Here is a 59,513-nt window from a genome sequence, read left to right on the forward strand (position 1 = left end):
TGCTCTGTTGCCCAGGCTGGAGTGCAATGGCGTGAACTCGGCTCACTGCAACCTCCACCTCCTGGGTTCAAGCAATTCTCTGGCTTCAGCCTCCTGAGTAGCTGGGACTACAGGCATGTGCCGCCACGCCCAGCTAATTTTTGTATTTTTAGTAGAGACGGAGTTTCGCTGTGTTGGCCAAGCTGGTCTCGAACTCCTGACCTCAGGTGATCCGCCTGCCTCGGCCTCCCAAAGTGCTGGGATTACAGGCGTGAGCCACCACGCCCGGCCTTCAAATTTACTATCTATAGTCATGTCCCACTCTTGGTTAACTACAACTTTCACTTTAATTAAATTTGTTAATTCTGTTTAAAGGACCACATATTAAAAGCACACCACTATCGCTGTATTCATGTTCTTTTACCTGAAAAATCCTTAATTCCCATCCAAGTTTGCACGTCTTTAAAGAATCAACCTAAATACCAGGCTATCTTAAAACCTGCCGTTATGAGGCTAATTGTACATGTTCACCTTCTTCTTTTTACATCCCATGCCACTCTGTATAAAGAGTATTATTCTATTTTACATCAAATCCCAGTGTAATTACCCTCTTACTTGCAGTGTAAATATCCCACTTACTCAATTGTAAGCTCTTTGAGTATAGACACAGTGTACATCACTTCATTTCTTGCCCATGACAGGAACTTTTTTCTTTTTTTGAGACAGAGTCTCACTCTGTTGCCTAGTTTGGAGTGCAGTGGCATGATGTCCACTCATTGCAACCTCCACCTCCCAGGTTCAAGTGATTCTTGTGCCTCAGCCTCCAGAGTAGCTGGGATTACAGGCATAATCCCCATGCCCGGCTAATTTTTGCATATTTAGTAGAGACGGGGCTTCACCATGTTGGCCAGGCTGGTCTCGAACTCCTGACCTCAGGTGATCCACCTGCCTCGGCCTCCCAAAGTGCTGGGATTGCAGGCGTGAGCCACAGTGCCCAGCCTATAACAGGTACTTAATAAACTTAGTTAAAACCAGATATCTGCCAACACCCATAAATTATATTAAAGTAGAAAAGTTCAATGGGAGAATACAATATTTGAATGAATAACTATCTTAGAAATGATATGCAGTTTGAAGGGAACAATATAAGATACTAGATTAGGGCAATGCTTCTCAAACTTTAATGTGTGTAAAAGTCACCTGGATGGGAATCTTATTAAACAGATTCTCCAGAGAATTTGATTCAGTAGGCCTGGGGTAAAGCTACGAACTTGCATTTCTAATAAATTCCCACATGCTGCTGATGCTGCTGGACAGTGGATAAAATACTGAGTAGCATTAGTTGAAGGGGCAAGCTTGATGTCATAATGTCTGGACCTAAATTCCACCACTACAATGTACTGGCTTTATAATATTAAGTTACCAAATTTCTTTAAACTTCAGTCAGCTTCCTTGCTTAAAATGGTAATAATAATGTGACTTCTTGGGACTGACATAATAATTAATCTATAAAGCATGCTTCTGGTAGTGCCTAAAACATAGTATGTGCTCAAAAATTAGGTGGCAGTGTGAGTACTTAATGGTACAAATAAGTCAACAGATTTCTAAAGAGCGGGGGTCATTAACTATGGGCTGCAGGATATATCTGGCTTGTTGCCTGTTTTGGTAATGCTGGTGAATTAAGAATAGTTTTGTGGGGTTTTTTTTTGTTTCGTTTTGTTTTGTTTTTGAGATAGGTTCTCATTCTTGTTGCCCAGACTGCAGTGCAGTAGTGCAAACACAGCTCACTGTAGCCTCCTCGACCTCTGGGGCTGAAGCAATCCTCCCACTTCAGCCTTCTGAGTAGCTGGGACCACAGGCAACGCCACCACACCGGGCTACTTTAAAAAAAAATTGTTTGTAGAGACTGGGTCCTGCCATGTTGCCCAGGCTAGTCTCAAAATCCTGGCCTCAAGCAATCCTCCCACACTGCTGGAGTTACAGGCGTGTGTTACCATGCCCAGTCCTAAAATGTATACTTTAAGGCTCTTTACATTAAAAGATTGTCACCAAGTGACTTCATCAGTGAATTATTAAGTTTAGAACCATCAATATTTCTGGATTATCTGACAATAATGTTCAGTGGCTATAGTTTATAATGTAGCAGTACAAAAGTAATGAAGGATTCTTAGAAAACAGATAACACAAAAGAACTGGGACATAAGATGAATTTGAGGGATAAGAGGTAAAATGAGATAATTACTATCAAAGTTCCTCTAATCAGAAAATGCTGTTAGATGTCCCAACCCACTTTTTAAAAAGTCGATATTTATTGTCTTTTTTTTCCTGATTATAAAAACATATTTATAGTATTTGGAAAATACAAAAACATATACAGAATATAAATCAGTCATTCCCAGTATTAGAGATAATCATGTTTAAACATCTTCACTTTTATAAAATTGGGATGTTACTGTACAAAATGGTTATTTTTTTAATGTGACATTTCTCCAAAATCCACGTGTTCTCTGAGAACATTGTGTTCAATAGCTAATGATGTCCCATTTTTTAGAAATGCCATGATTTATTTAATTATTGCCCTCATCATTTGATTTTAGGTTAAGGTTTTATTATTTCTGAATAATGCTGAAATAAACAAGCTTGCTTATCATATTTCTGCATATCTTTGATTTTTTTCCTGCTATAAGTTACTATAATTTAAAAAATTGTCTAAATTTGTGCTGCTTTCAAGGGAAGCAGAAGAAAGAGAAGATTATAGACAAGGGTAATGATAATTAAGCAGTCTCTCTCTTCTCTCTGTGGTTTTCCAGATTTCCAAACCACACCAGTTTTAGGGATTTCTACCTAATAATGAGTAACATTAAATGACATATTCTTTTTTACCAACCATCATTTTTTTTAAAACCCCCCTTCCTAAATTCATACCATTATAATCAGGAAAACAAAGTTCCCCCTTCCCTTAGAAAAAAAGGCAATAATCTTATCAAAAATATTTTATTTACAAAAAATTAATTATACTATACATCCTATACTGGAAATACATTGAATAATTGCTAAAATAAATACAGGCAATTAATTCAACTTTTTATAAGAATGAGAGAATTTGACATTTGAATGTTATCAAAGCTTAACTTAGAACATAAATAGTTAAAAAGGCAAACTCAAGTTTTCATCTCATTTATTGGCATGTTGTGTTTTGTTTTCCACAAGCTCTCCAATCAGTGAGAGTCTTGAGTTTCAGATGTACCTTTTTGTACTCTGAAGGTAGGATGTGCAGCTTTTTCTTAGGCAGGATAGATGTAACATAGATGACTGAATAAAAAAGAGGCAGAAAGGCAGGAAGCCCATTTTTTTTTTAACACTTCTCCATGTGTCTCTGCCTCACCATAATGCTGTTTATTCAATTATTCATATATTCCGACTGTGTTTTCAACACAGGTCTACACAGCACCAGCTACAAGGCAAGGTCAATCGTGTAAAAAATAAAACTGGATAATGGAGGCCTTGTAGTAACTAAATTAGCCAAGTTCAGAGTATTTGGTTCAACAATTTTTATATGTGCCAATCATTGATATACTTATTAAACCTTGATGTCACTTCTACTGTGTAGACATTTTTATACAGGTCCAGAACAGGAAATAGGAAGTGATGATATGTATAATTCAGAAAAACAAAATTCCTCATTTGAAAGTAAAAGAGTATAGATACTTGGTGATTCTATCTGCCAATTTTGAATTTATATGTTTTATAATTTATCCAACTCACCCGTGTAAACATTATACTAACATGTAAAGTGAACTGGCAAGTTGAAAAAAAAAAAAAGGCAAAACACGTTCAATGTATAGGTAGGACCCAGTAAATTCAGACCACAGAACAAAACCTTTGATAAACTGCATTGTATGTGTCCAAAATTATACAGATAATTTCTCCACTTTTCACTTGACTTGGTCTGGGAAAACACTGCCAGAATCTCCAAAGATTATTCATCTTTGATACCCATGTTTTGTCCAGTGCTGGATGCCTACTGTTTTCTTTCAAAGACTATCATTCCCTTTTTTTTAAATCTTATGAAAAAATTGCACTACCTTTGGCCTTGATTTTCAATGATTTTTTTTTTTTAGGTACACACGAAAGTGTGTATTTTTACTTCCAAAGTATGATAGGTATATTGGCCTTTTCTAAAAGAAATAAAAACAAAAAGTTAAAATATTGAAAGTTTAAATACTTCTTTCACAGAAATAAACTATTCAATTTTAAAAGGTAGAGAGAGAGAAACATTTTATTCTTTCTATCATGAACATCAGTCAACCAAGCTTCACATTTTGGGCAGGATTTTTTAAGTATAAATTTTTTAAGAACTTATTTTATTTTTAAAAAAGGAAGAACAGGTTTATTTTGGCAGAAAAGTAAAATAGAGAATATGCAAAATTTGTCGTTAAGATTGGCATACAAAATTTAAAAACACAGTACAATTATATCAAAATACAGCACAGCCAACGGCCTTTAAAACTTCCTTTGGCATTTCATTTGGTAAAGTTAAAAAGAAAATCCTTCCTAAAAAAAAAAAATTATCTTCTATCAAAACAGTCCATAAGTTAGGTTGTATAGGTTGAAAGAACTTTTCCTTGAGTTTCCAAAATCCTTTTCTTCCATGATAACCCACATAAAGCATGGCTAGTGAGGTATATAGGGCAAAACACTTTCAGGCGGATGCACAGTAAGGAAAAAGTGCATAAACAAAGAATTCATCCCATTTTCATAGAAATAACAGGTTAAATCTGAGTTTCTTCTTGTTGATGTATTGTTTTACTTTGGCAGAATGAAAATAAACCCATATAAATGTCTTTGTTCAAGTCCCAGCAGCAGTGATATGTCTCCTTTGGTGGCATTATCTGATGCCACAATACTGTACAGCCCCTAGAGGAACTAAGGTGTTGTGTGTGACTGCAAACGTCAAAACATGGAAGATCATACATCAAGCACCATGTCATATTGTTGTCCCTTCTTCCGCCTGCCACACTTATTGATGAGAACTACATACAGCGTCAAAAGCATGACCCAATAGCATGCATAGAGCAACGTTCCAACAATTAGAACTGTCTGTTTGGATTCTGAAAATGGCCTTTTAGACTCCTTATAAATGGTGAAAATCACACCACCCAGGAGGATTGTAAACCAAACTGATACTGGAATGAGTCCTATGAAATTAACAACAATGGTTTTCCTTCCTGATGTGCCCCACCCAGCTTTGTTTATTGTTGCAATTGCAAACATCTTGGCGGGAAGTAAACTTGACATGTATAACACTGAGTAGAGAGACATGAAGACCATGACGATATTTCCTCTAAGGCAGCTGGCAAAAGACGATTTTATGAGACCTACTAGCTGGACAGTTAACAAGAAGAGGAGAATGTTCCAAATTTTACCCCGGTAGAAGAGCTGGATTACTGTGGCAATGAGAAAGAAAGGAAAGAATCCAGTGATAATCGCTTCGTAGGTCATCCACAAGTGATGTTTGTGAAACCACATTGCATTGTACAGCCATTCTCGGAAGTAGGACTTGCTCCAACGGGTCTGCTGGTTTAGCCATCTGAGATATTCTATAGGTGTTTCAGTAAGGCACTTAGATCGAGCTGTGTATTTTGTTGCATAGCCCAGACTCAGCACCCGGTTCGTGAGATGCCTGTCATCACCAAAGCTACATTGGTTGCCCATAAATTCTTGATTGTACCAATCTTCCACAAACTCATGCAACAAGGAGTTTCTGTACATTCCCAGAGGTCCACTAATGCACTGGACACACCCAAAATAAGACTGACAGGCCCTTTCTATATTAAAAGCCATCCAATATCTTACACTGCTGAGGAATGAGATCCAGGAATCGTACTTGTTTAAAATCTGCAAGAAGAAAAACATAAGTAATAGGTAAGCTTTAGCTAAAAATTCCAGCAAAACCTGTTCCATCCTGAGGTTACTACCTGGAGTAATATTTGTTATTTTATCCTCCCATTTTGGCTTCGTTCCTCTTTTTGGCGTGGTTATTTTATGTTTTCTCTGATTCTCTGATTCTGTTACTATTTGTTATGCTGTATGCATGTGTTGCGATTCTTTGATGGTGAATATTTTTTTCTATTTCATCCTCTACCCTCTTTCTGCTATTCTTATTCTGTTTGTTGTGTTATCATATTGAGATATTTACTTATTTATTTATTTAGAGATGGAGTCTCACTCTGTCACCCAGACTGGAGTGCAGTGGCGCGATTTGGGCTCACTGCAACCTCCGCCTTCCTGGTTCAAATGATTCTCCTGCCTCAGCCTCCCAAGTAGCTGGGACTACAGGTGCGCGCCACCAGGCCTGGCTAATTTTTGTCTTTTTAGTAGAGGCGGGGTTTCGCCATGTTGGCCAGGCTGGTCTTGCTCCTGACCTCAGATGATCTGACTGCCTCGGCCTCCCAAAGTGCTGGGATTACAGGCGTGAGCCACTGCACCTGGCCAAATTGAGATTTTTTTTTAGGCTTTAGATCTCAATCCCTAAACTCTTTTCCCAGGCACTCTTTCATAACACGTAAGATTTGAATGTTTTTAGGTTCCAGTTCCTCCTGTGCTGGTTAATTTCAAACTGATCCTATCCTTGGCTATTACTTTTCCTCTCCTTTATCCACACTTTTTTTGCAATAGCAGCAATAGGAGAGTTTCCCATGGCCTTCCTGCAAAATTTGAATCGTGAAATAATGCTTTATATAAAGGCTATTGACAATTATCAGCTTTTTTTGGCAAGATTTCTACATTCTCTCCTCTGTCTCAATTTTATGGATTTTGCCAGCTCCTTTTTTTAAAAATCACCAGGCTATTTCTTTGTCCCTTCTAATGTAATTTCTTTGCTTTTGCTATCAAACTACATATATAAAATGGGTTATATAGCATGATAATATCTAAATTTTAAAGTCTATTTTCCATGTGCTTTCTTACCTTTTGCTAAAATCTAACCTCATATTTATTTGCAAGGGAATCTTATTTTAATCCTCACATATTTTCACATATACATTTTTCCATTCCACAAATGTCAAATTACCTCCATTGATATTTGTTTCATTAATTGTTTCTTCATCAATAACAAATGATGGACAATATTGGAAAACCACTTATCCATTCTTTGCCTTTCTCACTAGTATAAATTTGAGTCTCTGTTTTTTTTTTAATTATTCCTTTTTGACTCAGATTTTTTTTTAAATCAACCACATATTGATCATCCTTTAGGTATATAGGTATAAGATATATATCAATTTCTTACCATACTTCTATTTCTTTTTTCTTTTTCTTTTTCTTTTTTTTTTTTTTTTTTGAGACCAGGTCTTACCCTATCACCCAGGCTGAAGTGCAGTGGCATGATCTCGGCTCATTGCAACCTCCACCTCCCAGGTCCAAGAATTCTCTTGTCTCAGCCTCCCAAGTAGCTGGGACTACAGTTGCACACCACCATGCCCAGCTAATTTTTGTATTTTTAGTAGGGATGGGGTTTCACCATATTGATCAGGCTGGTCTCGAACTCCTGACCTCAGGTGATCCACCTGCCTCGGCCTCCCAAAGTGCTGGGATTACAGGCATAAACCACTGCACCCGGCTCATACTTCTATTTCTTAATCCTTGTAATGAAGTAATTTTTAGCAGAACATGAAATATTAAGTTATGGCCCAAAGGTATATGGTGGAAATCATTACACATTTATTTTAAGTTGCATATAACTTATCAGCTACTACAGAAATGGGTTATACCCCAGGACTAAGCAAGAAAGTTCTAAATTATATTTCAATTTACATAGGAAAAGAGGCAGTGAAGCAGATCCAAGGCACATTTTAATGTGTCTCAAGCACCAACAACAACACCTGGCACAGAGTTAGTGTTTAATAAATGTATGTTCAATGAGTCAATGAGTAAAAGTGCTCTTAAAAGTATTTCACGCAAAACAAACAAAAAAAATGAAGCCATGTACCTGGACATCTCCCCCAACACCTCCAACCATGGGATCTTCTTCTAAAACTTTTACCATCTCCACAGATGAGGCTGGGTCAAGCATAGTGTCTGAATCACAAACCTGCAAAGAAGCAAATGAAAAATGAGTTAAAGAAAAGGAAGAACTATAAATACATTCCCTGTAGTCAAAATTTCACATACATACTGTGTCCTCATCTTACTGTCACAAGGCCTCAGTAAGCAAGTATCATGATGATAACAGAGACCTTGTTATATCATGGCCAATACAAAGAGCCTATTTTTCAGCAAACTCAATATTTAAGTTAATGACATTGCTGGGTAGAACAGCTGAAGTGATGTGCTAAGTATGACTTGTAGCATGATCAACTTGTCCCAGTTTGCCATAGATGCTCCCAGTTTTGTCAATGAAAGTCTCACATCCCAGGTAACCCCCAGTCCTGGCAAACTGTAATGGTTGGTCCCCCTAGAGGTCTGTTTAAGAAAAAAAAAAAAAAAATGTTTTCTTGTTACCTTCAATAAGGCTTTTAGGCCTTTTTGTCTTTCAGGTCTGAATGGTAAGAAAATTCTATGACATTTTCTTAAGGGAGACATATTTAGTAATGATTTTACCTTTCATTTTAATATGGTAAATAAATGACAGGAGAGCAATTATCCTACATAGGATTGTATAATTCTAAAGCAATAGTGTAGTTCTAAAGATTGTATAGTTCTGAAGTCCATATGACCCGGGCTTAGCAAATGACATTGTATCAGGAAGGGGATTTGCAGGACCTTCAACACCTTTTTATTCTAAAGTATTAAGTGTTCATCTGGCCCTCTGAATTTAAAAGTGGATATAAATCACTTTAAGCTATTCTAGAAATGCCCATTGTTGTTTTTAAACACAATCTTTCTATGAGCCAAAAAAAAAAGCAAGTCTGAAACTAGACCAACCACAACTTCAAGAAAATTGTTGGAATTAGTTTATAACTGTGTATTCCTAATAGATATTTCTATTGGAGTCTCAAGGGCACAGGGCTATAAACTGTGCTTTTCTTTTCAGACTGATTTCCAAATCAATTGAAAAGTTAAACAGAAAAATAATAAAGCAAATGGAAAACCAAACTATTACCTGTATGCTTACAAAGCTGATATGGAGAATAGGGCTTTATATGTGGAAAAGTGGGCTTCATAATTCTGAGTAATTCCCAGAATTACTCAGTCCCAGAGAGGCTCTCAGTGGGACTAGCCTCCTGCAGATACAGTGTATGTCCCTTCAAAAGGTACAGCTGATACCTGTTCCTGGGGGGGTGCCCACTCCCAAAAGCCAGGCAGAAAGAGCTGGGCTTCCCCTTATTCCTTCCACACTCACTAATAAGATTAAGTCACTCCTTTTCTCTTAGGAAAGGAATGAAAACAGCTGGAAAAGGCTGATGGGTTATACCTGCCAATGGAGCTTCCTCCATATGATCAGAGAAAATCAGAAATAGAAAAAAAGTAGGAAAAAAAAGTCCCCATCTCCCTATCCCTGCAACATTTACTAATTGGACATATTATTTTCTGCTAAATGCAGCAAAGTCCTAACAAATATAAATTGATCAGAATTGTCATGTGATTAATCAGCTTGATATCCCCATTCAGACAATGAATGGCATGATTGGCAGAGACTGAGTATTTATTATCTGCTATTCCCATTATTCTGCCATCAAGTCAGACTGTACTGGTTGGACTGAATCAAGATTTAGCCAATTTTTTTAATATCAAAATAAATTATTTAACAGTTCTGCAAACCACTCTATAAACATAGTATTTCAGCCTGAGCAACAAAGTGAGACCCTGTCTCACAGAAAATAGTGTTTGATATACCAGTTTTGAATTTAAAAAAAAAAAAAGGAAATTAACCAATTAGTAGAAGCATAAAGTCTCAGAATTAAAGGAGACGTTAGATACATGTAGCATGAGTCCTTCACATTAGTAACTAAGGAATCCCAACATTTTTAAAAGCATCTAGGCTGGGTGCAGTGGCTAACACCTGTGTTAGGAAGAGCAGTGGAAAGCTAAGGTGGGGGGATTGTTTGAGCCCAGGAGTTTGACACCAGCCTGGGCAACACAGCAAGACCCCATCTCAAAAAAATAGTAAAATAAAATAAAAAATAAAATCTACGTCAATTTTACTACTAGCTTTTTTTCTGAAAAGGTTTCATGTTAATGAAGAATGCTGGTGAAAATAGCAATTTAAATGCATTATTGGAAATCATAATGTGTGGAGTATATGGGGCATCAGAAGGTGAACCTATCACCCTTCTAGGTTTAATTATAGCAATTTCGGGGTTAACTTCTGAATTTTTAAAACTTTATTCTCCTTATTTAGAAGAACTCATTTTCTAAATGAAACCCTATTGACTGTCTTTTTGTCATTCCATTTAGGTTCAGCATAGTCTCACTTATTTTAAGAAAAAAAAAATTAGGCAGAAGCTAGGCATTCACTTTTCATTGTAAAAAACAGGATTTTACTGACACTTGGGTCTGTATCCAAGCATCTCAAGCCTCCGGAACCTAGAAGAATTCCCCCGAAAGTGATGTTTTGCCTCTCCCATGCCCTGTCTATCCCTGGTTTGTATGTGGCTACCAGGTGGGCAGGAGGTCTGTGATGAGGCTAGAAAAACATGAAGGCAGAAATTCTAACTCATCTTTAGCCTCCAGCATCCTGAGTTTATTACCACACCCACCTCTGTTGACTCAAGCTGGAAAAGGTAAAACCAGGCTAAAATAAGACTAAAAACAACAGGAAGGGGGCAATCCAGAGTTAATGTTCAAATAACTCCGTCTGCTTGTGAGCACAAGCAAGCCAGGAGAACTAGCTCTTTGAAATGACTACACTGGAACCAAATTTATGATGTTCTGCATATTTAAATTGGTCCCTGCCCCTCCCAATTTCCAATAGCAAAGTGCCAGAAGTTCTCTGAGAGAGATTGTTCACATGGTGAATTTAGCTGTATCAGAAAGGAAAGCTCAGAAATCTCTTGGGAAAGGGTTTATTATCATGGGATTTAACAGCTTTAAAATTTTTCAACTACTGGATGCTGTTTGGTGATAGAATGCCAGCTAGAAAGCCATGGTCTTTGACAGTTTGTGAAAGCATGTGTATTCATGGACACAAGGGAATTTACTCAGTAGGGTGTAAAGAGCATAATTTTAGCCCTTCTTAAAATCCATACAGCAAGAACAGGCTTTCTAGCCATCTCCTCGCTCATCGGTAACAAGTATGCAATTCCACGAATGTCAGCTATTTAGCCCTGGATTACAATCTGTGGGAGACATGCACCAGTTCAAGGAGAACTGAACCTCACATAAGGAAAAACTACAGGACAGCATTTGCACACAGGAAAGAGAACAAACTGAAACATCTTTCTGGCCACACTAAGTGTATCAGTGTAATTCGTTGAAACCACATGATCACTAGTTATAAGATTTCTCACCAGGAGATATGGAAATGAAGCAAGTCACCAACTTTTGAGTAAATGAAACATGTCAAGAAGACATTATTTAGAAGAACCAGCCACCTCAGTCTTAACCACAGAATCATCCACTAAATTGCATAAGACCATCACTCTTCCTGCTTCACTACTCCAGCCAAGAGTTAATTCGCTCCATTTCCTCCCTATCTAAAACAGGGATTGGCAAACCAAGGCCTACTGGTCAAGTCCAGCCTGCCACCTGTCTTGATATGGGTCATGGGCCAAGAATGGTTACACATTATTCAATAGTTGAAAAAAAATCAAAAAAAGAATATTTTGTGACACATGGGAATTATATAAAATTAAAATTTTAGTGTTCATAAATAAGATTTTATTGGATGCATGCTGTATCAGAAAGGAAAGCTCAGAAAGGCATGCATCCACCCTTGCCTGCTCATTTACTTACTATTTATGGCTGCTTTTCACCCTGCAACAGCAAAACTGACTAGTTACAACAGAGACCATATAGCCTGCAAAGCCTAATATTTACTATTTAGCCTTTTATAAGCAAAGTTTGCCAACCCTGGGTTCAAAATAACTGTATACACGGGGAAGGTTCTGCTTTCTTAAAAATAACAGTGAAGTTGAGATTAAATATGTTTGAAGCCCAATTTTAATTTAGTAGATTTTGCAAAAGCTGTCTCCATCTCCCTGTGTTAGGAAGAGCCTGAAGTGTAGGATATTAAAAAATTAGATTTTCTTCAGCCAAGATTTTGCCTATTACAAGAGCAAGTACCCATGAAATCAAGAAGCCTTAAAGTCTGAAGTCCTGTAACTTACTACTTCTATAACCTTGAATGAGCCATTTGCCATCATCATGGGACATTTGTGAGACACTGCAAATAAAAGTACCTTGTAAATTACAAAGGACTGTAGAGAAGTATTTCCATTAGTATAAGGTAATAGTCTTCAATATTTTATACTTTCTTAGTAAACCCACACCTAAAGGATTAGGTCAATTATCACAAATAGATGGCTCAGTAGCAACAATCACTAATAGGAACATAGGAATTGATTACATGTACAGAATCTCTTACCACATGAACAAACTCAAATTTATCTGGAAGCATCTACAGCATTCCTGTCTGTTCTAATTTATCTCACTAATCTTAAAGTTAATTTATCTCACAACAATCTAAATAAAAATCTCCTGTAGAAATACTGTTATCTATTCTACCAGATGCCTTGATCCAAGTCTAAAATGCCAAATCTCCATGTTTTACTTTTAATGTCTTTTGTTTTCAGACTGATGGATCTCCTCACTTCCTCCCATACCACTTCAAAGGGCATTGACAGCTAACACAGCAAGAGAGAAATCTTAATTACTCTGGCTGCCTCCAATGAGGAAACAGGTTGAAAATAAATCAAAACTCTTTTGAAAAAGGCTTCACCTTTTTCCTGCTTGTAAGGCTTAACCCTTCATCTTAACCTTCACCCTTCATCTTAACCTTGACTCTTCATCTTAACCTTGACCCAATGAGACTATCTCTAGAATGTGTAGCATTTGTTCTTGCTTCCTCCCACAACTTAACCCAAAAGTAAATAGAAATTCTGCATCACCCCCCCATCCCAATTTCTCTAGTAAAAAGGGGTAATGGCAGGAACAAAAAATTCCACAAATACTTACTTAGTAAATACAAGATGCTACCATTCCCCCTGAACTCCTACCAGTACAACCTCAGAGCAAACACACTACTGAAACAAACAAACAAAAAAAGTACTATATAAGGCCTTGGAATCAAATTCATCTGGATCCCAATCCACCATTAACCACTTATGTAAACTCGGACTCGTTTCTTCACTACAGACTCTTTACCTCCTAAGCTTCCATTCTGTAGGTGAAAAATATGGATAATCACATCTACCTCATAAGTTTGTTGTAATTAACTAGCATTAATAAGATAATGTATGTAAAGCTGTTAGTAATGGCTAGCTCACAGTAAATGCTTAATAAATGGAACTCATATATACTAAAAAGTGGGCCACAATACATGCAAGATTTGGGGGAAACAAAACAGTGAGGACAGAAGTTGACTTTATAAAGATGGAATATTACATACAATTTAAAATTTCTCATACAACCAAAAAAAAAAAAAATCAATCCAAAGCTCTAGTGCATGTTCATTAATAATATTACAACAAACTTCTAAGACTTTATCAAGATTGTATAACTTTATTTTTTAATCTTGATTTTCTATTTATATGAATTCTAGATGAATAGAATTTACATATAAACATATAGCTAAGTTAAGCAGCCTCAAATTAAGCAACAAATACAAAATCATAAAATCTAAACATTTTAGAGCTACAAAAGCTTTTTGAAATTAATGAGTAAAACCATTCCAGAAAAAAAAAAAAATAGTCCTCAATGAAAACATCATCTTTCTTTTGTGAAAGGAACGGGGGATGGGGAGGAGGTTCTTCCCTTGTAGTAATTTGGTTTATGGTACAGGATCTCAAATCTAGCCAACAGAAAGCCTTTACATTATAGACACCTGTGCAGTTTGGTACTTCTTTGTAATTCTTCTTAAAAGGAATTAGGAATATACAAGCCTTCCTTAGTAGAATGAATTATCCAAATTATTATAAAATAATTCCTGCCTTCAGACAGCCAATCTCTTCCAATTATTAAAGTGAAAAAAAGGAGTCATTTGGTTATTCTCTTTTCCTTTTTAGGAAAGTTGAAAATGAGTGAAAGTTACAAAAGGTGCAAAACAAAGGTGACGAGCCAGCTGGAAAAGTGAGAAACCAAATGCTGTCACCTCTAAGGCTTAAACCATGAAGGACCCTTATTCCAAATGTTTGGAATTCTCATTCTAAAGAAGGGAATCAGGGAAGCTCATAATGGTGCCCTTAAATCAAGATTTATATTCAAGAAGCAATCTGGGGGGAAAAGGCAGATTAAAAGTGAGAGTGAGACACATGATAGTAACCAACAAATGAAAATTCTGGTATCCCTTTTTCTTTTGATCTTGCTCTAGCAGAGCTTCAGTATGTTGCTAGATATAATTAAGATGTCAGAAGAATTACACCAATACTGACTTAAGAATCTTGAGCTGAAAGACATCTTAGAGATCATCTGGTCTACTACCTCAGTTGATGATTCATTAAGGCCAGGACCATAGCAGGTAAACAACAAAGCTGGGTATAGAATTCAGATTTCCTCATTCTTATTTCAGTGAGCTCTTAGTCTTAACCTCCAAAATGAAAGATAAAAATAAACTTACTATTCTCAATACTGGCCCTCAGAATATTTCAGTTGCTCAGGCTTTCTATACAGAACAAAACAGGAACCAGTCAAATGTCATACACAGTTGATTATCATTATTTATGGTAGTTGTATTACATAAAGTTGCCAGGAACACTGAACTGGAAAATACTGAAAATGTGCTTCTAGCAGAAACACAGGGCTAGGTTCCTCCGAACCTCTGGCCACAACATTTTGACAACATATAATCTTGTTTTATCTGTGCTTCTGTTTATATGTACCTTATTTAATATACATATAGTTGGTTCATTAATATTGAACTCATGTCCAATAGCACGATATCTCATGCCTAAAGGAAATTCATCTCCATGAGGTGTGTCACAGTCTTCTTGTGCTTAGATAGCATTTCAGCATTACAGTTCAAGGCCATGTTAAAGAGCTACGTCACCAAGGAAAAGCACAAAAAAGGGAAAAATGTGGCACTAAAGAGACCATGAAGAGGATAATTGTTTACAGTATAAAAGCTGAAACAAGAAGCCAAAGCATCACCTTGTTTGACCTCCGCTGGAACATGCACATTGGATGACTCAAATTTTTTGCCACTGTGTGCTTGTCAGCAAATGACCACCTACTGACTGCAATTATTGATTTTAGGGTTACAAGTACGTTTTACCGAGTAGACAAATTTGCAAATACAGAATCCAGTAATAATCACAGTCAACTATACTGTTAGGAATAAGAAAGCCTTACATTTTTCCCCAAAGAATTCTGGATATGTAGAATGCTGTGAGATTAAATCAATAGTGACATTTCCTCCTATAATCTTCCAGCTTAGAAGATGTTCATATTTGTTATATATTTTCTACCTAGGAAGTCCCTAATGCAGACATCAGGGGATACTGTTTTATGTTTTCCTTTGTCTCATAGACGGGTGGCCGCTTGAGTGGTAATACGCATGTTCAGTAAGAGACAGGAATAAAGCAATTATATAATCAAGACATCCGGCCGGGCGCGATGGCTCACGCCTGTAATCCCAGCACTTTGGGAGGCCGAGGCGGGTGGATCACGAGGTCAGGAGGTCGAGACCATCCTGGCTAATACGGTGAAACCCCGTCTCTACTAAAAATACAAAAAAAAAATTAGCCGGGCGTGGTAGCGGGCGCCTGTAGTCCCAGGTACTCGGGAGGTTGAGGCAGGAGAATGGCATGAACCCGGGAGGCGGAGCTTGCAGTGAGCCAAGATAGCGCCACTGCAGTCCAGCCTGGGCGAAAGAGCGAGACTCCGTCTCAAAAAAAAAAAAAAAAAAAAGACATCCAAATATATTTTACGTTTTCTGATAACACTACATAAAAAATATAAAACATTAACATAATCCCAAAGTGTTCTAAAAACAAGGGAAAAAACAGAAAAATATACATTGGAAAGTGTCAATCAGTTGGGTATTTGTTTAAGATAATTTTAATTTTGTTCATTGTACTTTTTTAATACTTTTAAAACATGCTGCCATAAGCCTGTGTTACTTTTGTAAATAAAAAAGCCAATATAAACACTATTTCAAAGAGGTACAAACTTTTGTCCAACATTAAGCCATACTCAGAACAGGTCAGAATCTATCCATTTTTAAAACAAAGTTTCTCTAGAAAATACATTGATTCTGAATTTTGAAAATCTTTGTCACTCTTAAAAAAAATTCATTCCCTTCGACTTTTTTTTTTTTCCATTTTTTGAGACAGGGTCTTTCTCTGTTACCCAGGCTGGCATGATAATGGCTTAGTACAGCCTGGACCTCCCAGGCTCTAGCAATCCTACCTCAGCCTTCCGAGTAGCTGGGACCAGAGACATGCACCACCAAGTCCAGCTAATTTTTTTTTTTTTTTGTAGAGATGAGGTCTCCCTAAGTTGCCCAGGTTGGTCTCGAACTCCTGGGCTTAAGCAATCCTTCTGCCTTGGTCTCTTAAAGCACTAGACTTACAGGCATCAGCCACCACACTGGCCCTCTTTAACTTCTTTTCTCAATTTATTTTTTCTCTTCCTCTGTTTTCTATCTTCTTTATCTCTGCAAGTACCCACCAGCATCATCAGATAAATTTGCTACCACACTGGGTTTCTCTGTGACTAGTGACTCCCTTACTGTTCTATGTCAGCATTAATTATTTGAACAGCTACAGGGCCGAGAGAGCAGTCAGTAGAGAAGACTAGAGATGAAAGCTGAGACAGAGTTAGAGCTGGTAGCTGTTAAAGCTTTATTCCCAAGGAGACAAGAGGAAGCAGGCCCAGTGGTCTCAAGAGCATAGATCAAAAGAATAACTTTGAGACAAGAAGTGAGGTTGGATACTCTTGAAACAGTTTAAGAAGAGAGTAAAGATGATCTTGACAGCATTCAGAATTAGTACTTTTGACTTTCTCTTTAGTAGGAGGCAAGGTCATCTGTTAGTAGTTAAGCAGAGAGGAGTTTGGATAGGGTTTTGGGAAAGTGGTGAAGGTATGAAATAATAGGCTATGAGAGCAATAAGCAAGGCATCTATTCAAGACCAAGTGAAAAGAGTGCTGAAGAGTGCCAAGGATTCGGCTGCAACTGGAAACCAATCCTTTTGGCCATCTCTCTCCACAGTCAAGCAGAATTCTCCAGCAAGTTTGTAAGCATGGTCAATTTCTTCCCCAGCCCCCATTTTGTCTTGTGTATTACCACCTGAACTTTGCTTCCTTCTTTCCCTAACCAGCCTGCACTCCAAGTTCCATCACTTGTAATGCTTAGCAGCCAACATCTTCAAACCCTTTTTCCCTTATTTGTCTTTCTGTGGTTTCTGCTTTGCAATTCTCAAATCCTGGGACACTTAGAATAGAAGATGGGGGTGGTTAGTATTGTGAATTGAACCTTAGGAAATTGCCATTTTTATAGGTCACACATGATTAAATATCAGGGGATTTACTGAGGGATGAAAAGATGGAATTACCAGTTTCAGAATGCTAAGAGATTTGTACTCCTGTGTGAGTGTTTGGAACTGGCTGAGAGTCCCAGGAGGCATCAGGGCCTAGTTAAAAGCTGCTGGTCGGGTCAGTGTATCTGGAGACTTCCTCTATCTCAGCCTGGAGGAAGAAAAGTTCTCAAGCCCGATTAGGGCTCTAGCAGGAGGCCTATTCTAATATTTCATATTTTGTATTATTTTTTTCCTGGACAGGCACAGCATAAAGTTGTCAAGGATACAAACAAAATTCAAAACAAAAATGATGGGAGAAGAGGGTTTGGGAGGAGCATGTTTAAAGAAAAGGAAGAAAAAACCCTCATACAATGAGGCCTTGATTAGAAATGACAAATGTAGCAATTGTTTTAACTAAAATTAAAGACAAAATATCAAAACAGATGTTTTCTCATTTAAAGCCCAGAACTTCATTTTTCATATCCTCTATAAGTTCCCAGTCATCCTTTCCCTTTGAAAATAGCCAATTATCCTCTCATCTAAGCCCAAAGTTTTACTATGTAAATACCAAATGTCCAAAGATAACTGAAACTACCTTAACTTGGAAGTTTTACCTTTGAGAAATTAGGAGAAACTTGACAGAGAAATGCTCTCAACTGTCTAGAAGGGAGATTAACATAATGAAGAAATGTCTCTAAACTCTTCAGACATCAACTGAAATTAGTCATATGGTGGCAATTGACAGGTACTATAATTTGAGCAAGGACTAAATGATAATAAACAACAATATTAATATAAAAAGCTTTAATTATATCAATGATAATATCATAACTTTTGCTAAACACTTGGAATACATTAATTTATTCTATCCAGAAACTGAGACTCAGAGAGGTGGTCTTGCCCATGGTCAACCAGCTAGTAATCTCTATGATTAGAACTTTGGTCAACTGACTCTAAAGCCAATGTCCATTCCTATCTCACTACCTGACAACCACTAGGCATGACTCTGTGGCAGTAAAGGATCCTAAAGAATAGGATGGGTCTTTTAAAAACTAGAATTTCACTAGAAATTCTAGAGGAGAGGAAGAACATCCCAGTGCCTTTCTTAAACCAGAGACATTTTTCCCCTCTCAATACCATCATGGCCAAAATCTAATTATTATAAAGTATCTGCAGAAAATTAAAACTAGAAACTCACAGGGACCCTACTAATGTTCTAAAGAAGGAAGCTTCAGTGAGAACCAGGAGAGGAGAACCCCTATAGTGAGCTTTCAGGAAATTAATGGGAGACACAGCCTGTCTAATTTTCATGCAGGCAAACACCATCACAAGTGCTTTCAAAGGTCAAGTTGCAGTGAGTGAGGTAATGCTGTTTGGAGAGTGAAATAAACATTACTTTGCTTTTGCTCGAAGATTTTTTTTTCTCATTTTTTTTTGTTTTCCTTTTCCTTCTCTCAATTTTAAATTTTTTTTTTTTGCTCTTTTAAATGAAAATTGTTCTCACCACCCTCATTTTGCCTCATTTTGCAGTCTCTGCGAAAAACATTTCATAGCCTCCCTTCAGCCTGCAGATTTTCTCAAGACCCTTCTGCTCAGGCAGACACTATTTTCTTACAAAGCTGGAGAGTTTTAGAGTGTGGAAAATGATGTTGGATTTGACTTGGCAGAACCAGGGGGGCAGAGAAGGTAAAAGAGGGGGAGAGAAGGGAAGGAAGGGTCTCCTGTCAAAATAATCCTGATTTTTAACCAATAACACAGCACAAATTAAGCATTTTCATTGATAGTCTCAACAGTTTTACAAGATTTTTTTTCCCTTTTTCAAAATGTGCTTTCAACAGTCATGCTGTTTTCAAATGAACTGAAAGAAGTACTGTGTTCAGAAGGGACAAGGATGGGCTATAGCATATGACTGGACAGATACAAAAGCTGCTTTATTTAAATGTATGTTTGCCCTGGCAGGAATGTGGAGACCTACCTGTACATAATCCACACTTCGTCCCAGTGCTCTGAAGGCTGTGTACATGACTTCTCTTTTTCCACCCCATTTTTGCATGATGCAGATACTTTTGTTGGACAAGACCAATTGCGTTACGTGTTGCGAGCTTTCTTTATGTGACTCATCTGTCTCACCGGGACCCTTTTCGTGGAAGTTGTTCTTCCAGATATAAGTGGCTGATTTGTCTCTGCCCATGACTTCACTGAAGATGTCCATCATGTAAAGGTCATCTTCTGAGTTCCCATCTATGACCATGACAACTTTAATCCCAGGGTAGGTTAGCCTTTTCACAGATTGCAAACATTTCCTTAAGTAGTCTGGATCTTCTTGATAGGCAGCGATGCAAAGGGCAACTGTTTTGTTCAACTTTATGGGGGTTTCTAGGGATTTTTTCATTTTTCGGTGCTCCAAAAAGGCAAACAGGCTTTGGATGATGAGGTGTGATGCCAAAAAGGCACCATACAGTCCAAAAGAGAAATAGTAATTATCCGTTTGGATAAACTGGTAGCCAACAATATAAGCAGCTGTGATTCCAAGGAGGAGAGAGACTCCAAAGAGTGTGGTTCCAATTATTCTCAGGATACATAGAAACCTCTCACAATGCATCTGTAATATAATCAGATGATACTCTTGGTTAACCATGATTGTCCCACACTTGTTATATACCTAGTATCATGAGGAGAGTATTGGACTAGAAGCATTCAGGAGTTTTAACACTCAATTTCTCGCCCAACTCATTGTGTGACTTTCTGCACTTCAGTTTGCTCATCTGCAAAATAGGGATAAGGATGCCCTTCTAGCATACCTCAGAGGGTTATTTCAAGAGTCAAATGAGATGATGGTACAGCATACTACTGAATGCCATAATGCTTTAAACAAATACTGCATACATTGCTTTAATGTGTTCTATCACTTGCCTAAGGCTGTACTCTATATATGTGGTCATAGCCAGGCAGGGACCCTGAAGTTTCTAACACCCAAAGAAGTCATTCTTCTATATAGTCCCCTCTGTTAAATGAGGGACTTTAGAATTGAGTATTTCTGAAGTCCTCACTGACACTAAAAATCTTCCATCCCTAAGTACCCTGCATAGATGTCTATTAAAGCCCCATAATTCTGAATTATACTCCTTTGTTCCAAAGTCTCTCTCTTCCATCTGCCATCATGAATACTAGATGATTAGATCCTGAGCATCATGAACCTTACTGGAACACAGTAAACACAATAAATGTTTATAGAAATACTGAATAAATTAAAGGACAAATAACATCATGATTTATTTCAGCAAGTGAGTTTCCATCCTGTTAAAAGCCATAGCACATTAGACCTGAAACACATTTCCACTCAGTAATAGTCAGTTTTGCAGTCATCCCTAAATTTTATCTATCTCCTGAAAAAAGTTTTAAACAACTCAAGGACAAAAGGACCATTTTTCCCAAAACATTTGTATTTCCCAAAGCATTTCCAATGCTTAGCATTAAAGCGGTGGTTGGCAACCCTTTTTATTTCATTTTTTTCTTCCTGGAGTTTTATTTTCCTCCTCTTCCAAGGATGAACTAACAAAGAAGATATAATTGGTATAAATGCAATATCTTCATCTTTAGTCATTCGCATCCATTTTTGGGCTTTTCTCATATTTACATATATTTAGTGCTTAATCTTTTTCTTTAATTCAACTGATTTTTAAAAGCTAAATAAGTTTATTTTAAATAGAAACTTAGACTAAGCAATTACCTTTGCAAAATCTTTTGCTTGATGTGCTATTTATAATTTCGTAATCCACATGCAAACTTAACACTGACTGTTCACACAGTATCCTCTAGGCTATCAACAGCTGCATGGCCACCACGTTGCTCAGCTCCAAGAGGCACCATTCACACAGTCACCTGCTATTCCCTGCAATTGTACATTGAGAAGATCCTAAGGGGATCTGCACTGTACTTTTGGGAAACCTTAGTGTGGCTTCTTACCAATTGTGTTACCTTTCCTTCCTGAGCATAGACTTGGTATGGCCAAGTCATTCCAGGCTTTGGAAATCTGAGATGTGCCACTTCCAGTAAGATCTTTTAAGAAAGAGAATATACCTCCTCTCATCTCTCTGGCCCTTCCACAGGCTTGATACACATATTAACAATGTTTTAGGGAATTGGAAAGCCCCAAGATAGATGGAGCTTGGTCCTTGGATTGCCATATGAAAGGGAGCCACCCACCAAACAGGAATACCTGCCAAGGACTCTTACGCTAGCACAAAATAATTTCTGGATTTTTGTTTGTCCATTATGCATTTGGGGCTTGGTGTACTCCACTAGTATAACTTAAATAATGCAAAGTGCCCTGGAGATCAGGATTCTAGCTTGCGGACGTCTCTTTTTTATTGTTGTTAAATGGAAATAACAGAACTTGTCAAAGACCCCACAGGGCTGTGGTGAGGAGCAAAATGGAACAGTGTTTATGAAAGTGTTTTTAAAAACCAGAAATGCATTGCAGCTTAAAGGATCAGTTAACTAGGAAGCGAAAAAGCAAACACAACAAAAAGAAAATTGGTGTTCCACTTCTAGCAACTATATGGGACACCATAGCGTGTAATGTAGGAGTCTGATAAATGTAACCTTAACTCAAGTGGAAAGTTTAGACTGTTGGGGAATGGTGAAATGCTGAGTTTTCAGTGAAAGGCAGGCAAGTACAGCATCTCTTGTTAATTAACACAGCTGAGGGGATGCTGAAAACTCCCACATGGTACATTAACCAATGCCTGAAGGTGCTGGGAGCACCAGACTTGGAACTTGTCATTTCCAAGACGTGAGTCATTCTCACAAGAGTGAAAAATTTCAAGGGGACTAAATCACTTTGCCAGGGAGAAGCTTAAGTGTGTATTTAGCTTGTGTTTAAAATCACCATAGCCAGCAAAAGAACTGCCTGCCATTCTTTTCCATTATTCACATTTTCCTTGCTTTTATCAGCACACGTGGACATAGAGAGTGTTGACATAGCATCTGCTGGCCACAGCTGAAGTGGGAACACCCTCTTACATCATAAGACTCTACAGAATGTCCTTTTGAAGCTTGGGAAAAGTACTTTACTAGCATGCCACAGCAACGTGGCTAGAAGTGAACCTTTATATTTCTGCAAGATATCTCAGTGTTGTCTAGCATGGCACACACAGCATCTTGGTACAGACCAAAAGGCAAAAGGCACATTTTAGAGCCAGCTTTGCTGAGGGAATACATTGATCTCAGGGAATGACACATAGGACGTGTTTCTTTATAATTTCCCCTGGGCAATTGCATTGATATGGGCACCATGTGTTAGACTTTCTGAGACAATCCCCAATTCAAATACTCTGTTTCATAAGCATAATCTCCTTGTCAGACATATGACTGTATAGTTAAATTGGAAAATAGAGTTAGTTCAATCCTAAATTATAAGTACTTACTACTAGGTAGAAAGATGATTTTGAAACCTATACTCTCTAAATATTTAAAATTAAAAACTCAAGATTTTTTTCCCCCAGTATGAGACTTTGGTCTACTAATTGATACCAAATATTTACCAACTTGTGTTCTCCAGAGAATTAGGCCAAACCAAGTGTTAAAGAACAGCTTGCTATACTGTAATGTATATCATTATATATATCTCCACAAAGTCAATGGAGATATATAATCTGTTTTCACTAACGTGTCCCAAGGACATAAAACACTGCCCAGCTTATAGCTGGTGTTCAGTAAATATCTGTTGAATGCATGAGTGCAAATTTACTCATCTTCACCATCATCATCATTATTATAATGGCGGCTAACATTTATTCATCATTTATTAGGTTTCAGGCGGTGGGGCAAGTTTCTTTTTTTAAGCATAAACTTATTTACTCTTAATGACTTTGGGTGGTAAGCACATTATTAATCTCATGTTACAAATAACTATGCATATAATAAAGAAACCAAGACTCTGGGTATTTAGTTAACTTGTCATAGTCAAAAAACTAGGAGTTGGATCCACACAGTGGCATAAGGCCAAATAATTATTCTCAATAAATTTGCTGAATATATTTGAATCCTCATGACAAAATAGGTGGCATTCTTTTGTTTCTGGCTAATAAAATGTCATCGTATAAGGAAAGATTAGAAACAAACTTTGAAAATTGTTTCCCTACCTTTTTTTTTTTCGAGACAGAGTCTCGCTCTGTCACCCAGGTTCCCATGCTGGAGTGCAGTGGTGCAGTCTTGGCTCACTGTAACCTCCCCTTCCCAGGTTCAATTGATTCTCCTGCCTCAGTCTCCCGAGTAGCTGGGACTACAGGCATGCACAACCATGCTTGTGTAATTTTTATATTTTAGTGGAGATGGGTTTCACCGTGTTGGCCAGGCTGGTCTTGAACTCCTGACCTCAGGTGATCCGCCTGCCTTGGCCTTCCAAAGTGCTGGGATTACAGGCATAAGCCACCACACCCAGCCTGAAAATTGTTTCCCTACTGTTATAGAAAATGGGAAATTGGCACTCACTCAAGTACAGACACAAGGCTAGCCAATACTGAGATTTCGGGCTCATATATTTTCTATGTGGAAATGACCTAAAGAGACATGAAAAGTGGTTGTTTCAAAGGAAGAGGCTGGTTCCATCTATGTAATAGCAATTCTGCTCCTAATGCCAACAGCCAAAATCCTGTGTTACCATAAAAAAGGCACTAGTGTTCCCACTTCTTCCACCTGTGGAGCAGATATACAGCCTTGCTGTTGGCTCATATACCCCAGTGGGACTCTTCAGGTCACTGGACCTCGAAGCCATTTCCTCTGCCTTCACCTTTTGTATTAAGCAGAGAGTGAAATGTTGGATGAAAGGAGAGTAACATCTACTCTCACTGCCCCAGTTCAACAGTGAGAATTGAGTTCAATGGAGTTACCCTAGTTTTTTGTTTTTTTGTTTTTTTTTTGAGACTGAATTTCCCTCTTGTTGCCCAGGTTGGAGTGCAATGGCATGATCTTGGCTCACTGCAACCTCCGCCTCCTGGGTTCAAGTGATTCTCCTGCCTCAGCCTCCCGAGTAGCTGGGATTACAGGCATGTGCCACCACGCCTGGCTAATTTTGTATTTTTATGAGACGCGGGGTTTCTCCATGTTGGTCAGGCTGGTCTGGAACTCCTGACCTCAGGTGATCCACCTGGTCTCGAACTCCTGACCTCAGGTGATCCACCCACCTCGGCCTCCCAAAGTGCTGGGATTATAGGTGTGTGCTACCGTGCCTGGCCAGAGTTACCCTAGTTTTCATAAAGTGGTCCTTCCATTTTGGATCTGGAAGAAGCTGAAATGAATTCAAATTTATTGAGTCAGCATCTGGGAAAGACTACAATTAGGTCTGATGATACCTCTTCTGGGAGGCCTTAGCTTATCTGTCCTTCTAAAGCAACTCCTCCACCCTTGCCCTCTCTTCACCCCCTGCCATGCTCTCTCCCCTTAACCTGCTTGATTTTCTAAGTAGCATATATATATATATATATGTATGGCCGTAGAGTATACATGCACATACTCTATGGCCAGGGGGGCTTGTGTAGTTCAATTATTTGGTTTGTCCTTGCATGAAAACCAGGGCTTGGCACATAGCAGGGACTCAATAAATACATTTTTAATAAATAAATAAGCCCATTTGGACTCAGGCAGTCAATGTAGACTGACAGACACAGGTCCTACCCCAATCTTTACTGCAGAGGCAATGAATATGTAGTAGAGACAACCAAGCCCTTAAGGGTACCCCTCAAACAGTCTTTTTTTTTTTTTAAGAAACCATCTCCATAATTTTTCACCCAGATGTCTAAAGGTAATGGTTATGGGGAGTCCCAGAACAGGTCTAGAAGGCCTTTGGAAAGCAAAGATAGAAAAGGCAGATGGTCCCCAAGAGCATTTACAGGGATTGTAAGTTGCAATCTGAGCTATCTTATGAGCTCAGGGGTCCAGTTTGGGGTATCAACTTTTATCATCTTGAATTCCAGTACCCTTACAGTGTTTATTGTCTATTAATCCATATGCTGCTTTATATTTTGACTCCAATGACTTGTGAGCATGTGTGCATGTATGTCTTGTCTCTTCAACTAAATAAATTATCTAGTATTAACCAGATTAGCAAATATTTTGAAGTCAGTTATACTATTGTTCAAATCCCAGCTCTGCCATCTACTATCAATTTCAGAGAATTTGACCTCTGGAACCAGACTGAGTTGGGATAGAATCCTGGCTCTTCCTTTTAGTGGCTGGATGACCTCGAGCAAGTTATACAACACTTGTCATCTTCAGTTTCTCCATCTATAAAATGGAGCTAATCATATTGACTCATAAAATAGATTATGAGATTTAAAAAAGGAATCTAAGTACATATTTTAAAAAGAAATTATCAACAATTAGATCTTAGTGATGTTAGCTTCCTGCCAGTAACTACCTAATAACCCTGACTCTCCTTCCATTTAACCCATTACTTATGGGTTAACAAGTAATAACTATGGCATGATGAAAAGAATAGGAGGACTGGGAATCGGAAGAAATGGATTCAAGTCTGCACTCTGCCTCATATTAGCAACCTGGCTCAGACAAACCACTTGAGGGTTCTATGAATAAGTCATGTGTCCTTGGACAATTCAATTAATATCTTTGAACTTAAGTTGTAAAGTACACTTGAGTCTCTTCATCATTGCGTCTCTTCATCCACTGAAGTCTAAGTTCAGTGTCTTTTCAACTTTTGGCCAAGCATTTAAACACACAAAGGCACAAAAGATGATGAGACATTTAAAGAATGTTTATCTAATGAAGGCGTGAACTGGTTCTAAAACATAGGCTGTCTTTATGCATAAACTCATGTTGTATGGGAGAAGGGGCCATAGGCCTTAAATCATATGCATGATAATTAGAATTGGGAATATTTATCTAGGCTGGTGACACTAGCAAGGACAACAGAAATCTGCTTCTAAGCAGACATACTCAGGTCAGGTGGTAGCTATCTGCTGGCTAAGAGTGGATTAGGAAGGTATGGTGAACAAAAGGTTAAAAAGTAGTGGTTCCCAAATTTTGCTATATATGCAAATTACCTGCAAAGCCATAAAATTTACTGATCTGTGGCTCCCACATTTTGAGTTCATTGATATGGGCTGTGCCCAGGTCATCACAAGTTTTAAAATCTTCTCCAGCAATTCAGCTATATAACAAAGTTTGGCAACCACTAGGTTAAAGTAAAATAAGACTTTCATGACCTCATTCACATTGATACCCATCCCTGATGTGTATTCCCTCTGCTACTGTCCCTAAGTAGAAATCTGAGATAGGAGGACCCAAATGAAGTCTCCCCGCAGCAGTCTTCACATTACAGCACATTACCCCCTGGAACACAAATCATGAACCCTCCCGACTCCCCCTCCCAACCTCCCTTCTCCCCTTCTGACCTTCTCTTCCTCTCTGGCTTTGAAGTCTGCCTTTTTCTCTCCAGTCCCACTGCAGTTATCCTAGCAAAGACCCTTGAGCCAAGCTTCCAGGGTTAGTATACAAGCCTTTTTTACAGGACTTGTCACTCTAGCGGTGTCTGGGTTCAGAACTGTAGGTTTCAGATTTCTTTTCCTTTGCACCATCTATATTAATAAATTATTTTTAGGATGTGTGTTCTTCCAACTGCTCTACTGGTTCCTGAACTTCACCATCCTAAACTTAGTTCACAGTGTAGGGGAAAAAAATTACCAAATGACTTGACATGGAATCTTAGTTTTATATGTACCTACATTGGCTCCTGGGAATTATATCTATAGGTCAAAACCCTACCTACAGAGCCAAATGTAGCACAAACGCCAAGTCTCTTTAGGAAATCTTCACTGATCTCTTTCAATCAGATGTGACTTCTCAATTTGAACCCCCATAAAACTTGACTGGTGCAGCTGCAGCATAAATTAGCATGAATTCAATTCAAGGGCATTATATTCCAAGAATTCTTGGATTAAATTCCATCCACACCCCTTATTAATTCACTTTGAGTGAATTGCTTAACTTTTCTGAGGCAAAGTTCTTTTACTTATAAAACTTTCTTTGCAGATTAGGATTAGATATATGTATGTAAACCATCTAGTTGAGTGCCTGAAACATACTAGACATGTGATAAACAATAGCTGTTGTTTCTTATGGGCTAGATCATATTTTATCTTACAGTGTATTTTAAAATTTCATTAAATACACTTTTAACTCATTTTTTAATTATCTGCAGTACAGATGTATTCAGTTAAGAGGCATTCATTAATAAATTTACTTAATTTAAATAAGAAAATATTTAACAGTGTGGCCTTGTTATATTTAATTGACTCTCATCAGTAACATTCTCCTAGATTGTGGGAAAGGCAGTATATATATGAACTCCACATGACTACCATTCAAAATAGACTTTTCTTTTTTTTTTTTTTTGAGATAGAGCCTCACTCTGTCGCCCAGGCTGGAGTGGAGTGGTGAGATCTTGGCTCACTACAACCTCCACCTCCCGAGTTCAAGAAATTCTCCTGCCTCAGCCTCCCGAGTAGCTGGGATTACAGGTGGCCACCACCACATCTGGCTAATTTTTGTATTTTTATTAGAGACCGGGTTTCACCATTTTGGCCAGGCTGGTCTTGAACTCCTGACCTCAGGTGATCTGCCCTCCTCAGCCTCCCAAAGTGCTGGAATTATAGGCATGAGCAAAATATGCTTAAATAATTTAAGGCTGTATGCAGTAGGATAATACTCTACACAGATTGCTGCTAGAAGGGAAAGGATAAAATACCAAGTTGGGGTGATGGAAATGAGTTCTCTACAGGTAGCTGTCCCTCCACTCCGTTGGCATACCAGCTGCCACCAACTCTGTCATTGACAGGAACACGGCATGGGTTTGCATGGATAAAAAGAGAACCCAGAAGGAGACATGGGGGTTATGCTCTGTCCTCTCATTACTTTAACTCAGGGATCACACTTCATACAAGAGCCAGGAAGCTAATAATGTAACAAACTACTTGTTCTTAGACTTTGAAAGTAAATGTGTAATATAGCTTTGAAAAAGGGTATGTCTACCTTGATCCATAGACAAAGGACTTTCCCCAGAGTGCCAACAACAGGAAATAAATGAACCAGTGACAAGTAAGTGTTTAAAAATTCAAGAAAAAAAATTTTTTAAAAATCTTACCTAGTAAGGAAACCATGTATGGGAAAGTATTTATGAAATTCAATACTATAGGGCTATATTCTACAGACCTAACAAAAATGAGTGGTTCCAACTAACTTACTTTCTAGTAACAGTTTCTTATTCACTTGTTGCACAATTCCCAATTTCCAGGAAGGTAGCTGACTATCTTTGCTTTATGGAGAGTGACATTAGAGTTTAATGCTAGTCACTGATTTGTTAAGTCCTTGAATTTTTATAAACTGCATAACTTTCTTTGATAAAGGGATTCAACTCCGGGTACAGTACAAGCAACTCAGGTAATATGCATTTGTCAGCACGTCCACAATATATTTTTCTATTTACCCGACTCAGGTGATATCTAAGAAAAAAGAAATAGGGGGGATGATACTTTAGTTACAATATTTTGTTCTAGAAATGTCCACTTAAAAATCAGAATTATCTGTCCCATAATTGGAAACACATACAAAACATAATATATAAACGCAACAGGTAACTTAAAGTGTTAAATTGTCATTGAAAATGTAAAAGAATGGCCAAACTATTGGGAAAACTTTTGGTGGAGTATGATGAGTACTCAAAATACAGTACCTCAGCTGTACTGTAACCTTATTAAGCTCTAGAAAAATGTGGTGAAAACTAATTTAATGAATGAGTCAACTTGCACACATTGGAAGGAAATAAAAATTTAGAATTTAAAAGTTCTTTTCAATTCAAGTCATAGAACTATAAAAAAATTGTATCTACAAAGAGGTTGATGGACTTGGAGCTATGGAAATACATATTTTAATTTTAAACCTGGCATCGTGAATGTAAATATGTGTTGACCGTTAAAAGCTTTATTCTTAAAATAACCTTTTTAAAAAATAATAACCTGGTTTAATACCACCAGAAGTACTTATCATATGCCTTAACCGCAGTGAGAAATCTGAGCCAAAGCCTTGGAATGTACAATGAGCAGCGAAGTTGTCTCCCTCTTAACAAGCGGCCTCACTCCTTCAGCAAGCCCATCTACCAACTTCCTTCTCTTTATTCTAACAGTGAGCTGATGGTCTATATATACTCAGGCCTCCAGTTGGGGGAAGCCCTTGGTGGCCAATCGGGGCTTCCCTATCTATTGCGTCACACCTCCCCCCTGTGTGTGACGTCAAAGGCAATCCCAGCCCAGACACGTGGGTTGGAGCAGCGTCGCGTTTCTGGGCAATTGCTCCTGAGACCCAACAGGCAGCAACGGTCCCAAGGGTGAGGAAGTGGGCAGGGAGGGGCTGATGGGGCTTCTACACGTTCCTTCCCGTAGCTGGGCTGCTGCAGCTCGTTCGCCCCAGAGGCGCGCGGTGTCCTTGAGTCCAAGTATTCAGCGCGGACGTTTGGGGGACGGAGGGAGAGGCGCTAGGGGAAACTGGCACCTAAGACTGTGTAATAGGACCCGGGTCTTGCAAGCCCTCCTCCCCAGGCACCGCCCCTGTGCTCCCAGCGCCTCTTTGCAGCTTTAATTATCCTTTCAGCGCCGTTCCCCCACGGCTGCGTTTCCGTGGTCAGAGGAAAAAGGCTCTCTCGCCTCCCGGTTCTCACCCTCATACAGACCCTCCTTTCAGACCCGCCCTCCTGTTCACAGGGACCCATTTCGGAGCCCTGGCTCACGCTGGGCGGGAACTGCCGTGACGAATTCCGCCCAAGGTGTTGATTATCCATCCCAACCCAGCCTCTGGCTTCCCTCCCACCTCCACCCCAGCTCCCACAGGCCCCTCGCCCCCTTCATCGGCTGGACGCTCGAGACGGCGCCCCCAGATCTCCCACCGGGCAGTGTCCCCAGCTGCAGCTGAGGAGAGAAGCGCCGGCGTGCGCGGTGCCACGTCGGAATTGGCTCTGGGGACGCTGCAGCTGCCGAAGCGCAGCGCGCGGTCCCCACGCACGCCCTGCCTCCGGGCGGCCGGCGGGCTGGCCCGGCGAGGAGAGGAGGGATGCGCGCCCTCCTCCCGCTCCTATCTGCGGGTGCCACCGCCTGCGTCAGGGACCCCTGGCCCGAGTAAGGCTTCCGGAGCCGAGCTGAGCCCAGACTGACGAGCCTGACACTTTAATGGGGTGCGGGAAGTGCAAAGGAGGGGAGGCCCGGGAAAGGGGGGAGTGGCCGAGAGGGGATGGTAGCTGCGAGGAGGTAGAGAAGGACCCTCCTTCTCCAGGGTCCCAGCTTGTCGGAGCTGTAAGCCCAGATTGCTTAACCCTTTGCATTCCCAGCAAGAAGCGACTTTTTCACTTAGAAGTAAAACGCGCTGGGCTATTCCAGTTTTTCTCCCCACAGTGTGTGTGTGTGTGTGGGAAAAAAAGAAGGGAAGGGGTGGGGCGGCTGTGCAGAATGCATTTTCCTTACATTGGGAATTCTTGTTTCCTAACTCTGGAGCCCCTCTGCTGCTCCGGAAGATGCAAAATGGAAAAGTACATCTGGGGACGTGCAGCCTTCCCCAGGCAGAGAGGCTACCTGTGTCCTCAGAAAGGCAGCGGATTTCTGGCGAGAGCCGCGGAGATGGGAAAAGAGGGCTATGTTGCTAAGCCTGACAGTGACCTGAAATATTCCCTGATCTTCAGTCTGTTGGAACTTTTTAAACTTCCAACTTTTCTATCGAAACTGGCTTAAAAATTTTAAAACAATTATATGGATAATGTCTTCCTTCTCCCTGGCCTGTTGGAGGACCTTCATCCTTCACCAAAACGCACCAGTGTAACGTACCTTGTTCAGTTCTTGGTCATAAAGTCGTCCTCAGCCTGTCTGTGTGGTCCCGGAGGGTCGGTGGCGGGCAGTTTCCAAAATTGAGGTAATAAGAGATCAGATGAATTTGAGACGACCGGCCAAAAAAAATAAGAAATTCAAAAACAACATTTAAAAAGGATAGGGGAGTCTTAAATGTTTGATTCTTCCCCACTTTAAAAAATAATTTCACTAATATTCTCTTTATGTTTCCGTTGCACTTCAGTCTAATTCTTAAAAAAATTATGCTTTAAAAATAAATTAACTTTTCTTTTTTCTTTTCTTTTTTTTTTTTTTTTTTTTTTTTGCTTCAGTCTTTCTGCCCCCGATAACAGAAAATCTCTTTTTCGTCTTAAAAAAAAAAAAAAAAAAAAAAAAAGCCTGTGGAAGACTCAGCAGAACCCAGGAAGCGCAGAATTGGGAGAAAAGTCTTTGGCTGGGGCTGTTTCAAGTGTCTGGTTCAATGGGCTGCTCGAAGCCAGGACTGGGTAATTCTTTCCAGACGTCTTGACTTCTCCTTCCTCGCCGTTGTTGCCTTTCTGCCTCCTCCAACTTAAGGGGGTCTTAACAAGTGAGCTGGTGGGTGTTTTAATAGGGCGGCGGAGGGAGTGGGGGGGTGAGGGAAGTGGAGAGGGAGGTGTGGACTGGGGAACCCTGAGGGGAGGGAACTGGGAGCGCGGGCGGGCGGGCGAGCGGGAGGCGGGGAGGGGGAGACGGAGAGAGAGAAATTGGCCATTCAAAGCCTTCTCTGAGCTACAGGCCGGTTCTAAACTCCAATGAATTCAATTAACTTGATTGCTAACGTGTGCAGAGAAATGCAAGACACATAGGGGGCCACCACTTGATTCCCTACTCTCCTCTGGCGGCGGAGGTGGGAGCCCTCGCCTCTTGGATTTCCCTCAACTCCCGCGTTACAAGTTCCCTCCAAGCGATAAACTCCCAGTTGCGCTGAAGTAATTTGTTTTAAAGCCAAATGGTGCCCTTCAGCTAAGTAACCGACCCAAGGAGGAACAGTTGGGAGGGGTGTGTGCACGTGTGTGTGTGTGTGTAAGTGTGCGCGTGTGTGTGTGTACCTGGAGCCTTCGACAGCCGTCTGGGACTCTAAAAAGATCGCGCTGGTCCACCACTTGTTAACCCTTTCTTCCCGCCAGCTCAAAAGTTTCTGAGCTGACGTCAAGTGTCAAAGCCTTTCTCATAAAGAGGTTTCTGCCGTGGGTGGGCGGAAAAAAATAGAAAAGTAATTATATGTATATTTTTGCTCAATCTGGTCCCCTAACGTAAACATACTCAAACAGCTCGCATTAAAAATAAAATAATAAAAATTGTTTTCTGGAGGACTTATATTTAGCCATCTTGAAGGAAATGGCTTAACTGGCTTTTGCTTTTTGCAAGCCTTCTGCAAAGTTGACGAGTACAAATATGTCTTGCTTGGAGATGGCCTTTCCTCGTCGTTTTCACAATGCCCCAAGGCTGGGTAGAGTTCGTTTTTTGGTTACTCCTCCCCCCACCACCCCGCCTCCTTTCTTTCTCTTGGTCCTTGCCAACAAGCCTGCTGATGACTGAAAATGGACAGTAGGTGGCACTGTTTAGGAAAAAATGAGAGTGACTTTACAAATTAACCAACTTGGTCTTGGGAGATTGCGCTGAAATTGTTATAGGGTAAAACAGATTTTTCTTTCTTTCTTTTTTCCTTCTTCCCCTTCCAAGGATCTTCTGAGGGGTGGACTTCTTTGGAACTCGACAGGACCTTGAAGACTGGGTTCTTAGTCCTTATCATATATATGGGCTATAATGAATAAGTCTAAACAGAAAAGTCTAATAAACTGGAAATGATGCTTTCATCACGTCACACAAGGTGTAGTGTTGGGGGATGTGATTAGAGGTCAAGCATTTTAGTGCAATACCAGGTAGTCAGCCATCCCAGTCCCCAGGGGCTGACCTGCAAAGTACTGCGCGTTTCCGCCCCCTTCCCACCCCCACACACAGCGGTTACACCTCTGGGAAGCATTACCTTGGCCTGATGACTTCACGCTGCTCAGGGGACCCCACTGATTTCCCCCAGCAAACCTTCACGCTTCAGCCTTTGTTTGAACTCCGCCTTAGGTGGTTCAACTCTTGGAGAGACTGGCTTAAATTTCAGATCACAATTTCATCCCACTTAATCAGACTCGAGCTTCCTGATTCAGTTTTTCGGTAGTTTTCAAATGCTAAACTATAATTTTAAATATATCACCTAACTTCTGTACTCTGACATATAACGTGGATTAAACTGATTTAGAGGTAGAGTGGAAATTGTGGGGTGCCAAGTGTCTAGCTGTGAGGCCCCAGGGGGACACTTAACCTTCCAGCTCTAAACTTTCATGAATATGACACGTAATGCCGGAATACCTATTATTGCTTACTAGCATTTAACTGTGCTTGTACTAATAGTTCAAGCAAGAAGCACATTTACTAAAACTGGTTTTCTTTATTATAGAAAAACACATTTGTTGTTTCTCGCCTCTTGTAATTCATGACCCATAAGACAAAAGTAAAATGTTCTCTGACTGCAAATGGATGTAAAAGCTGATTATACAGCTACACATTTCTGTCATCCTCCCATCTCTACCCCAAAGAAAGAGGTAAGAGACTAATACAATGTGAAGCCAGAGGTGAAAGTTATTTGAAAGCAAACTTTCAAGTTTGAGAGAGACTTTACATTCGAATCCTATCTTTGATGTTTGCTGTTTGTGAGATCCCAGGAGCATATTTTACCTCTCTGGATCTTCATTTCCTGGTTGATAAATGGAGAAAATAGCTACAAAGTGGTTTTGATGATATAATGTGTTAAATTACATTAAGAGCTTAGCTCAGTGCCTGCAACATTGTGGGTATTCAGAAAAACATTAGTACTGCACTCCTTTCCTTGCCTTCTATTCCTTAAATTATTCTTGGTGAGCATTAACCATGGTTTCATTCTAGGTTCTCTTATTTGACCTACTTCAGCTTTCTACTGTCCCCTCACTCTTTTATTTTTATTTTTTATAGAGATGGGGTCTCACTATGTTGCCCAGACTGGTCTCAAACTCCTGGGCTCAAGCAATTCTTCTTCTACCTTCCAAAGTGCTGGGATTATAGGTGTGAGCCACTTTGCCTGGCCCCTTCACTCTTTTAGATTGACTTAGTCAGTGCCCACGAATATATCCCAGACATTCACATTTAATGCAACTTCTTTTCTGAGTCTCAGGCCAAAATTACAACTATCGGTCATGGAGTACTGATTCACAAGCACCAAATTGACATTAAGATCCAGTTTCACAAATAAGCTATGGCAACAACCAATTGAATAACATTAGATAATTCACCCTTAGCTTTCTATCTTACAGAAGCTGTTTGGATCAGAAGATGACATCCTTTCACCCATCCCTTTCAGGTTTTGACATCCTAAAATGTACCTTATGGAACCCATACCTGTTATGTTTTCACCTGTACAAGGCAACAGAGAAAACATGGTAGTTTTTACTTGAGTAGATGTGACTTAGCAATATGTTGTTGCTGACCTCCATCCCACAGCACAAAACATATGTTTATATGTCTGAGAGACAAAGTATCCAGAACAAGGATTTAGTACCTTCATAATCCTCTGTATATGTGGTTCTAGAACTTTTGGTAAAGAAACTCTTTATACTCTTATTAATTATTGAGAACCTCAAAAAAAGTTTATGTTATATCTATCAATATTTACCACATTAGACATTAAAGCTGACTTAAAAAGTTAAAATACTTAAGTCATTTAAAGTAGTAATAAATGCAGTTACATACCAACTTAATAACATTTTGTGAAAATAGCTATTTTTCAAAACCTAAAGTGAGAAAAGTGGCAGTTTTCCATTTTTGCAAATCTCTTTGCTGTCTAGCTGATAGAAGACAGCTGGATTCTCCTATTTGCTTTTGCATTCAATTGTTGTTTTGATTGAAGTATATGAAAAAAATCTGGTGTCATACACATATATAATTGGGAAATGGAAGAGTATTTACATAGGCTTTTTAAGATATTCTTCCTTTATACTACATCAAAACTTGATAAGTTGCAATGTTGTGAATTGGCCCTCTGAAGATTTGCTGAAAATCACTGACATGAAGTAGATTAATAGGATAAAAGGCATATACATTTATTTAATGTGTATACACAGCGGCGTTTAGAATGAAGACCCAAAGATACAGAAGAAATTGTCTGTTTTTATGCTTAAGTTTAACAAGGAATGAGCAGCCGTGTAGAGATAGGATAGGACAAAAAGGGCATAATCTAATGCTAGCTGACTGAGTGAGGAAGCCCAGCAAGGCCTGTCAGTGTCTCCTCAGTATGCGTGAATTTTGTGTACTCTGATAATACATTAAAATCTGTTTATGTACTCTGATAACACATTCAAATCTGTTGTTCTGTTTTACACTTTAAATGCATCTTTTATAACCATTTATGAATTTGTAATATTGTGTATTGATTATCTAAAAAATACAGGTCCAATGAGTTATTTTTATTTTTTTAATTTTTATTTTATTATTATTATATATATATTTTTTTGAGATGGAGTCTCTCTCTGTCGCCCAGAGCTGGAGTGTAGTGGTGTGATCTCGGCTCACTGCAAGCTCCGCCTCCTGGGTTCACGCCATTCTCCCGCCTCAGCCTCCCGAGTAGCTGGGACTACAGGCACCCGCCACCACACCTGGCTAATTTTTTTTGTATTTTTAGTAGAAACGGGGTTTCACCTTGTTAGCCAAGATGGTCTCGATCTCCTGACCTCATGATCCGCCCACCTTGGACTCCAAAAGTGCTGGAATTACAAGCGTGAGCCACCGAGCCTGGCCAGGTCCAATGAGTTATGCAGATTTTCTAAATGTTGACACATTTCATTTTTGATAACCCAAAAGATCACAATCATTAATATTACCACAATCTCATACAGCGTCTTCAAATATTAAGAATCTGTCATGCCCATCGTGGCAAATACAAGTTCCCCAAAATTCTGGTTTTCTCTTGAAAGCTCACATATTATCATTAGCAATAAATACTGTCAGTTGCTTGCATTGTAGTGACAGGTTCACTTCATTCAATTTTTAAAAAAAGGCTTCCAAATGCCCATATTTGAATAATAGTAGTTTGTCTATTAATTATTCTTTCAAGTAAAAATTATGTTCCATGATAAAAATGGCCAGTTAGTTAAGGCTTGCAACTCAATCACATGAAAGCTTTTCCTCCAGATAACCAGGGTAGCTTGGTGTGCAGCAGACTAAAGATGTCTTCTTTACTGTGTCCTTTCTATTTCTTCACACAGAATGTTAAAAAGCCAAATACTCAAGGATTAAAATTTAATAAAATTAAAACTATTGGCTGGACGTGGTGGCTCACACCTGTATTCCCAGCATTTTGGGAGGCTGAGGTGGGTGGATCACCTGAGATTGGGAGTTCGAGACCAGCCTGCCCAACATGGAGAAACCCCGTATCTACTAAAAATACAAAATTAGCTGGGCATGGTGGCGCATGCCTGTAATCCCAGCTACTTGGGAGGCTGAGGCAGGAGCATCACTTGAACCTGGGAGGCGGAGGTTGTAATGAGCCAAGATCGCGCCATTGCACTCCAGCCTGGGCAACAAGAACGGAAATCCATCTCAAAAAGAAAAAACAAAAAACAAAAAACAACTATTTACTGCTTTATCAAGGATCTTCTTAAATGAAACTTGCCATTTATTTCCTAGTGAGGGCTTGGGGGTAAAGCATGTGAGAATGACTGCTAGTACAGTTTGCTACCACTGACTATTTTCCAGCTAAGGCACTATCAGTTTTGCCCATCATTGTCTCTGCATCATCAATATAAATGTCAACAAAGTGAAAGATTAAAATGCCTTAGAATTAATATTAAAATCATTTTGATGCCCTGAAAGGGCTTCAGGGTCCCCCAAATATCTACAAACCACATTAGAAAATACTGGTTTGTATTAAGCATACCAAATGCAGCAGTGTACAAATCTGATTGTTTTACTTTGAGAATATAGACAAACTTATGCACATTGAGAAGATATCTAGCAATAAGAACAGGAATATTGATAGCAACTCTGTTTCACGATGCATGGCTATAGGAACTAGTAATGCTTAGTATGACACAGAAGATTCAGAGGATGCAAGAGACACTGGGAAACTTATATGTCTTGGATACACATGTGAGATTTAGCATATGCCCTATGATCCCAAGACTGTCTGTATACCACTGGGGATTAAAACACAACATATTTCAGCTCTGCAAATGATGGAGTCTGACTGTGTAAAGATGGGAAAGAATTAACCTGAAATTTAGTTTTCTATTTCCAGTTTGCGTGAGGCAAAGGGATTTCCAGCATCTCATAGAAATTGGACTACTTGCCTTTTAGTGTTAATTCCAAGGCTGAACTCCCATGGCTCTAGAATTAATGCGGAGAAAATTTTGAAGATGGTATGGCTGTATTAATGATGGTCACTAGATTTTAAAATGTGAAGAGACGGAGATCTAAGCATTTATCAGACACTCAAGAAATTGGAATGAACAGATTGGAAGAGATTAAAATACTCATTGATTCATTGATATAGATAGAGGAAGATCATTTTATTTATCATTGTAGTTTTTGAAGATTTCACTATATCAGAGTAGTAATTTGTCAATCTTTGATCCTTTCAAATTGGACCCTGAATATTATTTGAGTTTTTTGTTTGTTTGTTTTTTGAGATGGAGTTTCACTCTTTTTGCCCAGGCTGGAGTGCAATGGCTCCATCTCGGCTCACTGCAACCTCTGCCTCCTGGGTGCAAGCAATTCTCCTGCCTCAGCCTCCCGAGTAGCTGGGATTACAGGCATGTGCCACTACACCTGGCTAATTTTGTGTTTTTTAATAGAGACAGGGTTTCTCCATGTTGGTCAGGCTGGTCTTGAACTCCTGACCTCAGGTGATCTGCCCACCTTGGCCTCACAAAGTGCTGGGATTACAGGCGTGAGCCACCGCACCTGGCTTGAGTTATTTTTTAAGGATTTTCAAAGTGGAAATGAAAGGAACAAAAATCCAAAAGTCATGGAAAACTCTTTATAATCATCTCTCAATAGTCCTTTCCACAGATGAGGAAATTAGCTTTAAAATATTATATGACTAAAGCTGTACCCTAAATGGTAGGTAGGTATTCAAAAGTATTTAAGGTCAATAATTGTGATCTGATTGACAACAAAATCATCAAATATAGCCATCTGGATCACTTACTGAAAAAGAAAGTCCTGTATTTTTGAACTTTACATTATATCGCTGAATAATTACGTAGGAGCAAAGTTTCATATTATTGAACAATTTAAATCTTAAGAATTATCTCCAGATTCATGTGTGTTTCAGATCTAAGGGCAGAAAGTTATCTTACATAGCCTAAATAACATGTTTATCAGTTGTATTTTTCTGGACCCAGATTATAGAAAAGGACAAAACTATCCTTAATTTAAATGTTAGCAACTTCTGTCAAGAAAAGTTTGTGCTTTACAGGACAAATCAACAATAGCAGAAAGTGCTACTCAAGGGGAAGGTTTGTAATCTAATCGTCCTTTAACATTTTAATGGCCTTAATTGTAATCCCTAAAGATAAGATTTTAAAATGTGTGTGTGTGTCCGTAGCAATTGCTAATAATCTCAATGGGGGAAACAGATTAAGATCTACATTATAGAAATAATCTTCCTTGGAAATCATATGGCATTTTATCTTATTCCTGAAAACTTAACAAGCTTTCCAGCTTTTTATTTATTTGTTTATTTATTTATTTTTTGAGATGGAGTTTCGCTCTTGTTGCCCAGGCTGGAGTGCAATGGCGCGATCTCGGCTCACCGCAACCTCCGCCTCCCAGGTTCAAGAGATTCTCCTGCCTTAGCCTGTTGAGTAGCTGGGATTACAGGCACCCGCCATCATGCCCAGCTAATTTTTTTTTTTTTTTTTTTTTTTTGGTACTTTTGTGGAGATGGAGTTTCACCATTTTGGCCAGGCTGGTCTAGAACTCTTGACCTCAGGTGATCCGCCTGCCTCGGCCTCCCAAAGTGCTGGGATTACAGGCGTGAGCCACCGCGCCTGGCCTCCAGCTTTTTTAAACACCAAAAAGATGTGCTTAATTTCTGGAGACTGACTTGTTTCTTATTAGAGCGTGTAGTTGTTCAGCTTTTCTGGGTAAAAGAATCTTCTTTGATAATTTGGGATAAAAAGTGACTCTGTTCCCAAATTAATAAATATGCATTTGAAAATTTTCTCACAATTCTGGGGACATTACAAACTGCCATCCCTCAGGCATGTTCATGGACAGATTAAAAAGCCTCTTGTCCGATAGAAATATTGTGCGGTCTTTGGAAAGACTAAGAAATCCAAAATCTTCCTAATTAGAAAGTAAAAAGCTTTGGAAACTTGTATTTTCATCTACAACATCCCTAAAGGAGAAGTTCCCAAGCTTCAGAGTACTTACAAATTTAAAAAGAAGACAAAGGGAGAAAAAAGTTAAGCCAACTTTAATTTTTTTCTAATGATTTACACTAATTTTCTTTTGATGCATCAATTTGAGAGAGAGAATATCAAACTAAAGAAATCTTAGTCATTTGGGAGAAAGCTAAGAAACTGGGAATGAAAGATTTTCAAGAATCCATTACATTTCCCTTTTCCCAGGTATTGACACCTGATTTTATATTTTTTAGGAGAATAAGAAAATCCAAACTCTATTCCAAGTTTTCAAATTACGAAGCCTGTGGTTCACACACACAGGTGGCTGAAATCCTTGTGAGGGTGGAGGGGACCTAAACTAATTCAGTAAAGTGAGACTTCCTACCTTTATCCAAGAGAGGTGTTAGCTCCAAGACCCAATTAGTAGAATTATCATTCCAGTTGCAAATCCAGGGCTGGTACTGTCACAATCAGTCCTAATAATGCAATTATTCCAATTCCAGGGCTGGTACTGTCACTAGCAGTCCTAATAATGCCATTAAGAAGTGCAACTCCAGGTATTAGTCACATCCTGCCTACCATGGAAGCCATAGCAGGGTAACTTGAGGATGAAAGCAAGCAATTGAGAAGCTTACCAAATACATTATATTTTTGTGAATTATAGGTGTGTTCTCTCTCACAGCATTTTCTTTCTAGTATTTTAAGGTTTTCAAGTTCAATCCAGATCAGTGCCGGATTGAGAACTTAGTGTTCAATGATTCCAACTATATATTATGTGTAGGCAGAGAACCAGGACCTAGTTTGATTTTGTTCCTGACTCATCTCTTGCAAACAGCACCTGTTGTTTGTTCACACCAAATTTATCAGGCTTCTAATTAAGCAATTGTTTGTTTTGAAAAGCCAGGTGGCTTCAAGAATCAGGTGAAAAGCAATGTAAAGCTGTACTTCTCAAAGTGGTCCGAGAGCGGCCTCCATTGCAATGATTTGGCTGCTGTTAAAAATATAAATTTTGTGTCCAAACCCCAGACCTAACTCATCAGAATTTATAGTAGTGGTTCTGGGAATATGTCTACTTTGAAAAAACTTCCCCAGGTCATTCTTATACAAACTCTGAAGTTTGGGAACTTCTACTTTGGAGGGTGTTGTGGATGAAAACACAAGTTTCCTAAGCTTTTTACACATACCTCTTTAAAGTTATATTTGTGTCCTTAACTCTAATTGGATAACAAAAAAGTAACAATGCCTATTTTTGCAGAAGAAGATTGTAAATTCCAATTTTTTTTCTCTTTAATGACAGTATGTTTGTCTTGAACACCCTGAGGCTTATGTAATCAATAGGTTATCTGCTGGCACATTAATCCAGTGATTTCTGTCACAGGTGAGACAATATCAAGTATAAAATTGAGGGTTTTAGACTTGAACTACCGATTTGGGGCACCCTCACACTTCTATCTGCATGGTCTTGGGAAAGTTGCTCAATCTTTCTAAGCCTCAGTTTCTCTGTATTTATATTCTCTCTTTATAAAATAGACATGGTAGTAAGAGAAGTTCATTGTGGGGAGTAAATAAAATTATCCTTTGAAAGCTCTGATAAGCAAGATACAAATGTTTGCATAATTATGGGTGTTGTTGAAAACACTGTTAGGTTGAAAGATGACACGTGTACTCATCCCTAAGAACTTGCTCCTTGGTTACAATGAAGATTTTCAATTTCTTCTATTCTGGCAGGCTTCCTGCTATTGTATACTTCTACATTATGCTCAGAATTCAAAACTGTAAAAAGCTGGTCAAGACTTCTTGAAGGCTTATAAGCTACAAATGTGATTTTTAATTCCTAAAGAAAATCCCTTTAAAGTACTAATTAAGTATCAGCTGTAAGTATGTAGTTTAGAAGGAATTTACTATACGCGTTATTCACCATGTCTACTTAAATAATAGGAAACTCCATGTTCAAAAGGCTTAAAAGACAAGTTTAAAATATTTCTTCAAAATAGTTGTTTTTGGCCGGGTGCGGTGGCTCACACCTGTAATCCCAGCACTTTGGGAGGCCAAGGTGGGTGGACCACGAGGTCAGGAGATCGAGACCATCCTGGCTAACACGGTGAAACTCCATCTCTACTAAAAATACCAAAAAAAAAAAAAAAGTTAGCCTGGTATGGTGGCGGGCGCCTGTAGTCTCAGTTACTTGGGAGGCTGAGGCAGGAGAATGGCGTGAACCTGGGAGGCAGAGCTTGCAGTGAGCCGAGATCGCACCACTGCACTCCAGCCTGGGCGACAGAGCGACTCCATCTCACAAAAAAAAAAAAAAGACAAAAGAAATAGTTGTTTTCTTTCTTCCCTATCGTAATTTACCCAGAGAAATTAACAGAGTTCTCATCTGGTTTTCAGCACACCCTTGCTTCATCGCATGCTTCCAACTGAATGATCTGAGGTGCGAGGAGGTCAAGCGACCCATCCAGGTCACACACAGTAGTAGGTCAGAGATTCAGGCCAAATTGAATTTTTGTGCCAGGGCTTTTGACAAGTTTCTAGGAGTGTCTGAGAATAAATAGTTAGCTAAAACTGAGTCTTTACACCTTTGTTTTAGAGCAAAGAGAAAGGATACCTTTGTTTTTATTGATGTTTTCATTCAATTCAAATTTCTAAATAAAATAAAAAAATTTCTAAATATAATAATTGAGACATGACTTATTAACTCTCCTCCAAATAACTGAATTTATACTGGTATCACATTAGAACCCTAGCAGAAGACTTCACCTCTTGGAAATTCCAGCCAATTTGATCTACTTTTGGCCATCTCTCCTTATTTTGAGCCATCATGTTCACTGTTGCTGCATATTCATTCACCAAAAGTTTATTAAGCATTTACTGTAGTCCAGGCACAAGTCTTGTCATTAGCATTTGCAGGGCTCTGCACAAGAATACTAACAGTGGCTCATATGCCATATGCCTAAATGCCTAATAGTTAGAAAACAAGTTGGCAAAATATTTGCCAAAATTAGTTCTTCCTACTTTGACAAAAAACTTTGCAAGGCCAATTTGAAATTTAGAATTCTCAAATGCTTCAGCATACTATGCCAGAACCACAGTGCAAGGAGAACATACTAGCAGCCACCAGCACCCAGGTACCAGTCTCCTGCCTCTGGCCATCAGCCCATGCCTCTTTTTTCTCCACTTACAGCCACATCCCATAACATGATGGACTTTGCACACATGCCTTGAAAATCCTAGCTTGCACATTGAAGCTCATCCACAACTCCAGCAATCAGGCCCCCTCGCACCATTCTTTGTGGACTCCTGTCCTCCAAACTCTTTAGTCTGATCTGACCTTAAACTTTCCAACCTAATTGCAAACTTTTTTGTTTACAGTACATGATATTAAACAAGTTAGTGCACATTTTCATTACAATACCTCTCAGTCCCAAACTACTCTTTCTGTCTAAACTACTCTTTTTCCATCTCTGTCCACTTCAGTATTCTAACTCATCTCTCTGTCTCTTAGCTCTGACAGTACTCCATGACTAACTTTCACATCATAGTCATCATCTTTTATAGTTATGTGTGTGTACATATATATATCATTTTGCAATTGTGTGTGTGTATATATATGTCATATATACAATCATATATATGTCAAGTTTGCTATTGGGTTGATGTGTATATATATATGTCAAGTTTGCAACATATGTGCATGTATGTTTGTGTCTGCGTGTATATATATACACATATACACATATATGTACACCTACACACATATATATGTACACATGCACATATATTAAAACATATATACATGCCACACGTGGTGGCTCACGCCTGTAATCCCAGCACTTTCGTAGGCTGAGGCAGATGGATCACCTGAGGTCAGGAATTCAAGACCTGCCTGGCCAACATGGCGATACCCTGTCTCTACTAAAAATACAAAAATTAGCAGGGCGTGGTGGCACACACTTGTAGTCCCAGCTACTCAGGAGGCTGAGGCAGAAGAATTGCTTGAACCCAGGAGGTGGAGGTTGCAGTGAGCTGAGATCACACCACTGCACTCCAGCCTGGGCAACAGAGTGAGACTCTATCTCAAAAAAATTAAAAATAACACAAAAAATACACACACACACACATACATACATATATATATATATTTTTAGAGACAGGGTCTCGCTCTGTTGCCCAGGTTGGAGTGCAGTGGTGTGATCATAGCTCATTGTAATTCCAAATTCCCACAGAGAGGGCCCTGAAGGGACAGTACTTGTAGAGAGAGGAATGGGATTTTTGGTGTAACTTTACTTCATTTATTGTATGGTGCCAACATTTACTAAGTTTTCCCAGCTAGAGATTAGCTTCTCGTCTGCTACTTCCCTCATTCGATTAACAATCAAATCGTTTTAATTTTACCTTTAAATATTTTTCAAATCCAATCTCCCCTCTCTAGCTCATGTATCATTCTTTTGTTTAGGTCCTCAGTATCTATAAACAGGTCTTCTGGTCATAAATTAGTATCATATGAGCCATCAGTATGAGGTATGTGAAGTGCACAAATCTAAAATGTCATTTTTGTTTCCACAAATATAATTGTATGATAAATAGAATATATGAAACCGGAAGGTAAAAGTAAATCAAATTATAATGGCAGTTACAATGAATATAAATGTGTCAAGCTTACTTGAAAACAAGAGACAGAATTTTATTCTGACTAACACAAATACAATACATTCATGAGTCTATTTTTTTTTCACTAAACAGATTTTTTTTAAGCAAACAAAATATAATGAATTAAGAAAAAACTAGTAGAAATTTGGAAATGATAGGTAATATACACCAAAGGAAATCCAGGATAGTAATATAATATCAGTGTTACCTTATTCTACCACTGCTACTACATAGTAGAGGCTTATGTGTTTTTTATACTTATTGACTTGTTATTCACTTTGCCAATTAGCAATATCTTTTTTTGGTCTCATAGTCAAATACAGTTGCAAACTAGTAGTAGTAGAATGAAATAGCAACTAGGATTATAAGACTATATAAGAAAACCTAAATTAATACCTAGGTATTTTTTTAAATTCTCATAGCTTTTTAGACATTTCCCCTTTTCTGATATAAGTATGTAGCCCAAAAATTTCCCTCTCAGCACTGTTTTAGCTATATCCCACATATCTTGATATGCTGGGATTTTTTTTGTTTGTTTTCATTCAGTTCAGTGTGTTTTTAAGTGTACTTTAATACTTTCTCTTTGACCCATGGATTATTTTAAAATGTAATTGTTTAGTTTCCATATGTTTGGTGACTTTCTGCCCTTTCTGTTATCAATTTCTAGTTTGATTTCATTGTGGTCAGAAAACAGATTCTTTATAATTTCAATTCCTTTAAATTTTTTGAGGTTTGTTTTATGAACCATGATATGTCTTTCTAGGTGTATTTTGTTTGTTTGTTTAAGATGAAGTCTCACTGTGTTGCCCAGGCTGGAGTGCAGTGACCCGGCCTTGGCTCACTGCAACCTCCGCCTCCCAGGTTCAAGCGATTCTCCTGCCTCAGCCTCTCGAGTAGCTGGGATTACAGGCATGCACCACCATGGCCAACTAATTTTTGTATTTTTAGTAGTGACGGGGTATCGCCATGTTGGCCAGGCTGGTCTCGAACTCCTGACCTCAGGTGATCCACCCGCCTCAGCCTCCCAAAGTGCTGGGATTAAAGGCGCGAGCCACCGCCCCTGGTTCTAGGTGTATGTTCTGTGGGTACTTGAATATATTCTGCTCCTGCTGGATGGAGTGTTCTATAAATGTTGATTAGAGCCTGTTGGTTAATGATGTTTTTGAGTTCTATTATTTTGATGTTTTTGAGTTCTATTATTTTGCTGATTTTTTTCTCTATTTCTTTTCTCAATTGTTGAGAGAGATATGTTGAAGTTCTAACTATAATTGTGACTTTGTGTATTTCTCCTTTCAATTCTGCCAGTTTTGCCTTCACAGATTTTACAGTTCTGTTGTTTGATGCATACATATTTAGAATTATTGTTTTCTTGGTACATTGACCTTTTTATTATTATATAATGTACTTCTTGGTGTATGGTAATTTTCATTGCTCTGAAATCTATTTTAGGTAATATTAATACAGTCACTCCTGTTTTCTTTCAATGTTTGCATGGTATATCTTTTTCCATCTTTTTATTTTCAACATGCCTGTATCATTATATTTGAAATGAGTTTCTTATAGACTACATATACTTGTGTCATGTTTTTTATTCCAATGTGCTTATCTGTGTCTTTTAATCAATGTATTTAGACCATTTACATTTAATGTTATTATTATATTAGGGCTTTAGCCTGCCATTTAAATTTTTGTTTTCTGCTTGTTCTTTCTGATTTCCATTTCTACATTTGCACAGGCTGTTGCCCAGGCTGGAGCAGTGGCACAATCATAGTTCAGTGCAGCTTCAAACTCCTGGGCTCAAAGGATCCTCCCACCTTGGCTCCCTGAGTACTTGAGACTACAGACATGCATCACCACACCTGTCTAATAAACAACAACAACAACAACAAACAATTTATAGAGATGGGGTCTCACTGCATTGCCTAGGCTGGTTTCAAACTCCTGGGCTCAAGTGATCCTCCCACCTTGGGTTCCCAAAGTGCTGGGATTATGGGCATGATCCACTGTGCCTGGCCAAAATTCTGATTTTAATTCTTTTGGATAAATACCTAATCGTAAGATTGCTGAAATACATTATAGTTTTAATTTTTTGGCAAAATCTCCATATTACTTTTCATAGTGGCTGCAACATTTTTCATTCCCAACAACAGTGTGCAAGGATTCCAATTTCTCCACATCTTTGCAATACTTGTTTTTTGTTTTTTGTTAATAGCCATCTTGACAGGTACGAGATGCTATTGTATAGTTTTGATTTGCATTTCCCTGGAGAATGGTGATGTTGAACATTTTTTTCATATTGTTGTTAGCCTGTATGTCTTTGGAAAAATGTCTCTTCAAGTCCTTAGCTAATATTTTAATTGGCATTTTAGTTTTTTTACTAATGAGTTGTAGAAGTTCTCTCTATATTTTGGAGATTAACTCGTTATCAGATATATGGTTTAGAAATATTTTTTCCTGTTCCACAAGTTGCCTTTTTACTGTGTTAGTTTCCTTTGCTATGAAGCAACTTTTTAGTTTGATGTAATTCTATGTTTATTTTTGTTTTTTTTTTTACCTGTGCTTTTGGTGCTATATCCATGATGTCATCCTCAAAACTAAGCTTTTTCTCTTAATTTCCTTCCAGTTTTATAGTTTTGGGTCTTACATTTAAATTTTTAACCCATTTTGAGTATGGTTTTGTGTATGGTATAAGAGTCCAATTTCATTCGTTTATATGTGGATATCCAGTTTTCCCAGTACCATTTGTTGAAGAAACTGTCTTTTCCCATTGTGTATTTTTGACTCCCTTGTTGAAAATCAGTTAACTGTATTTGTGTGAATTTGTTTCTGAGCTCCCTATTCTGTTCCATTGGTCTATATGTCTGTCTTTATGTCAGTTATGTTATGTAACTTGGTAATATATTTTGAAATCAGGAAATGTGATGCCTCCAGCTCTGTCCTTCTCTCTCAAGATTGATTTGGCTATTTGTGGTCTTTCATGGTTCCATATGAATTTTAGGATCCTTTTTTTTTCTCTTTCTGTAACTATGCCATTGGGATTTTGATTGGATTGCATTAAATCTGTAGAACATTTTGGGTAGTAAGGGCATTTTAATTATAGTAAGTCTTCCAGTCCAAGAATACAAGATGCCTTCTCATTTGTTTGGATCTTTTAAATTCATTTCATCAATGTTTTGTACTTTTCAGTATACAGATTTTTCACCTCTTTAGTTAAGTTTATTCCTAGATATTTTATTCTTTTTTATTTTTATTTATTTATTTATTTATTTTTGAGATAGCATCTTGCTCTGTTGCCCAGGCTGGAATACAGTGTGGCATGAACACTGTAGCCTTGACCTCCTGGGCTCAAGCAACCCTCCTGCCTCAGCCTCCCAAGTAGCTGGAACCACAGGGGCACACCACAATTCCTAGCTAATTTAAAAAAATTTTTTTAAAGTAGAGGAGATCTTGCTATGTTGCCCAGACTGATCTCAAACCCCTGGGTTCAAGTGATCTTCCTGCCTCAGCCTCCCAAAGTCCTGCGATTATAAGCATGAGCCACTATGCCTGGCTATTTTATTTTTTGGTACTATTTGAAATAGGATTATTTCCCTTATTTCCTTTTCTTTTTCCCTTCCTTCCTTCCTTCCTTTCTTTTTTTTTTTTTTTTTTTGAGATGGAGTCTCACTCTATCGCCCAGGCTGGAGTGCAGTGGTGCAATCTTGGCTCACTGCAACCTCTGCTGCCCGGGTTCAAGCAATTCCCCTGCCTCAGCCTCCTGAGCACCTGGGATTACAGGCACCTGCCACTGCACCTGGCTATTTTTTTTTTTTTTGTATTTTTAATAGAGATGGGGTTTCACCATCTTGGCCAGGCTGGTCTTGAACTCCTGACCTCGTGATCCACCTACCTCGGCCTCCCAAAGTGCTGTGATTACAGGCGTGAGCCACCGCACCCAGCCCCTGCAATTTCCTTTTCACATAATGCATTGGTAGTATATAGGACAACTGATTTTTTGCTGTTGATTTTATATCCTGCAATTATATTAAATTTATTTATTAAACAGTTTTTTAATGGAGTTTTTAGTTTATATATATAAGACCATATAATCTGCAAACAGGAACAATTTTACTTCTTCCTTTCTGATTTGTATTTTTTTTTAACTTTTAGATTCAGAGGTACATGTGCAAGTTTGTTATATAGGATTTTAGGTTCAGGGGTACATGTGCAGGTTTGTTATATAGGATTTTAGGTTCAGGGGTACATGTGCAGGTTTGTTATATAGGATTTTAGGTTCAGGGGTACATGTGCAGGTTTGTTATATAGGATTTTAGATTCAGGGGTACATGTGCAGGTTTGTTATATAGGATTTTAGGTTCAGGGGTACATGTGCAGGTTTGTTATATAGGATTTTAGGTTCAGAGGTACATGTGCAGGTTTGTTATATAGGATTTTAGGTTCAGGGGTGCATGTGCAGGTTTGTTATATAGGATTTTAGGTTCAGGGGTGCATGTGCAGGTTTGTTATATGGGTAAACTCATGTCACAGGGGTTTGTTGTACAGATTATTTTGTCACCCAGTTACTAAGCCTGGTACCCCACAGTTACATTATTTTTTTCTGATTTCCTCCCTCCTCCCACCCTCTACCCTCAGGTGGGCCCCAGTGTCTGTTGTTCCCCTCTTTGTGTCCATAAATTCTCATCATTTAGCTCCCATTTGTTTCTTTGTTGCCTGATTGCTCTGGCTAAGACTTGTGGTGCTATTTTAAATAGGAGTGGTAAGAGCAGTCATCCTGGCTTGTTCCTGATCTTTTATGATCTTAGAAGAAAAGCTTTCAGTTTTTCACCTGTGAGTATGGTGATAGCTTGGGCTTTTCATCAATGTCCTTTATTAAGCTGAAGTAATTTCCTTCTGGTTCGACTTTGTCGAGATATTTTATTGTGGAAGGGTGTTGAATTTTGTCAAACATTTGTTCTGAATCTATTGAGATGATGTGATTTATCTCATGTGGTTTATTTTCTGTATTCTGTTAATGTGGTATATCACATTAATTGATTTTTGTATGTTGGGCTATCCTTGAATCCCAGGGATAAATCCTACTTTATCATGGCATATAATATTTTAAATTTATTTTAGGATTTGGTTTGCTATGTTTTTTTTGTTTCTGTTTTTGTTTTTTTGAGACAGAGTCTTGCTCTGTCACCCAGGCTAGAGTGCAGTGGCACGATTTCGGCTCACTGAAGCCTCTGCCTCCCAGGTTCAAGTGATTCTCCTGCCTCAGCCTCCCGAGTAGCTGGGATTACAGGTGCACGCCAGCACGCCCGGCTAATTTTTGTATTTTTAGTAGAGACGAGGTTTCACCATGTTGGCCAGACTGGCCTCGAACTCCTGACTTCAGGTGTTCCACCCGCCTCGGCCTCCCAAAGTGCGAGGATTACATGCCTGGCTGGTTTGCTATGTTTTGTTGGCGATTTTAGCATCTGTATTCATCAGGGATATTTGTCTACAGTTGTTGTTCCTTTTTTTTCTTGTGATTCCTTTAAGTTTGGTATCAGAGTAATGCCTCACAAAATGAGCTTGAAGGTGTTGCCTTCTCCTCAATTTATTAGAAGAGTTTGAGAAGAATTGGCATTAATTTATCTTCAAATATTTGGAATAATTCAACACTGGAGCTGTCCAGCCCTGGGCTTTTAATAAAGAAATAGAGGTCTTAAATAACACTATAGATTAAATGGACCTAAATGACAAGTACAGAACATTACACCCAACAGCAGCAGAATACACATTCTTCTCATGTGCCCACAGATCTTTCGCCAAGATATACTACATGTTAGGTCATAAAACAAGTCTTTATACGTTTGAAAAGACTAAGTCATATCAAATATCTTTTATGAATACAATGGAATGAAACTGGAAATTAATAGAAGAAAGAAAACTGGGCCGGGTGCGGTGGCTCACGCCTGTAATCCCAACACTTTAAGAGGCCAAGGTGGGTGGATCATGAGGTCAGGAGATAGAGACCATCCTGGCTAACACGGTGAAACCCCGTCTCCACTAAAAATACAAAAAATTAGCCCGGCGAGGTGGCAGGCACCTGTAGTCCTAGCTACTTGGGAGGCTGAGGCAGGAGAATGGCATGAATCCAAGAGGTGGAGCTTGCAGTGAGTGGAGATCGCACCACTGTACTCCAGCCTGGGTGACAGAGCGAGACTCCATCTCAAAAAAAAAACCTGGAAAATTTACAAATATGTATAAATTAAGCAACACGGTCTTCAATAATCATTGGGTCAAATAAGAAATCAAAAAGAGAATTAGAAAATATCTTGAGACCCATGAAAAGAAACTACAACTTACGAAAACTTACGGGATACAGGAAAAGGCGTACTACTAGAGAAGTTCATAGTAATAAATGTCTACATTACAAAAGAAGAAAGATCTCAAATAAATGACCTAACTTTATACCTTAAAAAACTGAAAAAACTCTCTATAAAAATACTGACAAATTGATGCATATATATATATAATATATATATATATAAAGTTAAAATTAAAATATGAGACCAGGTGCGGTGGCTCAGTCCTGTAATCCCTGCACTTTGGGAGGCCAAGACAGATACATATCTTGAAGCCAGGAGTTCAAGACCAGCCTGGCCAACATGGAGAAACCCCATCTCTATTAAAACCCCATCTCTATTAAAAACCCCATCTCTATATAAAATTAGCCAGGTGTGGTGGCACATGCCTGTAATCCCAGGTACTCTGGAGGCTGAGGCACAAGAATCACTTGAACCCGGGAGGTGGAGGTTGCAGCGAGCTGAGATAGTGCCATTGCACTCCATCCTGGGCCTGGGCGACAGAGTGAGACTCTGTCTCAAAAAAAGAAAAATTAAAATATGATATTTATCATTATTTTTATAATACTCGAGTGGAACTTTTAAAAACCTTGACTGAGAAAGAGAAGAGATATAGGCATCTTCTATATGCTGCTTAAAACTGACTTCCCACTATTAAATATATTTCTTTCAATTAGCTGAACTGGTAGAGTGAAGTTGTCCACTAGAAAGTTTTCATTTTCTGTGATAGGATCCAGATCATTATTGACTGAACTCTAAATAGTTTTTGACAGATAACTGAGAAAAATCCACCTGAAGACAATTTTAGCTTAATAAATATTAATATGTTTGCAAGTTACTTAAAAAACATCAATTTTTTTGAGACCTGGTCCTTATTTTGTACACACGCACATACACAGACACACAGACACACACACACAAATATGCTTTATAAAACAAAACTATATCCTTGCACCTGCAACTTCTGGGTGGCAGTAACTTGACATTCAAACCCACGTGATGGAGATGTTAATTTTCTACTCTCTTTGGACACTGGAACAGATGCTGTCTTAAACTTCAAAGGGATTTGACAACTTTTTGAGTTTCATTAATGAACAACAACTTTTCACAGCCAGTTTTTTTTTTTCTTTCTGAGAAAAAAAACAACTAACAAAACATACAAGGGAAAAAGACCAATGAGGAATTCATCAGTATTTTCTTTCCGAAGTAATTTTAGGGATAGAGAGGAAGTCAAATTCAAAACATTTTATCTTTCCCAGGAAACTGGACTGCAGTATATTTATTGCCTTTTAAATCTGATGGTTCATCTTGTGGCCTCTCATCGTGGCAAGGGACCCAACTCATCTTGCTAAGATAGACTTTAGGAGATAATTTTTTAAAGTGCTTTATAAAAAGAGAAAAACAGAATTGATGATAAACATTTTTATTTTCTTTTGTGTGTGTTTTCTTTACTATCTTATCTATTTCTGACTGTTTTATTTAGCTTACATATTAATAACACAATTCTTACTGTTTAAAGAGAGTAGTTAAAGAAAAATAATAAAAATGCAATACTTTTGAGTATTCCTTTAGAACAGGTAGGTTCTGAAGGGAAGAAAGTAAATCGAATAATGTTCTGACCCCCCAAACTTAAAAATTTTTCCAACTCTATTAGAAAATTTTACATGTGTGTAACACTGACTAATTTATTACAGAGAATTTTTTTAAATCATGATGACTTATTTGTTAATATTGTACTCACAGTTGCAAATATCTTCAAGAGAAGCAGATAAAAGATTTGGGTTCTAAGTGAGACAGACATAGATTGAAATACCAGCTCCACTGTTGGATAGCCACATCATTTTATTATTTTTTCTTTTCTTTTGGAGACAGGGTCTCACTGTCACTGAGGCTGGAGTGCAGTGGTGCAATCGTGGCTTACTGCAACCTCTGCCTCCTGGACTCAAGTAATCCTCTCACCTCAGCCTCCTGAGTAGCTGGGACTATAGGGGCACACCACCGCACCAAGCTAATTTTTGTATTTTTGTAGATACAGGTTTTGCCACGTTGCCCAGGCTGGTCTCGAACTCCTGAGCTCAGGCAATCCCCCGCCTTGACCTCCCAAAGTGCTGGGATTATAGGCATGAGCCACCACACTCAGTCACTGCTGTGTCATTTTAAACAAGTAACTTAAAACTTCCAGCTTTTGGTTTCTGCTTTTATAAAATGATGTGATAATAATGATCTATCATGCCTTAATTAAAACTATTGGAACCCAGATGTGTTTTGGAATTTAGAAGAAAAACATTTTTATGTACAAACTTTTATTGAGACAATGGTTCAATATAATTTAGATGTTTATTAAACTCCTACTTACGCATTTTTAGGCACCATGAATAATGTAAAAATAAGTACAAATTGTCTTTGCTGTATAGGGTAAGCCCCTATTCTGTATAATAGATGCAGATGACTGGAATGAGTTATTCAATTTCATTATAGAGACATACAATTCTGTGGAAGCTCAGAGGGAGAAAATGAATTCTGATGGAGTGGGATAACTCAGGGAAAAGTAGGAAAGAGATGGTATTTGGACTTATTTTGTTTCTTCAATTTGTTAATTTTTCATATTCCTTTTACTATTTTGTTTAGAGTATTTGTCTTTTCTTTTCTCTTTTGTGAAAATTGTAACAGTAGTCCCATTCATGTCATTACAAATTCAAACCCTGGGTGGATGGCACTAAAGTATTTGTATCAGCTAAGCCCTACTTCAGGCTAAAAACACTAAACATCACAGCCAGTGGTGACACTAAACTTGAAAGGTTACAAGTGTACCTGATTAACCTTATTATTATTAATAATTATATGTTTTCCAATTTAATGGTCTTATGAAGATAGCGTTATTAAGGTATAGTTAATAAAACTTAAATAAAATGTATTTAAGTTGATCTTCAGTAAATTTACAGAGGTATATAGCTATCACCACAACCCAGTTATTAAACATTTCCCTCATCCTGAAAAGAGAGAATGTAGAAGTTTTGAACGATAGAAAGTCAATGAGGTGCAAACACTGTATATCATCTGTATCAGTCCATTCTTACATTGCTGAAAAGAAATACCTGAGACTGGGTAATTTATAAAGAAAGAGGTTTAATTGGCTCATGATTCAGCAAGCTATACAGGAAGCATAATGCTGGCATTTGCTCGGCTTCTGAAGAGACCTCAGGAAACTTACAATCATGGTGGAAGGTAAAGTGGGAGCAGCCATTTCACACGGCTGGAGCAGAAGAAAGAGAGAGAGGTGGGGAAGTGCTACACATTTTTCGAAAACCAGATCTTATGAGAACTCACTCATTATTGCACGAACAGCATGAAAAGGATGGTGCTAAGCCATTCATGTGAAACTGCCTCTATGATCCAATCACCTCCCACCAGGCCCTACCTCCAACATTGGGGATTACAATTGAACATGAAATTTGGGTGGGGACACAGATCCAAATCATATAATTATCTAACAACGTAATAATGCATATTAACATTCTCAAGTGATTTGGGACAGTACTGCATTATAAAGGATATTGCTCTCATCTGTAATCCCAGCTACTCCAGAAGCTGGGGAGGTAGGAGGATGGCTTGAGACCAGGAGTTCAAGACCAGCCTGGGTAACATGGCAAGACCCTCTAAGAAAATTTAAAAAGGAAATTAGTAGGGCATGGTGGCCTGCTGCTGTAGTCCCAGCTACTTGGGAAGTTGAGGCAGGAGGATCACTTGAGGCGAGGAGTTCCAGCCAGCAGTTATGATTATGCCACTGCACTCCAGCCTGGGCAACGGAGCAAGGCTCTAATTTCTAAAGAAAGACAGCCAAATATATTATTAATATTTCTGTAGTGAATCAGATAAATATTCACACTAAATGGAATAAAGTATGTCTACAAATAGCTTTATGTCAATCAAGGCAGATTTTGCCTCTAGGGGAGTTCAAGTCATCCAATTAATTTTGAAATACTTTCGGTGTTTGGAGCTTCTTTGATTTTGAAATTGCACCTAAGGTATCGTGGACCTGTAATATTCACATTAAAATCACTGTGAGAGTTAAAGAGTAAAGTGCTTAGCACCGTGCTGCATACATAGCAGGCTCAATCTCACTGTATGTATGTATATGTTGATAATTAATTAAACCACCATATTAGAGAGCATGTGGTATAGTTTCAAAAGCACTATCTGTGTCGCAAGGAGACTAAGTTCCAGGACCTGCTGTCTTGTAAACTGGTGTGAGATATCAGGGTAAGATGAAGCTAACATTTGATACTTGTGAATGAATCAACACTTTGCACGTGTTAATTAGTTTAATCTTTATATCAAGATTATATGCCATAGATATGCTTTATTATTCCCATTTTATACATAATGAAACAGAGGCACAGAAAGTTTAAGAAACTTGCCTAAAATCGTAGAGCAAGTGGTGGAGGAGAAACTCCAACCTAGGCATTCTGATTCCAGAGCCCATCTCTAAAATGCCAGGCTGTATTTGCTAAGTCCGGTTAACACTGCTGAAATTCTCTGAGCCCTGGTCTTATAACTCTTGAAATAGAGAGGTAACAAAAGTGCAGATTTTAATTTACTTAATGGTACAAACTCATAGTGTTCTGGAACTGAAAGGGATCACAGGGCATATATAGTCCAAATTAACATTTTGGATGAATGAAACTAAGGTCTAATATTTAGCAACCTCCTCATGGTGACACAATTAGTGAACAACCTAAATCCTAGGTCCTCCAGCTTCTGGAAAGACAATCTTTGTTGAATCTCCAAAACATCATCTAATAAGGATATACATATTAACATGGTCAGATACAATAGTCCTACTTTCATGTTTAGAAAATAAATAATGAGGCCAGATGTGGTGGCTCATGCCTGTAATCCCAGCACCTTGGGAGGCCGAGGAGGGTGGATCACTTGAGGTCAGGAGTTCGAAACCAGCCTGGCCAACATGGTGAAACCCCGACTCTACTAAAAATACAAAAATTAGCCAGGCGTGGTGGCAAACACCTGTAATCCCAGCTACTCAGGAGGCGAGGCATGAGAATTGCTTGAACCCTGGAGGCGGAGGTTGCACCACTGCACTCCAGTCTGGGTGACAGAGTGAGACTCTGTTTCAAACAAATAAAAAATAAATAAATAAAGAGCACATTAATCTCTATACTAATAGAGGCATATTGTAGATGGAAGTAGGTATAGAATAGATATAGCTGATATACAGTAGATGAAGGTCTAGAGTGCAGGAGGTATGGAGTAGTATATAGTAGATAGAGGTAGAGAGTAGATTCAGAGTAGGTAATACAGAAATATTGAGAGCGCAGTGGAAACACTGAGACGGGGTCATTCATCCTTCTGATAGTGTGTGGGGCAAATAGAAAACACAGAGAAGAAGTAACTTTTGAACTCTTGAAAAATAAATAGAAGTGGCTTTGAAGACAAAGAAGCAGGCCGATTGAGACAGTGAAAACTGGTTGTTCAAGTTGCAGATCCAGGATAGCCATCTCAAAGCCACTGTCTACCCTCCTGGTTCATAACCTTTAGGCCACCTGAGCGCCAAGCTGGAAGTTTATGTGATCAGTGTAAGACTCCACACTCCATTTGGGAATTACAATCCTTAGCCTTTTAAGTGTCAAAATTAATAGAGTGTTTTGGTTAACTGCAGTTTCAGAAACATAACAATTTTTATTTGCTTTGAGTGCCCAACTTCCTGCCATCAATAGTTAGAAGATATTTTTAATTCTTTCAGCTTTTTTGCTTCTTCTAAATAAAGGAGAAAGGACGGCATTCATTTCTTATCGTTACATCAAGAAAAGAGTGGAAACTTAACATACCTTTTAGCAATAAAAAGAAATGTTTATTGAGTATTTGTAGGAATCAGGCACTGTGCTAAACCTTTTATGTGCATTTTCTTTTTTTTTTTTTTTTGAGACGGAGTCTCGCTCTGCCACCAGGCTGGAGTGCAGTGGTGTAATCTTGTCTCACTGCAACCTCTGCTTCCTGGGTTCAAGCAATTCCCCTGCCTCAGCCTCCCGAGTAGCTGGGACTACAGGCGTGCACCACCACACCTGCTAATTTTTTGTATTTTAGTAGAGACAGGGTTTCACCATGTTGGCCAGGATGGTCTCAATCTCCTGACGTCGTGATCTGCCCACCCTGGCCTCCCAAAGTGCTGGGATTACAGGTGTGAACCACTGCACCAGGCCTCATTTTCTATTTTAATTCTCATGTCCACTTTATGAGAGAGGTACCAATAGTATCCCAGATAATTGGGATGCATAGAGAGACTGAGAATACGTTCAGTTGTATAACCCTGAGAAAGTTGCTTAATTTTTAGACCTCAAAGGAGGCACAGACTCATGCAGTGCATTAGTTAATATGGTTTGGCTGTGTCCCCAGCCAAATCTCACCTTGAATTGTAATAATCCCCACATGGCAAGGACGGGGCCACATGCAGATAACTGAATCATGGGGATGGTTTCCCCCATACTGTTCTCCTGGTAGTGAGTAAGTCTCATAAGATCTGAGGCTTTTACAAATGGGAGTTCCCTGTACAAGCTCTCTTCCCTGCCACCATGTAAGACAGGACTTTGCTCCTCATTCACCTTCTACCATGATTGTGAGGTCTCCCCAGCGATGTGGAAGTGTGAGTCAATTAAACCTCTTCCCTTTATAAATTACCTAGTCTTAGTGTGTCTGGTGGGTTCTTGGTCTCACTGACTTCAAGAATGAAGCCACGGACCCTCGCAGTGAGTGTTACAGTTCTTAAAGGCGACGTTTCAGGAGTTCATTCCTTCTGATGTTCGGATGTGTTTGGAGTTTCTTCCTTCTGGTGGGTTCGTGGTCTCGCTGGCTCATGAGTGAAGCTGCAGACCCTCTCGGTGTTACAGCTCTTAAGGTGGCGTGTCTGGAGTTGTTCATTCCTCTCAGTGGGTTCATGGTCTTGCTGGTTTCAGAAGTGAAGCTGCAGACCTTCACGGTGAGTGTTACAGCTCATAAAGGCAGTGTGGACCCAAACAGTGAACAGCAGCAAGATTTACTGCAGAGCAAAAGAACAAAGCTTCCACACTGTGGAAGGGGACCAGAGCAGGTTGTCACTGTTGACTTGGGCAGCCTGCTTTTATTCTCTCATCTGGCCCTACCCACATCCTGCTGATTGGTCCATTTTACAGAGAGTGGATTGGTCTGTTTTACAGAGAGCTGATTGGTCCCTTTTGACAGGGTGCTGATTGGTGCGTTTACAAAACCTGAGCTAGACACAAGAGTTCTCCATGTCCTCACTAGATTAGCTAGATACAGAGTGTTGATTGGTGTATTTACAAACCCTGAGCTAGATACAGAGTGCCAGTTGGTGCATTCACAATCCCTTAGCTAGACATAAAGATTCTCCAAGTCCCCACCAGACTCAAGAGCCCAGCTGGCTTCACCCAGTAGATCGCACACAGGGGCTGCAGGTGGAGCTGCCTGCCAGTCCCGCGCTGGGCCCCTGCACTCCTCAGCTCTTGGGCGGTTGATGGGACTGGGAGCCCTGGAACGGGGAGCGGCGCTTGTCTGGGAGGCTGGGGCTGCGCAGGAGCCCCCAGCGGAGGCGGGGGCGGGGGCGGGGCTCAGGCGTGGCGGGCTGCAGGTCCTGAGTCCTGCCCTGCACGGAGGCACTTAAGGCCTGTCAAGAAATCGAGCACAGCAGCTGCTGACCCAGGTGCTAAGCCTCTCACTGCTCGGGGCTTGCGGGCCGGCTGCTCTGAGTGCGGGGCCCGCCAAGCCTACGCCCACCCGGAACTCGCGCTGGCCCGCAAGCGCTGCGCGCAGCCCCGGGTCCCGCCCGCGCTTCTCGCTCCACACCTCCCCGCAAGCTGGGGGAGCCGGCTCCGGCCTTGGCCAGCCCAGAAAGGGGCTCCCACAGTGCAGCGGCGGGCTGAAGGGCCCCTCAAGCGCGGCCAGAGTGGGCGCCAAGGCGGAGGAGGCGCCGAGAGCCAGCGAGGGCTGTGAGGGAAGCCAGCATGCTGTCACCTCTCATGAGGTATGTCTTTATTAGAAGTGTAAGAACAGACAAATACACTAGTCTTCAAGGGGCGTTTTCAAAATGTGATGAGTTCATTTACAATTATTCACACAATGTTAATATGGCTCATAATTTTCTCATTGTAACATGTATTTTATGTCAATTGAGATATTATTTCAAAATACTACTTTATATGGAATGAATAAGAGTGTTTACTTACTTTCAAGACATTAAAAATCAGAAGGAGGTCCATATGCATTTAAAAAAATTGAAATATAATACCAATGTGCATGGAGTTTTGTTTTGCTTTGTTTTGAGACAGAATCTTGCTCTGTCACTTGGGCTGGAGTGCAGTGGTGCAATATCAGCTCACTGCAACCTCTGCCTCCTGAGTTCAAGGGATCCGTGCCTCAGTCTCCTGAGTAGATGGGATTACACCTGCACATCACCACACCCTGCTAATTTTTGTATTTTTCCTAGAGACGGGGTTTCACCATGTTGGCCAGGCTGGTCTTGAACTGCCCGCCTTGGCCTCCCAAAGTGCTGGGATTACAGGCATGAGCCACTTC

General features: G+C 39.2%; 1 protein-coding gene and 1 long non-coding RNA gene across 2 annotated transcripts; one reads left to right on the forward strand and one right to left on the reverse strand.

Annotated features, from left to right (window-relative positions):
• Positions 1-2,957: 2,957 nt before the first annotated feature.
• Positions 2,958-31,617, reverse strand: HAS2 (hyaluronan synthase 2). The gene is made up of 4 exons (XM_031013564.3): positions 31,478-31,617; positions 19,570-20,196; positions 7,970-8,071; positions 2,958-5,877 (listed from the first exon to the last, which is right to left on the reverse strand). The coding sequence occupies exons 2-4, from the start codon at positions 20,194-20,196 to the stop codon at positions 4,948-4,950; spliced, it is 1,659 nt and encodes a 552-aa protein (XP_030869424.1). The 5' UTR covers positions 31,478-31,617; the 3' UTR covers positions 2,958-4,947.
• A 313-nt stretch (positions 31,618-31,930) lies between these two features.
• On the forward strand, positions 31,931-35,905 carry LOC129524067 (uncharacterized). Its single transcript, XR_008667725.2, has 4 exons — positions 31,931-32,074; positions 33,203-33,350; positions 33,972-34,116; positions 34,861-35,905. It is a non-coding gene; the product is annotated as an uncharacterized lncRNA (long non-coding RNA).
• The last annotated feature ends 23,608 nt before the right edge of the window (positions 35,906-59,513 follow it).

This window comes from Gorilla gorilla, chromosome 7 (genome assembly GCF_029281585.2).
Source record: "Gorilla gorilla gorilla isolate KB3781 chromosome 7, NHGRI_mGorGor1-v2.1_pri, whole genome shotgun sequence".
Taxonomy (NCBI): Eukaryota; Metazoa; Chordata; class Mammalia; order Primates; family Hominidae; genus Gorilla; species Gorilla gorilla.

What these genes read in the sequence shown, in the direction of transcription:
- HAS2 (XM_031013564.3), bottom strand. Translation starts at nt 20,196, where the DNA reads ATGCATTGTGAGAGGTTTCTATGTATCCTGAGAATAATTGGAACCACA. An exon ending in GAAGTGTGGATTATGTACAG is followed by an intron (nt 8,072 to 19,569) that starts GTAGGTCTCCAC and finishes GCTTCTTTGCAG; the next exon opens with GTTTGTGATTCAGACACTAT. An exon ending in GTGTTGGGGGAGATGTCCAG is followed by an intron (nt 5,878 to 7,969) that starts GTACATGGCTTC and finishes TTCTTCTTGCAG; the next exon opens with ATTTTAAACAAGTACGATTC.